The 71,479-nt window shown below is 45.2% G+C and overlaps 3 protein-coding genes and 1 gene segment (V, D, J or C); 2 read left to right on the top strand and 2 right to left on the bottom strand.

The window, feature by feature from the left end:
- Positions 1-1,363: 1,363 nt before the first annotated feature.
- Positions 1,364-22,428, bottom strand: LOC104011954 (olfactory receptor 6E1-like). 2 transcript variants are annotated; one of them, XM_087778691.1, is made up of 3 exons: positions 22,317-22,428; positions 20,713-21,413; positions 1,364-1,605 (listed from the first exon to the last, which is right to left on the bottom strand). In XM_087778691.1, exons 2-3 carry the CDS (start codon positions 21,398-21,400, stop codon positions 1,592-1,594), a joined length of 702 nt encoding a protein of 233 aa, XP_087634817.1. In that variant the 5' UTR covers positions 21,401-21,413; positions 22,317-22,428; the 3' UTR covers positions 1,364-1,591. The 2 variants fall into 2 exon arrangements, with proteins under 2 accessions (XP_087634817.1, XP_009462579.1); XM_009464304.2 differs by lacking the exon at positions 1,364-1,605 and having other exon boundaries at positions 20,459-21,413.
- LOC148052626 (olfactory receptor 6T1-like) lies at positions 14,054-14,805 on the top strand. The gene is given in 3 exon segments (XM_087778704.1): positions 14,054-14,106; positions 14,108-14,455; positions 14,457-14,805. Coding segments are annotated over 3 exon segments (750 nt in total).
- Positions 22,429-35,857: 13,429 nt separating the features above from the next.
- On the top strand, positions 35,858-38,028 carry DAD1 (defender against cell death 1). The gene is made up of 3 exons (XM_087778667.1): positions 35,858-36,160; positions 37,123-37,273; positions 37,832-38,028. Exons 1-2 carry the CDS (start codon positions 35,920-35,922, stop codon positions 37,251-37,253), a joined length of 372 nt encoding a protein of 123 aa, XP_087634793.1. The 5' UTR covers positions 35,858-35,919; the 3' UTR covers positions 37,254-37,273; positions 37,832-38,028.
- Positions 38,029-42,942: 4,914 nt separating this feature from the next.
- On the bottom strand, positions 42,943-57,497 carry LOC104012147 (T cell receptor alpha chain MC.7.G5-like). The segment is given in 5 exon segments: positions 42,943-43,919; positions 44,403-44,508; positions 45,702-45,749; positions 46,196-46,456; positions 57,428-57,497. Coding segments are annotated over 5 exon segments (501 nt in total).
- Between the last annotated feature and the right edge of the window lie 13,982 nt (positions 57,498-71,479).

Raw genomic sequence — 71,479 nt, forward strand, 5'->3', positions numbered from 1 at the left:
CATGTCCTACAATCAGTACCTGGCCATATGTCACCCCATGCTCTATACAAGCATGATGAACTGGAAGGTGTATTTGCGGCTGGCAGCTGGCTCTCGGCTTGGGGGAATGACTAGTTCCACAATCATCACATCCTTCTCAAGCCAGTTGAAGTTTTGTGGCCCCAGCCCAATCGACCACTTCTGGGACTTGATCTCTTTGCTGGAGCTCTCCTGTAGTGACACCAGGCTACTGTAATGTCCATCCCAGATGTAGTCTTGCCATTTTTGTTCACTCTGGCATCCTATGTCTGCATTACAGCTGCCTTCCTGAGGATCCCGTTGAGCATGGGGAGGCAGAAGGCCTCCTCCACCGTGTGTGAGAAGCGAAAGACTTCTCATACATCACTGTGGTCAGCATTTTCTAAGGGACACTTCTTCTGTCTGTTTGCTGCCTGGGACACCTCCACTAAGAAACCTGAACCAAACCTTCTCCTTTTTTGACACCATCCTCACACCCCCGGTCAACCCACTGTAAGCCTGAGGAACAGAGAGGTCAAGCAAGCCTCGAGAAAAGCTATCAGGAAAGCTGTGGCCTGCACTGAGAGTGCACGCTAGCTGCGCACCACTGGCTACAAAACACGCCTATTTCTCCTCAAAACTGTAGGGATGATGTGGAGGGAATGTATTATGTACCAGGCACAGCTCTGGAGGTGTCTGGCTTTCAGAACACTTTTAGAAAGGTGGCGGCGGGGGAGAGGGAAGAACGCCTTTCAGAAACGTGAGTCTTCACTAAAAGGTAGTGGAAGAAAATGTCTTTGCCTTATTCCTTTGAGGGAAAGAGAACATTCTTGCATGTGGGAACTGTATACCAAGAACTACAGTCTTCCTCCATAAGAGACCAAGAAAGACCACCCAGAAAGCTACTGGGGGTAATCAGGCATGTGCATCTTGAAAACCAGCAGCTTCAGCAATCTGGCAGTGCTGCTTGTACAGACTACTGCTCCACGTGTGTGCTCTGAATTGCAGGTTTGGGGATTGTGCTAGCTGTGGTGGGGCTAGTCATGAAAAATGAGATAGACATGAGAACAAGGAGTGAGAAAAAGAAAAGGATACTTGGGAAAGACTTCGCCCTCCCCCAAGTAGAAGTTCACAGATCCATTGCTAAAACTTCTTCATCTCATCTGTTCTTTTTGTTTTGTTTTGTTTTGTTTTTTCTGTTGTTTGGGGGGGGGGGTTGGTTTGGTTCGGTTTGGTTTGGTTTGGTTTGGTTTGGTTTGGTTTGGTTTGGTTTTTTTTACAGTCATTAACCTTTACTGTTCTTGTTTGCTTAGCATTTGCAAAACAACCACATCTATTTGCAAATTTGTGTCTTCTGAGTGTTTAAGGTCTTTCTTTGAAAACCAGCCTATTCACTAAGGAAAGGTATGTGCTTGTGTGACTGCCCGGAGCCAGAACCTGCAAGGAGCTCTGGCTGCAAGGAGATATCTCGGGAGCTCTGGCTTTTTAGTATGAGCAAGGTCTGATTCATTGCCAGAAGGCTTATGGACAGTGGTGAACAGCATGTTGTTTCTCAGGTGTCCGGCAAAGTGACGTGTAACACTTTCTTCTGGCCTCAGGTATATTCAGCTGCAAATAAGATGTGCTGATATTATCATTCATGCTCACTGTGATCCTCCTTTTAAGACTTTCAGGGCAGAACCTTTCTAAATTATCCACCACAATGCATGCAGGTGATTCCCAGGAGGCTGTCAATTCCAATACCACGGGGAATTCACCCATGGGCCTTTTTGCTTCCCCTTCAGATGGGACAAACCAAATTTCACCTCGCATTCTTGTTGAAAAACCAAATGACCGAAGGGCCCAGAGAAATGGGACAGGGGTCACCTTCCAGGAGACCAGGGTCTTCTGAGATGCACTGAGAAAAACTGATACCCAAAGTAACAACAATGTCCCTCTGAGTTGGCTCGCAGGAAGAGAAAGCTGAAGACAGAACTGGTGATGGGTCTCGTCAAATGCCAACTCCTGTCTAGCCTGTCATACTTTCAGTAGTACCAAGTACCAGAAGGGCACATATGTCATTTGCATACAGATAAGGCAGTGCTCTTGAAGGTCCTTGAGGTGGGAAGGGGATGCTGCATTTTTCACTGTTCTGCTGTCTCGCACATGTTTTACTGCCGTGTTCCTATGGGTGGGAAAATTGCTGAGAACAGATCTATTTCAGTCTGAGACCTGACCCAAACTAAACCATTAGTGGGAGCAACAGGAAGGAAGAAAAAGGCTGAGTCATCCCCCCAGGGTGCTTATGTGTTCTGTTGGCAATCCAAATATCAGCTGGTCATTTTTCCAGGTACTAATAACAATACTTGTAAAAAACGTCTGTTAGGCTGTGACTGCCTTTATGCATCTTGCATATCAAGAAGAGAGAAAAAGCAGCATCCTTAATATAAATGCAGCTGGTAGGAGTAGGGCATTCATCATCCAACCCTTTGTCTAGGTCTGAGGTTTGACAACAAAATTAATGAGAGCAGGGTTGGGGGTGGGAAGGAAAAACTTGCAGGAGCCAAAACTCTTTGGAGTTCTGTTCTTGCAGATGGAAATGTTTGGAACTTCAGATGGAAGCTGCTGTGGCTGAGCTAAAGCAAAACCAAAATGAGAAGAACTTCTGCATGAAAGCTCTAATTTCAGTTTGAACCAGGATCATTCTGCTGTAACAAAAATCCCTCGTGCTATGCTGAATCAAAACAAGCTGCTGCTTTTTGTTGTGAACAGGGGTGGTTTGCTTAAGAAGCACCCAAAGGCTAAGTCAATCTTTACCAAATCATTAACGCTCCCCTCTTTTGCCTATGTGTATATGCAGATATCTTCCTTTATTTCTGCATGTCTGTGCAGTTAGGTACACAAAACACAGTCCTGGCCCATCCTGTCTGCTCCTCAGCTGTGTTGCCTGTTTGTAATCACCCATCAACCTCCACTTTTTCCCAGTGAAAATATCTTCATTATTTTCTTTCTCTTAGCAGTTAAGGAATGTAATTTTCTGACTCCCAGTGGAAGCTTTCAACTTTGGTGTCAAACAAATTTCAGAACATTGACAGAGCCCGTCACCCATGCCCTGCCATTCAGATCAAGTGGATGTGCTCCTTCCTTGTCAAAGGACTTCCTTTGCGAGGGGTAAGGTGAGACAGAGAGGCATGTGGGACAGAGAGCTTCATTTGTGATAATAAGAGCCTCAAGTTTGTTGAGTTAAGTGAGGGACAAAGCTGCCATTATGGTATGGCGGTATACTTCAGAAAGAGTTCTCAGAACAGACGGGTTTGGGTATTCTGTTCCCACAAGTCATTTGCACTCACTCTGCTAACTTACCAGCAATTGTTACCAAAGCCATCTTAGCCCAAAGCCATCTTACCCCGAGGAGGCTGCGTAGACTTGCTCACAAATTTTAATCATCATTACCACCCAAAATGAAAAGAAACGCAGGGAAATGAAATAGAGATCCTTATATTCCTTGAATCTGTAGAGCTGACATACTCTGCAACAGCTGATCCATCAGGAGCCCTTTTCATGACTCTTTACAAGAGCTGGATTTTTGCTGCTGGTTAAGATACTCTGTGGTTTTCCACGCTGATTTATCAATTAGGCTACTTTTTAAAGTTCTGCAGACCCGTTATGCCTTTTAAGCGATCCATTTTTCCCCTAAAGATTTCATGTTGGATGAGCCGAGTTAATTGCTCCTTCCCAGCTGATAGTCTTTGCACAGTAATGGCTTTATTAAATGCCTGTGAATGTGCAGTGGAGCTGTTGCCCAAAAAGCGGATTCTTTGCCCGGTGTGCAATAGGCCAATAATCGCACACTCCGGAGAGACATTGATTACTTATTTCAGGTTTACGTAAGCCTGGGCGTTCAGTGGTTTCCCACAAATCAAAGTGTGCGAGCTTTCTACCGACAGCCCTTTTTATACAGTACGAATGTAGCACACGTAATCCATTACATAATCTTTTTGCTACCTGATTGGTACATGCTAATACATATTAACAAGATAAGTACAGCTTTACAGAGCACGCTCAGAGAGTAGGGGTCTCCTTAATCGAGGGAGGGTCCCACAGTAGGGGGGGTGTGATTTTTAGTATTATAACGAGAATAGTTCATATAAAGGACAGGTGTGTTGTCCACTGTTTCCATAGTGTCCTTGGTTGGTTTGCCTCAAAGAATCCAAAATCAATTATTACTGACATCTCAAAGGACATCCTGGTTATATTTAAACTTTTAATATACGAGCAGCATCTATCAGGCTACACTCCTATAAACCAACTGTCCACCTATCAAGTACAGCCTGTTTCCTAATAATGCATTTCTAGTCAACCCTCAACAATTAGTAATGAATTTCTAGTTAACCCTCAACAGAGCTACCTGGAGTATCTTCCCTCAGTCTGGAGCCACTTCGTTTGCTCAACAATAGCACATAGAGAAGTTTAATTGTAGGCTGAGTGTAGACATTGCTGACAGATATTTATCTCCCTTCCCTCCCCAGAACAGATTTGTTATTTGGGATGATGATTTTAACATTGATGGCTTGTTCACAAATGTGAATATATTCTTTCCATTTTTCACTTTTCATTATTCAGAGAACCATTGGTGGCTACTGAAGGTAATCCAGGCCCTAAAGGGACCGACACACATGAGTATTATACTCTTGAATTGTTTTAGGACAAGAAAAAGAAAATACTTCAGAAAAATCTGTTGTCCAAGCAATTTAGACTGTTTGCTCGTACATGTAGTTAGATTGCATGCTAGAAATAAGGGCGAATAGAGACACAATGTGTCAACAAAAATGCATTAGTAAGGTATTCCTATCCTAAAGCAGGGAGGGGCAGAAACTTGAATGATTTTTAAAATGTACTTAGCAAGGGAAGATCATGATGTGTGTTTATGTAGGTCTGTATAAATATATGCACATAGACACGTATATCTATATATTTCCTCTTTCCTGTTTGGTAGCTGGCACCAAATCCACTCATGCCGGTCCCCCCATTAGCTGGCACTTAGTCTGTGTAGAACACATACACACGGATAGAGTGACACTATGCAGAGAGAGAGTTAAGAAAGGGATTAATAAGAAGACAGGACAGACTGCGGTGACCAGGCGCAGGGCTCAGACAGACAAGCACTGACTGGCCCTGATTTACACCCGTAACTGTCCACTCCAGTTTGTTCCTCCCCAGTCCTCTTCCGCCAAATATTCCTTTCTAACTTCACCCCTCGAATATCCCAAAGCCTCAGTTCCTCTGGTACCCCTTCTCAGCTGTTACGAAGTTACAGGGGGGGCTCTCCAAAGCTGTGTCTGGAGTTTCTTAATGGCCCATCAACTTGTGATTGAAGACTTTTGGTCTTTGCCATTGTCTCCATTATCCCTTGCCTCCCAGGTTTGTGTCCCTCTGTGCTCTTCTTTATTGCTTCCCCCTTTACTTATTATCATCTTTGCATTGAAAAGGTCCTTGATCAGATAACCCTAATGAAGCAGACCCTCTCATCTTCCACATACTTTTGCAGTCAGCACCTCCAGTACCCACATACTTCTTCCTTAGCAGCTGCCATCTTTTGGCAACATTTTCACATCTGTCATCTCCCCAGAGATGCTTGTGTAACTTCAGATTGAAGTGACAGTCCTCTCAATAGGCCAGGCACTCAGACGGATCCTCTCAAGCAGACTTGGCACAGGGAATTCTTTCTGGTGGCCTTTCCACCTGAAAGATGCAAATCTTCACTCTGCTGCTGCTGCTGATTTATCTGCTCACTCTCCTGGAGAACACCAGCATAATTTCCACCATCGAGTCTGACCACCAGTCCCACACTTCAAAGTACTTCTTCCTCAGCCACGTGCCCTTCTTAGATATCCTGTTCACCTTGGTGATTTTCCCCAATCTTTGTCAGCCTTATCTTGGAAAAATAGGCCTTTGTAACGGCTACCTGTGAATCCCAACCTTCTTCTCCAAGTTCCTGGACTTCCTTCGGTTGCCTTCATCCAACCTGAATTGATGGTAGTGGTCATTTGCAACCTGTTGCACTATAGTGTAACTTTGAATGGCTCATCATGCTCCATGTTCACCCTTAGCAGCTGAATGATGGCATCGCTACCCACACTTGGTGCCACCATCATATAAACCAAGCTACCCTTCTGTGCCCAAGAAACTGGACATTTCTTCTGAAACGTTACTTTTGTTTCCTTTTTTTGCAGAGATCAGCCCGTATATGCATCGGTTGCCTTGTGTTGCAACTAAGCATATGCGTATAAACATCAAAGAATTTTGTGTGTGTGTGTACCTCTCTCTCTCTCTCTCACATATATATGACAGAATTAATCACCACTGTCATGGGAATGTTCAGAGGACTGATAAATTAGACCAGTTTCAAACTTTAAAACAGAATTTCACTAGGCCGACATTCATTAATAATACAAGTCACCAGTGGTTAGTTTTTAATCGTTATCATTCATTATCACCGTCTATTCAAGTCTTAACAATGTTATTCTATGCTTGTTAGTGTCTGACACAAGCAAAGCTACTCCCTGGAATTCAGCAAAGTTACTGCTGCTTTGATGACGCTGGTGATACCCATCCTCAGATCCCCCATCCACCATCTGAGGAGCAAGTCCCAGAAGAAGCTTTCAGGAGGACATGTTTTCCCCAAAAGATGGACTCTTGATCCAATCTATATATTTTTTTTAAAAAGGAAGGTAAGAAGAAGCCTATGAATTGTATATTTTCTTTTCCTAAGGACATTTGATTAATTTTTCCTGTAGATAAGTTTCGATTTGATCCTTTTCAACCTTTCCCAAAGATATTTCTGCTCTTGATATTTTTCTCTGTCTAGCTAGTTTTAAATAAAATGGCAAGACATTTCTTCTACGTGTCATGTTATTTTTTATTTATTTCTTTCTTTTCAGGGTTAATTTTCCTCAGGAGAAAACTAGGAACAGTTATTAACTCTCCTCCCATCTCAATATGTTTGTGGAGCCACTGAAGAACTGGTATGGAAGTGGAACTCTGTGGTGTTTCAGACAGATATATCTGAGTTACTCATCACGTCTTCTACAGAATCAAGACTCAGAAATCTTTAAAATGATCCCAGTAGTTTATACGTGGACTTTACCCCTGCAGAGTGGGACTCCAGTTCCAGCGGCTAGACTCACAGTATACCAACATGACAGACACAATAGTCCTGAATCTTCTCCCACTTCTGTGGAGCAATGTGTTCAGACAAACAGTTAATGCCCTTTACCATATTTCTAGCCTTTCTGTGATCAGGGGATGCATCTGTGATGGGCAAAGCTGTGCCCACTCACACTTGTTCAGAGGCATTGCCAATGTGTGATACGCGCCGAGATGCAACATCCCAAGCTGGGCCTTGGTGTTGGCACGCAACATAACTAGGTTCAAGATTGTGCTTGATCCATGTGACAAAATTACACAAAAAAGAGCAGCTGCGTTCAATAACACAGGACTTCCCTTCTGAACCTACTATTGTGTACAGGGATGGCCTGATTTACTTCCTCCCCTACCTACTTATTGTAACACTATCCTGCTTGGCTACCCTACTTGCACATTTTACAACAACCATGAAGCCTCCATGCCTCCTTCAGTAAGACTGGGTCCCTGCCAGAGCAGCAACAATGGGAAGACTGGTGAGTTTTTAAATCTACATTATTTTAAATGGATTTAAATCTCCATTAAGCAAGTCCCATCTTACTGAAAACCCCTTTTGTTGCCTTCACTAACACTGTCAGCTAAGATCCTCCAAAGATGGTCTTTGATTTCACCAGGTCCTGCAGGTTCAGTGTTATGCTTTACAAAGCTCTGAAAATGCTCTCTGTAAAGTAGTAATCAGTTAAATGAAATCCCATTGCAGGTACTATGCCGAAGTCTAGAACAGAGACACACTTTATAAATCTACTAATATTTCTAGTTTCTCTCTAGGAAATAAATAAATAAATAATCCGATAGATAAATAAATAAATAACTATTTCTGACCACACCCAAGCTTCAACTAGCAAGACTTAAAGGGAAAAAGGGAACGTCTGGTTTTGTGGTTTTCTTAGCTGTACTGATGTGGAGATGTGAACTGCTCCCGACAGAGAGTAAGAACAGCATTTTAATGCTTAGTTTGCACACATAAGACACAGTCTTGGACTGATTTGCAGCTTACTCTATAACCTAAAAATGTGTTCACGGAGACGCTAGCTAATGACTGAGCTCATGTTTTCAAGCGTTGGCTAAAATCCCGGCCTGCATCTGTTGCCAAAACAGCTTCAAGTGATTTTTTTTTTTCTTCTTTCACTAGACACACTAAATGCTTCACTTCCGTACAAGAAAAATAGTTCTGAAGAATACCTGCAGAAACTTTTCAGGCTTTACCAGTTCCAGACCATTCAATTAACACACTTTCCTAACTTTTCCTAAGCCTGGCAGCTCTAAAGAGAAATGATGATCCCACAGTAATTGAAACTTTTGTAGTTTTCATAATTGGCATCAGGGAAGAAACAGGTGATAGGTTGAAATGATCCACTTTTAATTTGCTTGTGGACTTACATGATTATGACAGGCCTAAAATGACAAATGTATTTTTACATGGCCATTTTAAGAAACCAGAAAAGGGAGCTGTCTTTTGGGCAAAGGCCAAAGGGTTATTCTCCTGAGTAAAAATAAACAAATAACAAAATGCTTGATTTTCTTATAACGTAGCATTTTCTCTTTATTCTTAAAATAAAATAGTCTTTTCAATTCAGACTCAATGATGAAAGCGCTATAAACAATACCTGCAATTAACATGTCACTGAAGTCAGTTTCTACTTATCTCTTCTAATTTCTTTCCAATCAAAGAAAACCATGACAAAGTTTAAGGGACAAGAAGAGATCCTCTTTTTGCTGAGGCTTCTAAACTCCGGGATGTATTTGAAACTAGAGGTGTTGCAAGAAAATAAAGCCACTTTCCAAAAAGTCTGCTTTCAAAAATTTTCACATGCATAGTAAGTTAGTTACCTCTGTAACAAGATGAAAGTCAGGGTTTAAGTCTAAGATGTTTCATGCTCCTGATGTTCTAATGCACTAGCTACGGCTGAGCTCTGTCTCTCTTCTCCAGGCAAATTCTCCAACACCAAATGATGAAGGGTTTTAAGTAACGGACAAAGAATAAGGGGGAGGGAAGATATCTCCCCTGGGACAGCACACAGTCTTGTAAATGCAAACACCACCACTGGCTTAGCACATTAAATTCTCTCATTACTGTTCTTTCTAGACTGTGATCATTGTCAGTGTAGTCATACATGAAGATGAACAGTAGGTCTCTCTAAAAGCACGGTTTCATCCTCTGGTGAATGGGAACATATCAAAATCTGAGTTAGCAGACTGTTTCCCATTCTTCAGAAACCAATACACGTGGGACCTTGGGACTCAGTACTAGTTCACCCACATTAGCTAGCTAAATTCTGACTGGTTTTACTATCACCACTCTGAACCTCTTGATATCAACTAAATAAATGTGTTATGTGGAATGTTTTGTTATCATCACTGTTGCAATATAGCTCCTCATTAATTATTCAAATGATAAAGACAAATAGGTGGTTTTGCGTTAAAGACGATAAAGAATGAAAATGCAAAAAGAAAAAAATCTTATTATGGGAAAAGGAGGGAGGAGAAGCCTTCTTGCAACAAACTTTACTGATAATGATGACTCACTTCATTACATTGACTGAGTGAACAATAAACAACCTGGAGCCTGCTCCCCAGATCGATCTTTTGTCAAATGCAGTCACACTGTAAAACTTCAATCTTTTCAGGCAACCATAGCTCTTTCAAATATCCAAGAACTATTTCCTCCTCTGTCCTGTCCTTTGTAAAATGTCTTTACAATCTGCACCATCTGTATTTTAATTGTTCTTCTTCTCCCCGTTAAACCAGTCGCACAGAAGATCAGAAAAGACAATGCCAGATGAGGTAATAACCTTAGCATTGCCCATTAAGTCTGTTCAGTGAAAGAAGTTGCCTGATTCTTCAGAAGCTTTGGTTTCTTCACTGCAAATCACAGGAGCAGATCATGTCAGTGACACCATCTGTTATTACCATCTAACAGGCAGACTTGTAGGAGACCAGAAACCTGTTTGCAGTTCACAAGCAATGGAGCACCTCCAGGCGGCAACTCAGGCCAGATAAGGCAGACACCTGCATTAGGAAGTTGCACCATTCTCAGGAGGTGCTGAGTGATTGTACACATTGATTGTGAATTAGCTTACATCTAAGTTACAGATTTCTGCAAACAAGCCAAATCACTTTCCTGGATCCCACAGACAGTTCCGTGGAGGCTGATTAGGCACAAGTGACAATATGTAACTCATTCTTCAGGGCAGCTGACATACACATAACTCAGGGCCTCGGGGCTCATTTCTTCCTTTGGATGCCAACCAACAGCAACGTTGGAGTGACTGCTGTATTCATTCACGCCTTACCTACTTCCCTTGGGGCATGATGACAGGGGAGCTGTGGCATTAGATCCATTTGTACTACTGTCATGAGGCCTCCTCTAAAAGAAAGGTTAGGTGTTAGCTCCCCAGAAGCTCCAGGTGAGATGGTGGCTACAGGATGCTAATTCAAATGAGTTGCACACTGACCTGGTTAGTGCCTTGAGCTATATAACATCAAACATTGGCCTATAACATCAAAGCCAGATTTTTTTCATATGGAATGAGGGCAAAATAAGAACTTCTGTGCAAAGCTTTTTAGGATGGAAACAAAAGTTTCTTCTTAAAAGAATTCATAAAGGAGTTTGGTTCCTGTGGTCCAGATCTACAAAAGCATATTAGAAATCTGCAACTCTGTTTTTTTTTTTTTTCAAAAAAAATCCCTCTTTTTCCTTTGTTAGTCTGGATCACTGAGTTGTTGGCATATTGAAACCAAACAACAACTCTTTGTACTTCTCTATTCAAGGAAAAAGTTTGTCTGTTGCCATATATTTAGACTGTGAATGTTTTCTGGCAATCACTTAAAAATGGGTTTGTTCTATATATATGCAGTGCCAAGCCCAATGAGATCCTAACTCCAAAGTTACTATTGATCATTAGCAGTACACTAGTATAGTATACTAGTATTGTAGGAGATTGACAGTTTACCACGAATCATTTACTTTTGAGAAAGAAAACGCCCACATTTACAAGTGGACAAGTTTTGCATCCAATTGCAGTTACACCGGAGTATATGTCCAACTGCTTTAAACTTTTATTTGTCTAAATCTCTAACTAGGCATAGATAAATAGTAACAATAATGAGCTGGTAGATTTTTCTCCTGTCTTACAAGAAGCAAAGCAAAGCAAATGTTGCTGTTCCACAAATACATTTGAAGTTTTAAGAATTCCCCTTACCTGAGAACAATACTAAGACCTCAAAAACAGTAAAACAGAGCTACCAGGCCCACCTTCAGAGAGCTAGGTGCAAACGTTTACTGAACTCCTGTAAAGAGGTGCAAATCCTTTCCTGTCTAGTCGAAAACAAGGTCTTACAGCTGATTGCCATTCCCTTCAAATAAACATTTGGGCTTTCCTACTGTTCTCAAACTTTCCCGCAAGAACTTTCCCGCAAGAACTTTCCCACTTGGTGCAAACTGGTGAACATTCAGAGAGATGGGAGGGGTGAGGAGACCAGTACAATCTAGTGTAAATTGTCCTGAGGCGCAGAAGAGCAAGGTTCATGCTACCCCTCATCTCACATGAATGCCACAATGATGGCTCCATTAGTTATTCTATGGTACGTAATATGACTACAATTCTTTTGGGGCAGGCCTTTCATTGTCCCAAAAGCACAACGCTCCTTCTGCATGACTTGTGTAGCAAGGTGCTCAATGACAGCCAGGTTCAGCCACCAACAATATAGTTACCCTTTAGACTTAAAGGAGGACATGATCTGTAAACGTCTTCTACTGCATAGAAGTGTAAGGCCTGCACTGGATCCTGTTGACTTCTGGCAAAGTTAGAGAGAGAAACATTATTGGACCTTGTAAAAAGGCATTCCGCCTATTCATTCACCCAGCCAGTAAGTCCTTTGCTTTGATTCCTCTCTTCTAGATCACAGGGAAACCATTAGACATATCCATCACTCCAGCGTTGTTATTTCAAAGTCACTAGATTGGGCAGACAGCTGTAACAGCAGTCGCCTGCTAATGTACAAGATTTGTTTATGGAACTTTTTTCCTTTGGGTAATTTTTTCTTTCCTGGCTTCTCTCATCTCATCTCTCTTCTCAAACGTAGAAGCTTACAGGTTGGACTCATCTGACTACATGGAGGTACCTAACATACATTCATCACTCCCAAATCTCCTTAAAATATTCAGATATAGGCAGTAGAGACCAGGGCGTAATTCATCTTTGCCTGGTCAACAAAAATAGATTATATAAGCCACTTCTCGGACACTAAGTTGTAGGCTCACAATTTGCATAGCTTGCATTTACTGTAAAGAGAGGCAGAGGAAGCTACATTAGATGTGAAGAACGTCTTCTCATGTGATGTTTCTCTGTATCAACACATAGAGTTGTTTCTCAAAACAGTACACTTTTCACATACAGTTGATTCTGGCAGTTTTTTCTCTGTCATCGTGTACACTTCTTATCACAAACATCAGTCTACCTAAACAGTTGCAGGAAAGACGGTGGCAGCACAATGATAATGACTTAATTCAGATGATAACCATTAGGGTTACCATAAAGATCATAAGCCTCTATTATTTGCACTCCTGGAACTCTGTTCTTTCTTGGTATTTTACTTGCCTGCTCCAGTGTCCCTTCAAGCAGCATTTGTCAGGCACTGCATACACAGCAATAGAGATGGTAAAGCATTTGGGGGGAGACTTGTGTATGCAAACTGAATTTGGGTAGTTTAGGTACTGAAAAAATGGATGAGCAACAGTAGACTGGCTGACTAAGGAATGGCTGTCCAGAAAATGATGTGGGGGTTCTACCGGACAGTAAGTTGATCAAGAGTCAGCACTGTGCCCCTGCGTTGATGAAGGCTGGCAACCCACCAGGCTGCATTAGCAAGAGTGCATCCAGCAGGTAAATGGAAATTGTTGTTCCCCTCTAACTGGCAGCAGTGGGGCCAGAAATGGGAAAACAATATTTGGTTTGCCCTCATGCTGCCCAGTATGAGATTAATGTAGAAGAAATGGAAGGACTATCAGAAGAGACCATGAGAGAGTTAGGGTGCTGGAAGGCTAAGCATATGAGGAGAGAGACAGTGAGGGGCGGGGGGGACATGCACAACACAGTTCCTGGTATCTAGCATCGGTCTTCAACTCTTTACGGGAGGTTATAGAGAAGATGGAGCCACGCTTTTCTCAGAGGTGCACCTTGGAAGATGAAGAGGCAATCTGATAAAATTGCAGCAGGGGAAATTCTAACTAGATAGGAGAAAAAGAAATTCCTCTGAGCATTGTTAAGACTGGACCAGGAACCCAGAGAGGTTGTGGGATCTCCATCCTCTGACATGGTCACAAATTTAGTAGGCAAGACCCTAAGTAATATGACCCAATTTTGAAGTTAGCCTAATTGAAGCAAAGGGCGGGACAAGACCTCCAAAAGTTCTTTCCAAACTAAGTTATGACAGTTTTTAGATTCCGGGTACAAGCTGCTACCCCATATTAATGAGAGAGATAGTGGAAATCTTCCTGTCAATAAAATCTATAGTTAGAAGGAAAGAGACATTCTGTGTCAGAAGTTCTCCCTCCCAGAGTCCAACTAATGATACCTACCAGGACTAAGAAAACATTTCCATTGAAATACATTTTTCTGTTTCATTATTAAGACCCTCTTGCCCAGCTGAAGTCACAGATGTCTGCCAAGCTCAGAGCTCTGTGGTGACTGAATTCATACTTCTGGGTTTTCCCGTGGTCTGCGAACGGGATGTCCTCTTCTTCATCAAGTTTCTCATAATCTATGTACTGACAGTCTCTGGGAATGTGACCATCATCTCAGTCACACTGGCTGATCATCGACTCCACAGCCCCATGTAGTTCTTCCTTTGCAATCTCTCTTTTCTCGATAACATGGCGGCAACAGCCATTGTTCCAAAAATGATGAAAGATTTCATCTCTTGGGAAGACTGTCTCTGTGCCCGGATGCATCTCACAATGCTATTTCTACTTCTTTTTTGGCGCTACCGAAGTCATTCTCTTGGCTGTCATGTCACTTGATCGCTATGTGGCCATCTGCATCCCACTCAGATATTCCACCATCATGAGCAGCCAGAGGTCCTTCCAACTAGGGATGGCTTCTTGGGCTGGGGGCTGCTTCTCTGTCCTCTCTCCCATGACCATTATCTCCTGGCTCCCCTTCTGTGGGCCAAATGTTATTGATCACTTTTGTTGTGACAGTGAGCCATTGATCAAGCTCTCTTCTGCAGACACCCATCTCCTGGAGCCGGTGAAGCTTGCGTTGTCCACTACTATACTCTCTGCTATTTACTATTCTCTCGTATCTGTACATCCTCATCACTATTCTCCATATCCCCTCATCTTCAGGCTGGAAAAAGGCCTTCTCCACTTGTGCCTTCCACATCACCGTGGGGTCCATAATCTATGGCAGTGCCATCCTCATGCACATAGCGACAAACAAAGAGTTTTCCTTCAGCCTCAAGAAGGCAGTCACCCTGCAGACGGCTGTTTTCACTCACTTGCTTAATCCTTTCATCTACACTTTGAGGAGCCAGTAGGTCAGGGATGCTCTGAGGGACACTGCCTCCCACATCCTCAGTGGTACAAGGGCTTTCAGAATGAACTGTAAATTGAGTGGACAATAAGGGCATTCTCAAGATCGCCATATTCCCAGCTTTCTACATAAACTGCAGCTCATCTCAGACAGGCTCTTTAAGGAAGTTTGCAAGAAGCAGCATTCCTGTGTGCATGATTTTTCTCCCCGTGTTCCATTCTTATGGGAAACTCCTTCCAGTGAATGAAAAAATGCCTAAACTCGGATATTGTGCGTGTTCCACACAGGATACTTTGTACATGCCAAAGACACAGTAAAAAATTACATCTGTTTGATTAAAACAGAACTGTTTAGTAGTATAAATGACTCTGCTGTTAAAAAATATATTCATGTAAGAGTCCTAGAAGACTTCTTTTGCCAAGAAATGATCAAGTGGTAAAGCTTAGGGTTATTAACACACAAAATTCCCAATCCAGTCTTCAGTAACTCTTCTTTCAGTGAGAAGCTCATTATGCCAGCTGCTTTCAATGTCCATGGATTAACAATGGCATGTTCTTTTAAAAGCCAAAGGACACAAAAGACTGCGTATTTGCACATAGAGTGCTAGATGATGTTCAGTACCACAGAACTGAAAATACTATTCCAATGCAATCTGAGAAGAGAGGGACGGACAGAAATGTGCTGGAGGTGACCCAACGCCACCTTGTCTCCACACTGAGACTTATAGTAGCAATAGCCCTTGCTCCCCCTTTCAAGTGCCAAAAAGAGCAGGCAACAGAGTTGATTTTCATATACTATACACCATTGCTGGGACGAAGAGACATCCTCACCAGGGGCTAGCTGGCTACACAGGTCAACAGTTTAGAAATCAGGCATTTTGCAAGATCTAGAAACTGTTCTCAATGCATGTGACAGTTAATTCTACGGGGTTCTAGAAAGGCTGGCCATATCTGTTTCAAACTCCAGGAGAGCAGATCAGTCCTTACAAGGAAGAGAGAGAAGCAAGAGAGCTGAAGGACAAGAAAAAAGATAAATAACTATATGTAAAGAAGCATTCAAAGACAGAAACAAGCCAAGTCATAAAGATACAAGGAATGGCTCTGTTCACTCAATATATGTAAGTCATCATAACTTGCAGAATTAAGAGAAGATTTGGTTTCAGTTAAAACTCTGCATCTTGTAGGTCCAAATTAAAAAGGCATATCTATAAAAATAAAATGTCAGCTTTACTGACTACTTCTGAACTGATCACGTTCCTTCTCTGGTACAAATTCTATGGCAATTAATATACAAAATAAGAAATATAGGAGTTAGTTAATATTTGACTTTTGCCTAATGACCACTAAGGAGGGCACCTCAAATATTGCTGCAATAAGGAAAGGCCTGGAAAGAAATCAAGGCAAATAACTGATTGAATTGCTCACCAAGAGCTAAAATGTCTCACACTTGGAGAGATGAGTGGAAAGCAGACTCTTATTGCTTGAGGGAATTTAACAGGAACCCATGCTGGCTCTCCAAAATAACACATATTTCTTGAGAGCAACAGGTATGTGGCCATGTGTAGGCCACTACACTGTGTAAGCACAACAAACACAAGTATGTGCTCTGCTTATCTTATCTTGGCCAGGGCACTTCCTCCTTATTTTTGGCCCAGGGACTGTACTTTTCCAGATGTCCTTCTGCAGCCCAGATGCCGTTAACTTTTTCTAGCCATTAACCAATGGTGATAACTTGCTATTACTCAGACTTCTCTGCAGGGACACAGAGCTCCTGAGCTACCTGAGTTTCTTGACAGCTGTGTTTTTTTCTCCTGGATGCACTCACCATCACTTTTGTGTCTTACATTAACATCAACATTACTGTAACGTATTCGGCTTCAAGAAAGGCAAAACGCCTCTGCACCTGTACCTCCCAGCTCACTGTGATCTCCATTTCTTGTGAGAGCTGCCTCTTTGTGTGACCCAAACCCACCCACAGCCGAAGAGCACCTCAGCAAAGCAGTCTGTTTACAACACAGGGTTTTGTCTCCTATTCAACCATTTCGTCTACAGCATTAAGAACAAGCTCAGAATACCCAGATGTTGCTAGATGGAAGAGAGGGAAAACGGCTGCTTAAAGAAGCATTTGACCCAGAGTTGAACCTTACACAGGAAAGTGAGAAGTTCAGAAATGAAAATGTTTTTTATATGTTCAGCCTTAAATTACCACGCGAAAGTCTTTTCATCCCTCTTTCTCCCAGGGCTCCCTCTTCTTCTCATTAATTGCTCTGATGAGGAGACTGCTTCCTTTTCAAGTGCTCCAACACCAACCCCCTTGAAGGACTGGAGAGATGACAGAAGGGAGCAGGAACACCAGCAGGAGATAACTCCACCACCTGCGCAGCCTGTGCCACCACAAGCACAGACACCAGCCATGTGCTTCGTCCTGCCCTGTCAGCTACTCAGGCTCCAATGACCTCACAAGCACTGACTCAAGCCATGTGTTTTAGTTTAGTTATTGCTTTGGATTCTTTGCTTTGCTTTTCTGTAGCATGATCTGCAAATTGTAGTTTTTAAAGAAAGTATTTACTAGCAGTCTGGCTCCTGTTCGTCACCTCTTGTTATGACAGGACTGTAATCATGAAGTTGGTTGAAAATAAATGTATTGGTGATACAAATACATAAAGTCCAAAAGTGCCGGTGATCCAAATACAAATAAAGTTGTTATTGTAACTGAAAACTAGACACAAGTTCTGACACTTGTCATCTGCAATAAGAAGTTATATTCAAAGAAAAATAAGAGATACCAGAGTAACTAAGCATGACGAAGTCCATTGATTAGGAAATGCAAAGACAATATACAGGCTTTAAAGCAGAAAGTTGTATGTTACCAGTCCAAAGGGACTGGTCTCTTGTTGGGGCAAACGTCAATCTACCTTCTGTATTTAAAGAACCAGAAAGGTAGAAAAACACAAAAACATTAAAAAATGATACAACCCACACACTATGCCAACTTGTACATGTGTTACAGCACAGTGATTACACACTGCTGTGATCATCCCTGAAACTCCTTCCTAGTGGTGGGTTAGCAACAGACATTGGACCCCACACTTGCATGGCCCAAGTGCTGTTCCTTGTTTTCTGTGTTACCCCGAAACAAAGCCCTTGTCCACAATTCAGTTTCTTTTCTTAACCTATTAACCAACCAACCTTACTGGAGGGAAAAACATATCAGAAGTAAAGGATCATGAGGCAATTTGCATGAAACATCTAGGGCTGTTTGGCTGCAGTTGTTGGTAGTTGGAAAAATCTGTTAAGAAGAATCCAATAAACCAAACTGGCCACATACAGTTTGTTTCTTCATTAGACCCTAGACAAGAAACAAGTAATGAAACTAGTCATTAACAAAAGAGAGAGGGAGGGGCACTTCCTTTGCAGGGTCTCTTGCCCAGGGGGTGAAATTGAGCAAGCTTAACATAGCAGTTTTGATCATGTTGTTTATGTGAACTTTTAATGTTTGAGGTTATGCTCTTTTTCTAAAAATATGAGGATCTCAACACTTCATGACCTTGCAAGTTTCCTCAAAGAGCTCTGGGAACAGACAAAGAGAGATTCAACAGGGCAAAGTGCTGGGTCCTGCACTTGGGTCACAACTCATGCAATGCTACAGGCTTGGGGAAGAGCAGCTGGAAAACTGCCTGGCAGAAAAGGAGAACCTGGAGGTGTTGGTCAACAGCCGGCTGAATACGAGCCAGCAGTGTGCCCAGGTGGCCAAGAAGGCCAATAGCATCCTGGCTTGTGTCAGAAATAGTGTGGCCAGCAGGACTAAGGAAGTGATCATCCCCCTGCATTCGGCACTGGTGAGGCCGCACCTCGAGTACTGTGTTCAGTTTTGGGCCCCTCACTACAAGAAGGACACTGAGATGCTGTATTGTGTCCAAAGAAGGGCAATGAAGCTGGTGAAGGACCTAGAGCACAAGTCTTACAAGGAGTGGCTGACAGAACTGGGGTTGTTTAGGCTGGAGAAACCTTCTCACTCTCTACAACTACCTGTAAGGTGGTTGTAGTGAGGTGGCGGTCAGTCTCTTTTCACAAGTAACAAGCAATAGGACAAGAGGAAATGGCCTCAAGTTGCACCAGGGGAGGTTTAGATGGGATATTAGGAAAAATTTCTTCACCAAAAGGGTTGTCAAGCACTGGAACAGGCTGCCCAGGGAAGCAGTTGAGTCCCCATCCCTGCAGGCATTTAAAAGACATGTAGATGTGGTGCTTAGGACATGGTTTAGTGGCGGCCTTGGCCATGTTAGGTTTACGGTTGGACTCAATGATCTTAAGGGTCTTTTCCAACCTAAATGACTCTATGATTCTATGCCTCTGCTTTATCTTCGTCCCTATTAGTCAGGTGACCGTCTTCAACAAGTATCAGTCCAATGTTTTCTTTAGACCTCCTTTTGCTATTGATGTACTTAAAAAAGCCCTTCTTGTCAGATACAACACTGGCCAGTTTCAACTCTAGTTGAGCTTTGGCCTTTTATGTCTTCTCCCTGCATATAAGAATCATAGCTCTGTAGTCTTCCTGCAAAGCCTGACCTTGCTTCCAGAGATTGTACAATTTCTTTTCCCTCTTGAGCTCCACGAGGAGTTCCCTGTTCAGCCATTACCTGTGATTGTAATTGGTAAGTGACCTCCCTATCTTTATCTCAGTCCACGCACTTTTTCATTTTATTTTCTCCCCCTGTCCTGTTGAGGTGGGGCAATGAGAGAGCTGCTTGGTGGCTGTCTGGCAGCCAGACAAGGTTAACCCACCACAGGTGGACATGGCAAGATCTTGGTAACAAGGGGCCTGCAGGTGTGGCCTCTGTGAGAAGAGAGAAGGGGCTGCTCTGTGCCAGATACAGCCACTTCCAGCCGGCTCCAAAATAGACTCACCACAGGCCGAAGCTGAGCCCATGAGTGAAGCTGGTGGCACCTCTGGGAAAACATCTTTAAGAAAGGGCAGCAATTGCCAGCTAGAGAGGAGGAGGGAACAAAAAGAGTGAGAAACAACTGAGGGAACAGCACAATCAGAGAAGGAGGAGGAAATACTCCATGGTGGAGCAGATATCCACTACAGCCTGTGGAGAAGCCACGTTGGAGCAGAGGAAAAACACAAGAGGAAAAGAGCAGCAGAGGGAAAAGCTTATGGATTGACCATAACCCTCCCCACTCACCCTGCGCTGCTTGGGGCAGTGGTGGAGGATTGGAATGAATGAATAAAATGGAGCATGAGAAAGTGGCAAGTAAAGGCGTTGGTTTAGTATTTGACTTTGTTTCTCACAAACTAAAACTATTTTAATTGGCAATAAATTAAATTAATTTTCCCCAAATCCAATCTGTTTTGCTCCCAGCTGCAATTGGTAAGCCATCTCTCCGTCTTCATCTCAACCCACAAGATTTCTTGTTTCTGTTTTTTCCTGTTTTCTGTCTCTGCTCTGTCCCACTATGGGGTGGAAGGGGTGCATGAGCAGCTGGGTGGGAATTTGGTTGTTAGACAAGGCTAACCCACCACAGCAAGGGGGAAAAATACACAGGCAAAGCTGAGTATGGTACTGGAGGACTAGAAAATCCTTTCTGTGTTGGCATATTTTGGTTGCTAACAGAAGAAGGAACTACATAACGTGTAGAAAGCATAAGCCATTTGTAATCAGCATCTTTAAGTCACAGTTACACAATGCTGATGTTGCATCTGGGAAACAATTCAGTCACTTGGATGGGCTATGCCAGCATTCACACCTGCCTTAGGGAGCTAGAAAATGCCTTCAGCATGCTCTCCTTTAGAGCCTGTTTGACTTGATTGTTCCTGAGTGAGTAGATGTATGGGTTAAGCATCTGAGTCACCACAGAGAATAAGAAAGAAAGAACTTTGTCAGACTCCTGCCCACCTCGCTGTGCTGGGCGGATATACCTGTAGATACATGTGCTGTAAAATATCATAACCACCATGAGGTGAGCCGAGCAAGTGGAAAATGCCTTCTTCCTACCTGTGGAAGATGGTATATGCAAGATGGTGATAATAATGCAGCCGTAAGAAACAGCAGTTACTGTTAAGGTACCAGGTATGATGATAATTAGTACGGTAAACATCAGTCCTTCTATGAACCCTGTGTCTGTGCAGGACAGTTGCAACAACAGGGAAGTATCACAGTAAAAGTGGTTCATGACATTGGGACCACAGAATGGCAACTGGACAATCATAATGGTGGGAGGAAACATCAAGAGAAAACTCACTGCCCAGCAAGCCAGGACCAGCTGGAGGCAAAATCTGTTGTTCATAATTGTTGTGTAATGCAAAGGGCGGCAAATGGCAACATAACGATCCAAGGACATTGTTGCCACATGGAAAAATGTGCAGGTACCCAAGTAAAAGAAAAGCAGCATCTGAAGGAAACAACCAGGCAGGGAAATCATCTTCCTCTCTGTCAGAAGGCTGTAGAGGGTGCTGGGAATGAACGTGGAGGTGAACGTGATTTCCAAAAGGGCAAAATTTCTGAGGAAGTAGTACATTGGGGTCTGAAGGAAATGATTCACAAGAGTGATGCTGATGACAGTAATGTTTCCAAGCAGGATCAAGAAGTAGGCAATCACAAGAAACACAAAGAGGATGATCTCCAAATGGCGGCTGCAGGTCAGCCCCAAGAGGGCGAATTCCACTACTGTAGTCTGGTTCATTGAGGCTTCATTGCTAGCAGAAAGAGAAAAAAAAGGCCCATTTTGAGAACTAGTGGAAAACAACAGAGCACAAGTCAGTTTGGCTTTGCTAACATTAATGGGCAATACCAGTAAGGAACCCCTTGTAAAAGACTGGAGCAGTCACAGTAACCACATAATAACAATCTTGTTCACGTCAATGGAGCCTCAAGCTCCATTTGTAACATTGAGTCCTCACTCCAGCAACATGATTCATACAGTTCCCCCTTAGTAGAGAGGTGCACATGCAGAAACTGTTATAGACCCTAGGATAAATGAATCTCTGAACTGTCTGACAACATTCACCCTCCATCAAATACATAAAAAAACCCCAAATGCACACAGTGAGTACTTCGACTAAGCGCCCAAAGACCTACTAGTTGCAATGAATTCAAAAGCAGTACTGAAGAGGAATGCAATCATACTGTAGACTGACCCTGAAGCAGATTACACTAGTTGATGGGTACATAAGTATTGAAAAAGAGAAACATACTGCAGTTAAAAGGAGATAAAAAGAAAAAGACAGAGAGAGGGAGAGACTTTTTACAAAGAAAAGGCCAGACAGAAAGATAGCAGTGCTACGAAGAGAAGGGTGGCTGGTTGCCACTGAGAGAAGGAAAAATGTGCAGAGAAATGGATGGATGCTACACTAAGCAAGAGTATAAAAGGGGGGAGGGGGAAAAGTATGCAAAAATTTTCCGGTTACTTTTCATTTACTCTCAGCTCTACAGCTCCAGTGGGTCAACTCTTATGCCGATGGTCATTCTTCTTCAGAGCACCTGTCTCCAAGCACCCCTTCACCTACCCTAAACTCAGATAGGTACATTGTCCAGTGCACTGTGTCTACTGCACTACTGTACTGTACTATGACAATAGTCACCACTGTGGTTGCCATTACCTTTTGGAAGTGAAGTGGAACTTGAAAATTCTGGCTGATGCCCTTCAATCACATTCTTTTCCTGAAGGCTTGCAAGGTCCCATCTATGGGTTTTCATTGCATTCTCCCTCCTTTTTCTCCCAGACACCAGCCCTCCTTGTCCTAGAAAGAGACACACATCTCATCTTGCACTCAGATCTCCCAGGTTTTATCTATTGTGTCTGGACCTTTGAATCTGATTTTAGACTCATTTCAGATATTTCTGAATGATTGAAATAAACACCAACACAATGAGTTTCCAGGGAAAGCAAGCACATCTTAGATAGCTCATAGCCCATACCAAACATGCCACTCAATTCTCCTTCTTCAAATGCTCCTTACAAAATGCTCAACAAAAGGGTAGATAGGGGCTAGGATGCTATAACCCTTCTTATCACACTATTCCCAACAAATCTTTCACCTTTAGTGCCCTTTTCCCAGCAAAACACAGGGTTTTATTAGCATCACCTCATGGGTGTTTCTCAAAAAACACCAAACAAAACAACTCCCCTCTCACAAAACATAAAAAATATAGAACATATTTTTTAATACCACAGATGAACAGGTATTATCTGGAAGCTGAGAGTGGTCCCTTAAAACAAGAAACTCCCTCTGTTACAGCTAAAAGCTTTTACTTCAGTTTGAAGACCAAAAGTTCAGGTTTCCAAGCCATTGTCCCTTTAATCTTTCTGTCTCCAAAAAATCACACCCAAACTCTAAGAAATGGCCCAAATAGTTACCAGTATATCCACAGCAATCCATGATGCTTCAAAAAGGATTCTGAGTCTTATGTTCCTCCTTCATTTAGTTTGACATTTGATTTTGGGCAAATAAATTTCCTCTCTTCTCAGATCCTTTTTATAATAGTGCTAGCATATCAGATTCTTGTACTTCCTCACTGAGTCAAACCTCAGGGACCAATTAGGTATTGAAATCTGCCAAACACCTCCTGGGAAAACATTTGTGAAAGTTTGAAGAACAGCAAGAATATAATCAAATCGTAGAGAAAACGAGATTTGAAAGGACCTCTGGAGGTCCAATCCCTTGCTAAAAGCAAGGCTAACTTCAAAGCTGGACAAGGTTGCTCATGACCTTCTCTAGGTAAGTGTGGATACCTCCAAGCATGGGGATCCCACAGCTTCCTTGGGCACTGCCTCGTGCTTCACCATATTCATTGTGAAGAGTTATTTCCTTGTGTCCAGTGGAGATTTACTTGTTTAAGCCATGACCCACACCTCTAGTCCTTTCGTTGTGCACTTCTGAGAGGTCTGGCTCTGACTTCTCTATAAATCCCCTTCAGACAGTGGACAGTACAGCTAGATCCCTCCTCTCAACTTTGTCTTCTCCGTCTGCTTCTCTTCATGTGTCCTGTGCCCCAGTTCTCCGATCAACTTGCTTGTCCTCCATTGGACTCACACCATTTTGATAACAACTTTTTTTTTTTTTACTGGGCTAGGGGGGAGCTATACTGTACCTAGTTCTCCAGATGCAGTCTCACAAGTGCCAAGCAACAAGACATTAGCACCTATCCGGAATGGCTGGCTACACTCTTGCAAACGTAGCCTGGTACGCAGTGAACCTTTGCTGTCACAGAGGCACACTGCTGATGTGCTCAGCATGTCATCCACCAGAGTCCACAGGTCTGTCTGCAGAGTTGCTCCACAGCCAGTCAGCCTCCAGTCTACACCTGTGGATGGAGTTATCCCATCCCACGTGTAGGACAACTGAAGGGAACCCACTCCACCTCACTTAGTACGTGAACTAAGCAGTAGCTAGCTCCCCAGCTACTGTGGTTACTACCAGGAGCTAAGTTCAAAGCACCAACATCAGACAGGGAGTAGAGTATTAAACCACCATCTTTCTTTGGCACCATCTTTCTTTCTCTGTTCACTATTAGGAGTAAAGTGAGTAACATGGATTGCTGAAGCAGAGATCTACAGCTAGCAGAGGAAACACACCCTTGTAAGAATCTGTAAGCCAAGTCAGTTTCTAAGTCGGTGGGAAGGAGTATCCCAGATCCTTACTTGAATTAGGACTCACTCATCCCAATCAGCCCATTTTGTAGCTGTGGAGAGGATGAAAGGACAACAGACATTACTGCAAATCTCAGTTCTGCAGGAATCAAAACTCTACTTTAACTGTTAATACTTTCCCTCTTCCCGAGGGAAGCAATTCACAGGCCGGGTGGAAATCCTTCACCACGCACCAGGAAGAAATAAACAAAATTACCGTTAACCATGCAGCACAGGAGGAAAGAGTGGGACGCCAAGCTATAGCTAATCTGTTTATTTGTAACAAGTTTTTCTCTACTTTGATGATGTTGCTGGAGCTAGTAATAAATCAACAGCATAGGATGTTTGGTAATGAGGGAGTTCTGATGTAAGAGTGGGAACCATCCCAGATGAGATTGTGATATGTCTTTCCAGCAGGTTCAGGTATTACTCTGCCACTTGTTAATCCATGGTCTATACCAGGGCTCATCACACTCAGCTTGTTTGCACTGTCCTGTCCGTCATGACTCATTACACTCTGTTACTCAACTCTCGAGCGAGGTAAGGTTGTGCTAATCCCACTCTATTCTGCCCCTTTGCCTTACCATCATCTGGTAAAGACATGCAATATATAGATGCAATTATGCTTTCACTTGCATTATACATCATTAGTGGGCAAATAGCTTAAGTTTTCACAGGTATATACACTCGATACACAAAAATGATGATAAAAAGCAGTATGGTGCAAGCTAATCAATGGCCATCCTGTTCTAGTAATCTTAACACTTATGAAAGCATCTTTCTTTCTTCACATTGTACTCACTGTAAATTGCTTTTCTGTTTCTTCTATGCAGACACCATCTGGAGAGTTTCAATAGGTAACTCAAACTTTATAGGTATTTGCCACTTCTTGCAGTTACATCTACTGCTGGTGCTGTGGCTCACTGAGAGTGCAGCAGTCATATCGCAGATGCCCAGCATCCATCAGCCTAAGGCATACCATGAACTCTGGAAGGGCCATGCTTTCGTGACAACTGCTTTTACCTCTTGCTTTTGGGGGGCTAGTAACAGCTTGGCACCAACATGTAACCTTTCCACCTCACGTCCTCTGTGTCTACAGTGTCTGCATACCAGTGTTCCCCCCGTATCTCTATTACCGTGGGGTTTATAGGCAAATGTCAGCACAAGTTGTCAATCCAGCCAGACCCCAGAGATATCATGGTATACCTTTCTAGCAGTTTTAGGTACTGTTCTCCTGCCACTTGTTGATTGGTGGCCTCTGCGAAGGCTCATCACACACAGTTCTTATTTACATTGTCCTGCTGACCATGTCTCATTACACTCAGCTACTCACCGTGTGATCAAGGCAAGGGGGTGATACTCATGTGACATACACACAACTACACCCATGGTGAAGTGACTGCCACCCCACAGCAGAATTCTAAAATGAGACAGACTACCACTACAGTCAAGCGCCTGTTGTTGTTGCCTGCAAATGGAGACCTTTATGAGTTGTGTGTATTTCCTCACGCTCGCAGCATGGAGGACAAGAAAAGTTACAGTGACAAAAATGCAGTAAAGGAAACACATCAATATTAGCAGGAGGACAGAGAGGTCTAAGGCTAGCATAAGTCCAAGAGAAAACGCACTTAAGAAAAATACAGAATGACCCTACTGCTGATCCTACCTTCCAGCAGAGAGATGGAAGCAATTATACATTTGACTGTAAACCATGGCACTTTCACGTGCTGCCTCTACAATCCAAACTTCCACCAGAGTTTAGCGCAACACTGAACAGTGTCTCTACAAGATCTGCAACTTCCACTTTGCTTGGTGTCACAGAATAACCAGGATGCGATTGAGATCAGGTCAGGACAGAAACAGGTTATTGCTACAACTATAGGGGAGAGCAGAGAGCAGCAGTGACAGACTCTGCTGATGTGAACTCTGCCCAAATGGGACAGTTACGGAGTTTATACACCTTTAGGTTATATGACTCATTCTTCACCAAGCCCTGTCAGATACGCAGGACATGGTAACTCACAACAGAGAGTGGATTACTTCAGATAAGGAGTGTCTAGACAGCCCATCCTTTTACAAACAATTCATTCCTTCAACAGTTGAGTCATGCTGACTCGGTGAGGCTATCAAGTCATGCTGCAGACATCTCCTAACTAGGGAAGTCTGCAAACCTCTGCCTAAAAGGTGTTAGCTATTTCACTTCCACATTGGGGAAAGGATCAGCACAAGTAAAAAGCTTCAGGTGTTTTCAAGTTAGCATGGCTGGAGCAGAAGAGATGGATGTTGGATAGCATTGGGTTAGCAAAAGCCTAAGAACTTTCACTTGTCAGTCCAAAAAGAAATCTCATGCAACAAATAATCCTTGAGCATTTATTCCAGGTTTTTAGGTGGAGTAATGGCCATTGCTTTCTTCTCAAAGGCCTTGTGAACAACAGAATCAGTTGTATGGTTTGGGGTTTTTTTCAGCTGCTAAATTGGTTGACTCAGTCATGAGGAATTAAAAGTAGATTAAATAATAAATCTCAAGTGTGCAGGATAAATATAGGTTCTCAACAGAGAAGAACAATGCAGGACAGAGGCAAAGACCAAGGAGATGTTTAAGGGGAGCAAAAGGAAGTGCTGCTGCAGAAAAAGGGGCAGGGAATCTCTGTGGGTGTTGCAATGGTGTTAGAAGTGCAGAAAATGGGAGTACCCGACTACAGGGTCCTGTAGGGTATTTTTAAAATAATCATTAGATGATCATAAATCACAGAGTAATATAGTTTGGAAGAGACCTCTGGAGATCTCTGGTTCAACTCCTACTCAAAGCAGGCCCAAACTCCCTTGTCAATTCAGTTCTGAAAATCTACAAGACATTCAAGAATTTTTCAGGGTCCCTGTTCCAGTGTGTAACTACACTGTGAAAAATCTTTTCTACCTCTGTGCGCTGGAAGCAGAATGTAGCTCTGCCTTTTATATACCCCACCAAAAGGCAGCTGAATGTCACATTAAGATCCCACCGGAGCCTTCTCTTCTTGAGATAGAACAAACCCAGTTGTCTCAGCATCATGTCTTGTGCCCCAGCCTCCACCCTTCCTGGACTTGCTCCAGTATACCAAAGTCTTACCATGTTCTGGGGAGTCCTAAACTAGACCCAGTGCTGCAGAAGGGGTTTCGCAAGTGCTGAGCAGAGGGGAAGAATCACCTTCCTTGACCTGCTAACTATGCTCTTTTTAAGACAGCCCAGAATATGCTTCCTTTACTGACTCATGTTCACTTTTTCACAGGAACTGCAGGTCTCTTTCTGCAAAGCTGCTTTCCAACCAATCAGCCCCAAGTCTCTTCTGTTTCATGAGGTTATCCCACATCAGGATCAGGACTTTGCTCTAAACTTCATTGAACTTGGTGGTGTTTCTTTTGATACATTTCTCGGCCTGTCAAGGTCAATCTCAATCGTAGCCTTGCCCTCCAGTATATCGATTGCTCCTTCCACCCTGGTATTGTCCACAACCTAGCTGAGAGTGAACTCTGTCCTATCATCCAGGTTGTTAACAAAGATAGTATTGATCCCTGAAGGATTCCACTAATAACCATCTGCCAGGTGGACTTTGCGTTATGGATCATCACCTTTTGAACCTGGAGGTCCACCACTTTATAATTCACCTCTCCATTCTGTTGCTCAACAGTATTTTATGTGCACCCTAGTTCTGGGGTAGCAATTTTTATCTCCCCCCCAAATCATTGTTCTTCAAGGCCATAGAACATCAAATACAGGCATTCTCTGATGAAAGGAGATGACTTCCAGCTGGTTTTTTGTCGCACATCAGCATGGCAAGCTCCCACAGGGCTCAGCAATCCTGAGCACCACCAAAATTGTTCGACTGCCCCAGAACTGCAGCCACCATTTTCACCCAGGACATGGTGTTACAGAGCTGTCTGGGTTTGGTAAGGTGAAGAGGAGACCCTACAGGTTCTGATGGTTCTCTGTAGATGAGAATATTGCAGAGGACCTCCACAAGAGCAGCAGTTGCTAGCATCTGGGGGAAGAAGCAAGGGACATGGCTGTGGAACCCATTCCCACACAGACCTTTCCTTCTGTGCTGGACAAGAGAGAGGACACAGGCAAATGATTATTCATGTGGCAGAGATGCCACAAAAATGGGCAACTTACCAAGGGAAAAAGGTCCCAGTCCCCTTATGGGCACTGCAGATAAACTGTGGGAATGCTCAGGTCCCAGTTTCCTCCAGGACCAGTGAGACTTTAACACATGAGGATACCACAGGCTGTAGAAGGAAGACAGGTAACCCCCTAGGACTGTGTCCTAGAAAAATCATGCTGTTAATCCCATCTCCTAGCCACAGAAACTGAGCTCAGAAATGTAGGTCTCTTCTACAGAACAAGGCTCCTTCAGGAGGCACTGGAAGCACGATCAGAGAACAGGACACCTGTAATCACCCCAGCTCAGCCCCACCACTTACAGACATGGACTTCAAAGGGGAAAGAGTCTGCACAAGTTGAAACCAAAGAAGGAAATGTGTACACATTCCCCCTGTCCAGGCCCCAGATGGGTGCATTCCCTACCACATAAACACAAGTGCTGTTTCTTGGAGGTATTTCTGTCCCTACCACAAGGACAGATAAGGAGAAGATATTCACAGGGACCAAGCACATGAGTTAGAAGGGATAAGGTCTCCAAAGATTCAGGCTACAGGACTGATGCTATGACGTAGTTCAAGTGACTGTCCTGGTTTCGGCTGGGATAGAGTTATTTTTTTTTCCTAGATAGTGCTGTGTTTTGGATTTAGTAAGAGAATAATGTTGATAACACACTGATGTTTTAGTTGTTGCTAAATAGTGCTTGCACTAGTCAAGGACTTTTCAGCTTCTCGTGGCCTCACAGTGAGAAGCTGGGAGGGGCCACAGGCAGGACAGCTGACCCAGACTGGCCAAAGGGATATTCCATACTGCATGACATCATACTCAGCATACAAACTGGGGGGAGTTGGGCAGGGGGCAGCGATCGCTGCTTGGGAACTAGCTGGGCATCAGTTGGCAGGTGGTGAGCAACTGCATTCTGCATCACTTATTTTGTATATTATTCTTATTCTTATTCTTATTCTTATTCTTATTCTTATTCTTATTCTTATTCTTATTATTCTTCTTATTATTATTATTATTATCCCTTCCTTTTCTGTCCTATTACGCTGTCTTTATCTCAACCCAAGAATTTTACTTTTTTTTTTTTCTGATTCTCTCCCCTATCGCTTTGCTATGCTGTGTAACACTGGCTTATGGTATGATAAAATTATTGGTCGTGAGATTGTACTCAGCACTGCCATCATCCCCGTAGTTTCGGAGCCATCTCTCAGAAACTATTACTAATTACACTTTTTACCTCTTCTCCTTGGGGAACCAATCTATGAGGGAGACAGGGGGACACACCTTCCCCCACTCCTTCACCTTCCCTTTCTCCTTCAGGCTAGTTAAAACAGCTCTTGAGAATTTTGAATATCCTTGGGATGTTCAAACCAGCATGTTCCTATTGCTATGTCTCCTGAATGTGGTTCAGGTCTTGTTTAGGGATAAACAACTATTTAAGAATACCATCACTACCGGCACTGCGGCTACTCAAACCTTGGCAGCAGGCACCACAGCTGAACCAGGGAACCAACCCATGCCGGCATCAGTCGCCCCTACACACAAGAAGAAATACACGAGAAAATCAGCCCATTTAGTAAGGGATGAAGATGAACCAGGGCCATCACAAGAACAGGAGAAGGAAAAGGCAGAACCCGTAAATGAGATGGTAACCACCTGATCCCTATTACTGAGTGAGTTGCAAGATGTGCGAAAAGATTTCAGTTGTCATCCAGGCAAGCACATCGTCACCTGGCTGCTCTGATGCTGGGATACCAGAGCCAGTAGCCTGGAATTAGAAGGTAGGGAAGCCAAGCAGCTGTGATCCCTTTCTAGGGAAGGGGGCATGGACAAAGAGATTGGAAAACGGGCACAAGCCCTCAGCCTCTGGAGGCAACTCCTGTCAGGTGTGACGGAAAGGTATCCCTTCAAGGAAGATGTTATATGTCACCACGACCACCATGGAGAGAGGTATCCAGTACCTGAGGGAATTAGCCATGCTGGAGGTGATTTATGATGCCCTGAACAATGAGCACTTATCCAAAGATTCAGATGAAGTCAAGTGCACATGGCCCATGTGGCGGAAGTTTGTACAGATGGCGCCATCGTCTCATGCAAACTCATTGGCAGTAATGACCTAGAAAGATGAAGAGGAACCAACGGTGGACAACTCTGACAATAGAAAGAAAGTCTCTCTTCCTCCCTACAAACCTGCATCTCAGCTGTGGAAAAACTGTCCGAAAAACTGTCTCAGGAGTTCCAGCAACTCAAAGAAGATATGTTCTGCTCTCCACCTGTACAGCTCTACACCCCACCAGTATCTCAGTCATTAGGAGTAAGCGTCCCTCTGTTCAAGAGAGAACATATAGTGGATACACACCATGGGCCACCCTGCAGTTCTACCTGTGTGACCATGGAGAGGACATGAGTAAGTGGGATGAAAAATCTACCTTGACCCTAGAAGCAAAGATACGTGAGTTGCAAGGAAAAACAATTACAAAAGGTGGTTCTTCCAGGAAAACAGCTGCTCCAGTTTCCAGTGAGCAGTTCTCCAGACAGAGAAGAAGGGCTGATTTTACTTCTGATCTTAATAATGGGACTTCTGATTCACATTTATAAGTAACAAATACTATGACAAGGACTAGAGGGGCCCTGCCTCCAGCCAGGTGGAGGAAAGGGACAACCGGGTTTACTGGGATGTGTGGATTCGATGGCCTGGCACATCAGACCCACAGGAGTATAAGGCTCTAGTAGACACCTGTGCAGGGTGTACCCTAATACCATCAAGCTATGAGTCATAAAATCATAGAATCATAGAATCATAGAATCGTTAAGGTTGGAAAAGACCCTTAAGATCATTGAGTCCAACCGTTAACCTAACACTGCCAAGTCCACCACTAAATCATGTCCCTAAGCACCACGTCTACCCAGATTTTAAATACCTCCAGGGATGGAGACTCAACCACTTCCCTGTGCAGCCTGTGCCAGTGCCTGACTACTCTTTTGGTGAAGAAGTTTTTCCTAATATCCAACCTAAACTGCCCCTGGCGCAGCTTGAGGCCGTTTCCTCTCGTCCTATCACTTGTTACTAGGGAGAAGAGACCGACCCCCACCTCGCTACAACCTCCTTTCAGGTAGTTGTAGAGAGCAATAAGGTCTCCCCTCAGCCTCCTCTTCTCCAGACTAAACAACCCCAGCTCCCTCAGCCGCTCCTCGTAAGACTTGTACTCTAGACCCTTCACCAGCTTCGTTGCCCTTCTCTGGACACGCTCCAGCACCTCAATGTCCTTCTTGGAGTGACGGGCCCAAAACTGAGCACAGGATTCGAGGTGCGGCCTCACCAGTGCCCAGTATAGGGACACTATCACCTCCCTGGTCCTGCTGGCCACACTATTCCTGATACAAGCCAGGATGCCATTGGCCCTCTTGGCCACCTGGGCACACTGCTGGCTCATGTTCAGGCGGCTGTCAACCAACACCCCCAGGTCCTTTTCTGCCAGGCAGCTCTCCAGCCACTCCTCCCCCAGCCTGTAGCGTTTCATGGGGTTGTTGTGACCCAAGTGCAGGACCCGGCACTTAGCCTCGTTGAATCTCATACAGTTGGCCCCGGCCCATCGATCCAGCCTGGCCAGGTCCCTCTGTAGGGCCTTCCTACCCTCCAGCAGATCGACACTTCCACCCAACTTGGTGTCATCTGCAAACTTACTGAGGGTGCACTCAATCCCCTCATCCAGATCATCGATAAAGATATTAAACAGAACTGGCCCCAATACGGAGCACTGGGGAACACCAGTGACTTGCGACCAGTCGCCACCTGGATTTCACTCCATTCACCACCACTCTCTGGGCTCGGCCATCCAGCCAGTTTTTAACCCAGAGCAGAGTGCGCTTATCCAAGCCATGAGCAGTCAGTTTCTCCAGGAGAATGCTGTGGGAGAGCATGTCAAAGGCCTTACTAAAGTCCAGGTAGACAAAAGGGGCAGAACCCATCTGTATTTCTGGATTGACAGGGGGATTCCAACAGCTAACTGTAGTGGATGCTGAAGTGAGCCTAGCTGGGAATGAGTGGCAAAAGCACCTCATTGTGACTGGCCCAGAGGCCCCGTGCATCCTTGGCATAGACTACCTCAGGAGAGGGTATTTCAAGAACCCAAAAGGGTACCGGTGGGCTTTTGGTATAGCTGCCTTGGAGACGGAGGAAATTAAACAGCTGTGTACCCTGCCCAGTATCTCAAAGGATCCTTCTGTTGTAGGGCTGCTGGGGATCAAATGACAATAGGTGCCAATAGACACCACAACGGTGCACCTGCAACAATATCGCACCAACCGAGACTTTCTGATTCCCATCCGTAAGCTCATTCACTGACTGGAGAGCCAAGGAGTGATCAGCAAGACTCGCTCAGCCTTTAACAGTCCCGTATGTCCAGTGTGAACGTCTAATGGAGAGTGGAGACTAACAGGAGACTATCGTGGCCTGAACAAAGTCATGTCGCTGCTGAGTGCTGCCATGCCAGATGCACTAGAACTTCAATACGAACTGGAGTCACAGGCAGCCAAGTGGTAAGCCACCATTGACATTGCTAATGCATTTTTCTCAATCGCTTTGGCAGCAGAGTGGAGGCCACCATTTGCTTTTCAGTTGGAGGGGCGTCCAGCACACCTGGAATCGACTGCCCCAGGGGTGGAGGCACAGCCCTACCATTTGCCATGGACTGATCCAGACTGCATTGGAACAGGGTGAAGCTCCAGAACACCTGCAAGACATTGATGACATCATTGTATGGGGCAACACAGCAGAAGAGGTTTCTGAGGAAGGGAGGAAAATAGTCCAAATCCTTCTGAAGGCCAGTAAAACAAAGGAAGGTCAAGGGACCTGCACAGGAGATCCAGATTTTAGGAATAAAATGGCAAGATGGACGTCGTCAGGTCTCAATGGCTGTGATCAACAAAATAACAGCCATGTCTCCACCAACCAGCAAAAAGGAAACACAAGCTTTCTTGGGCGTTGTGAGTTTTTGGCGAATGCATATTCCAAACTACAGTCTGATCCAAATAATTACAGCCCTCTCTATTAAGTGACCCAGAAGAACGATTTCAAAGGGGGCCCTGAACAATGACAAGCCTTTGAACAAATTAAAGAGCAGATAGTCCATGCAGAGGCCCTGGGGCCAGTCTGGGCAGGGCAAGATGTAAAAAATGTGCTCTACCCCACAGCCGGGGAGAATGGCCCTACCTGGAGCCTCTGGCAGAAAGCACCAGGGGAGACTCGAGGTCGACTCCTAGGGTTTTGGAGTCGGGGATACAGAGGATACAAGGCCCACTATGCTCCAACTGAGAAGAGACATTGGCAGCATATGAAGATGTTTGAGCTGCTTTGGAAGTGGCTGGTAGTGAAGCACAGCTCCTCCTGGCACCTGGACTGCCAGTGCTGGGCTGGATGTTCAAAGGGAGGGTCCCCTCTACACATCATGCAACCGATGCTACGTGGAGGAAGTGAGTCACGCTGATCACGCAACGGGCTCAAATAGGAAACCCCAGTTGCCCAGGAATCTTGGAAGTGATCATGGACTGGCCAGAAGGCAAAGATTTCAGAATATCGCCAGAGGAGGAAGTGATGTGTGCTGAGTAAGCCCCACTGCATAATAAACTACCAGAAAATGAGGGACAATATGCCCTGTTCACTGGTGGGTCCTGTCGTCTTGTGGGAAAGCATCAGAGGTGGAAAGCTGCTGTATGGAGTCCTATATGACAAGTCGCAGAAACTGCTGAAGGAGAAGGTGAATTGAGTCTGTTTGCAGAGGTGAAAGCCATCCAGCTGGCTTTAGATATTGCTGAATGAGAAAAGTGGCCAGTGCTCTGTTTCTATACTGATTCATGGATGGTGGCAAATGCCCCATGGGGGTGGTTGCAGCAATGGAAGCAGAGCAACCGGCAGCGCAAAGGTAAATCCATCTGGGCTGCTGCACTGTGGCAAGATATTGCTGCCCGGGTAGAGAGCCTGGTTGTAAAAGTACGTCACGTAGATGCTCATGTACCCAAGAGCTGGGACACTGAAGCACATCAGAACCACCAGCGAGTGGACCAGGTTGCTAAGACTGAAGTGGCTCAGGTGGATCTGGACTGGCAACAGAAGGGTGAATTATTTCTAGCTCAGTGGGCCCCTGACACCTCAGGCCATCAAGGAAGAGATGCAATATACAGATGGGCTTGTGATCGAGAGGTGGACTTGACCATGGACGCTATTGCACAGGTTAGCCATGAATGTGAAACATGCGCTGCAATCAAGCAAGCCAAGTGGTTAAAGCCCCTCTGGTATGGAGGACGATGGCTGAAATATAAATATGGGGAGGCCTGGCAGACTGATTATATGACAGTCCCACAAACCTGCCAAGGCAAGCGCCATGTGCTTACAATGGTGGAAGCAGCCGCCGGATGGCTGGAAACATATCCCGTGCCCCATGCCACCGCCCAGAGCACTCCTGGGTCTTGAAAAGCAAGTCCTATGGCAACAGGGCACCCCAGAAAGAATTGAGTCAGACAATGGGACTCATCTCCAAAACAACCTCCTAGACACCAAAGAGCATGGCACTGAGTGGGTATATCACATCCCCTACCATGCAACAGCCTCCAGGAAAATGGAACGATAGAATGGGCTCTTAAAAGACTACACTGAGAGCAGTGGGTGCTGGGACATTCAAACATTGGGATCCACACTTAGCAAAGGCCAACTGGTTAGTCAGCACTAGGGGATCTGCCAATCGAGCTGGCCCCACCCAGCCAAAACTTTTACATACTGTAGAGGGGGATAAAGTCCCTGTAGTGCACATAAAAAAATATGCTGGGGAAGAGAGTCTGCGTTATTCCTGCCTCGGACAAAGGCAAACCCATTCGTGCGGCTGCTTTTCCCCACGGACCCACTCAGCGCAGGCGACCTCAGGCCAGAGCATCTCCCGACCGGATCCGCTGCTGCTGCCAGGTGCGGGCTTCCAGGGGCGGCGGCATGGCCTCAGGGAGCCGCTCTCTAATCTGCCTAGCAACAGCCGCCGCGGGGCTCTCATTGGCTGTTGGAAGGAGCCGCTCTTTAATCCGCTTAGCAACAGCCGCCGCGGGGCTCTCATTGGCTCTTGGAAGGAGCCGCTCTCTAATCAGCCTAGCAACAGCCGCCGCTGGGCTCTCATTGGCTCTTGGAAAGCTTCGGGGATGCGCACTCAATAAAGCCTTCAGCGCATGCGCTGGCTGAGACCCCCCGGGCCACCGCTCGCCCTCCGCGACACGTGCGCAGGCGCATGCGTACGGCGGCGGCGCCTTCCTGTTCCGCCCTTTCGCGGGCAAGAGAACGGCGCCTGCGCAGCAGTCGCTGACCCGGCGGCGCCTTGGGCGTGCGCCTGCGCTGCCCAGCCGCCCCCGGAAGTGCGTGCGGGCTGCTTCCGGCCACCTCAGCCTGGCCGGTGGGACCATGTCGGGCGCGGCGGGCTCCGGCGCGGGGGCCGCGGGCTCGGTGGGCTCGGTGGTGCGGCGCTTCCTGGCGGAATATGGCAGCGGCACGCCGAGCCGCCTCAAGGTGCTGGACGCCTACCTTCTCTACGTGCTGCTCACCGGGGCCTTCCAGTTCGGCTACTGCCTCGGCGTCGGCACCTTCCCCTTCAACTCCTTCCTCAGCGGCTTCATCTCCGCCGTCGGCAGCTTCATCCTCGGCGGTCAGTGCCCCGCCACGCCCGCCCGGGCCCCGCGCGTTCTCCCTTGAATCGGCTTCACCACCCGAGCCTCCCCCAGCGGCCGCGGAGCCCCCAGCGCCGCCCAGAGCCCCCCCCCAGCCGTCAGAGTTGCCTTAGAAACACCCAGATCTTTTGTAGTAACCAGAGGATTCCCTTAGCAGCCGCAGGCGTTCCCGAGCAGCCCAAGGGAGTCACCCACAGCAGCCCTCCAACCTGCCCCGCAGCCAGGCAGTCCCCATGGCGGCTTCCAACACACCCCCCCCCCCCCTTTCCCCCATAACACCCAGTTCTGCTCCCAGAAACCTGCAGGCTCCGGGCCCAGCCTGCCCTGCAGCAGGGTGCTCCGTGATGCAACTGTGAACATGCGGCGTCCTGCCAGTGTGCACCACAGAGCCCGGCTCCTTATCAGTCCTGGGGTGTCCTTGCTTCTCCCTGGCAGCCAAGGAGCTCTCCCTTTTCACGTCTTGTATTGGTGTCCTTCTTTAGCAACAGTCCCATGGTAAAACCCAGACTCTAGCAATGACTGCTTCAGGGTGTTGCTCTCCCATAATACCCCCCAAAACCACCTTAGTATCATAGAATCATTTAGATTGGAAAAGACCTTTAAGATTTTGTGTGCAGTCCTCCCTAACACACCCAATGGAGAATGTAGAAATATCCCCATTTCTATACAAGTCCCATCCTGTTATAAGCCTGTTCCCCTCAGGACTCACTTGGCCACCCCTGATAGTGTAGGGCTATGGGAAAGCTGATTGCATAAAAGCCCTGTGCAAATCCCTTGCTAGTGTTCTGCTCATCTTATAATAAAGGCAGACTTGCCTCTTCCTGTGGTACCCTGGAGGAATGGTGACCCAGACTGGGATGGGCTGCCCCAGGAAGACTATGCTTCCCACCATGGCTTCCTTTTGTGATTCCTAATCTGTCATTCTTTCTCTGCCATGCAGTTTGCCTCCGGATCCAGATCAACCCCCAGAACAAAGGCGAGTTCCAAGGCATTTCACCGGAGCGGGCATTTGCCGATTTCCTCTTTGCCAACACCATCCTCCATCTTGTCGTCATCAATTTTGTTGGCTGAGCTCTAGAAGAGACTGTGAGGTACTGACTCATGGGGTCACAAAAGGGGCAACCACAGCTCACACAATTTCAGTACTTTTCTAGAGTTGGGAGAGAACTAGACAAATAGTGAATCCAGGAATCCTAGCTCCCAGCTTCGTCTTGGCCAAGTACAGTTAAGCTGTTGTCCTCTTAAGTTGGTACAGGGTTAGGATTTACAGCTTTCTGGTTTCGTGCGTGTATTTTTTGGCTTTTATAATTTAAAAGGCAGTTTAACTAGTGGTGTTACAGAAACCTACCCACATGTCTCTTATGAGAGAAATACCCCATTCCTCTTTGCAAGAGGGGCTTTGGGACCTGGAACTCCTGGGCTCTGTTTGTGAGGGTTGTCCTGTTTGGAGGCCATGGTATGGCTGGTGTCCATGCCTCTTGTTTCTCAGCAGATGAGAGAAGGGAGTTTGGGACAAGGAGAGTTTGGTGCTGGAAAGTGGAGGACATGCCCTGTTACTGTTGCAAAGGGCCACAAGTTCATTGGAGCTTGTGGGGTATTTCTTCTCCCTTTGCAGAAACATCGCTCATGTTGCCTTTCTCTCTTTCCAGGTCTTGAATGGGTCTTGACCTCTGATGCCAAAGCCTGGCATTGGGAAGTGCTGTTCCCCAGCAGACCTACTTCCTTGGTGGAGGAAAGGGATGCAGGGCTCAAGATTTTTCCCCACAGACTGTCCTATGGAGGGGTCTGCTGCCTCGTTACAGTTACTGTAATCTTTCCCATCAATAAAACCGTTTATAATACTGCAGTCTTTTCCCTGTTGGTGACAAATACAGAGGTTCTTCTGACACCCACGTACCTTCTCAGGCATGACTCCCTGTTTTTACCTACCTCCCTGCCTTTCTACCCAGCAGGCTTTTTTTCTGTGTCCCAGTTTCAGAGGGAAGCAGAAAACAAGTCGTCATGGAAACTCAAGTGTCATCCACCCTATTCGTCTCCCTGTTTCCTGCCTCTTTATCTTATGGACAGTATATTGCCAATGTGCCCCAGGCTTCAAAGCTGTGGAAAATTTGGGTTAGGCTGTGGTTAGCGGTCATGAACGGAAGGAAGTGGAGGGTGTCCTCCAGCACATCCCCAGGTGTACCCACCTTCCCCCAGGCCCTCCCATATCTCTCAAAGGCATGTGGGGCACAGCTGGATGTCCCAGCTGGACTTAGAGGCTCACTAAGGCCTGGTAGTGTTACAGCCACCCTACCACAGTGTTAGCTTTTCATAGAATCATAGAATCGTTAAGGTTGGAAAAGACCCTTAAGATCACCGAGTCCAACCATTAACCTGTCACTGCCAAGTCCACCACTAAACCATGTCCTCGAGCACCACGTCTACCCGGCTTTTAAATACCTCCAGGGATGGAGACTCAACCACTTCCCTGGGCAGCCTGTTCCAATGCCTGACTGCCCTTTCGGTGAAGAAGTTTTTCCAACCTAAACTTCCCCTGGCGCAGCTTGAGGCCGTTTCCTCTCGTCCTATCGCTTGTTAGTGGGGAGAAGAGACCGACCCCCACCTCGCTACAACCTCCTTTCAGGTAGTTGTAGAGAGCAATAAGGTCTCCAAATTGGACAACCCCAGCTCCCTCAGCCGCTCCTCATAAGACTTGTGCTCTAGACCCTTCACCAACTTCGTTGCCCTCCTCTGGCCACGCTCCAGCACCTCAATGTCCTTCTTGGAGTGAGGGGCCCAAAACTGAACACAGGATTCGAGGTGCGGCCTCACCAGTGCCCAGTATAGGGACACTATCACCTCCCTGGTCCTGCTGGCCACACTATTCCTGATACAAGCCAGGATGCCATTGGCCTTCTTGGCCACCTGGGCACACTGCTGGCTCATGTTCAGGCGGCTGTTTTCTTTAGTCTGATGTGCTGGTAAACCCAAGGATGTTGGAAGGGGCTGCCAAGCTGTGTCAGTGCCTCAGACAGAGCTGCACTTGAGCTGTTCTGGGTCCATGAAGAAGCCCACCCCTCAGACTTAACCTCATTGAAAATCCTTCCCCTCTAAAGCATCATGAAATGCTTAAACTCAATGGCTTTGGCCCTTGGCCATTGCCTCCTCAAGCCCAAGCGAGCTCCTGCATTGCGGTCAAATGCTTCTGTGTCCTGACAGAAAATTGGAGCCCTGTGGTGATCAGGTTATGGGCACAGGATGAGATATTAACCCCAGCTAGCCCCTCCACACCTTTGGCTGCAGAATTTACCTGGGTGACCTTCACACATGAGGCTCCATCCTTGTACTGATCCTGCTTCATGCTTATCTGGTTTGCTCTGCAGCTGTAACACTGGATAGGTAAAATGTGCGTTGAGGCTATGTGACAAAGAAATGCTTGTCTGCTGGCACTCAGGACATAAAACACGGGGTCTGATAGCTTCAACCTCTCAGCATTGGATTATGGCTCCTGTTTATTACCTTTTTCCTTTCAGCATTTCCAGCTGTGCTGCAGCCATTAAACCCATAAAAGTGTGAAACCTGGGGCTCTTAAGTCTCTTGCCTAACATAGGCTCTGCAGAATGAGGTACGAGGGAGCAGGGTCTTTACTGTCTCAAAGGGTGCTGGCTGGGTCTGTGGTAGGAACAGAGAATTCATGCCAGCTCTCACGCCACCACCTCTCTCCAGCCCCAGGCATTAAGCTGGGTTTGTTTACAATGGTACCAGCTTTGTACTGCTGGGGAGCAGGCAGGGGACTCGACAGCATGCGGGCATTATAAATGAGCCACCAAGCTCTTCCTTCCCATGAGAAGGGCTCTCTCTGAGCCAGGCCGGTGGCAGGCAGAGCCAGCATGTTCACAGGAGGAGGAACAGCCCAGGGTCTCCCCTTTGCCGCTGCGGCTGCTGCTGTTTGCAAGCTGCGGGTGCCTCCCTGTGGGTCTGCGTGACTGGGTCTCCCCACGGTTTGGCTTGAGGGAGAGCTCCAGGCTGGGACCCTCCTGTGGCCACTTCTAAGAACTGCACGAGAGCCTGGGGAAAAGGAAAAATTGGGGGGTTTCTCTGGGGTTTCTTTTCTGTCCTGATTTTTACCACCTTGCAATGCCTCTAGTTGCCATAAAGTCAGCACTAGGATTCAGGTCCTATTAGAGCTACTCTCACATCTGAATAAGCTTCAACAAGGCTGTAGATATCTTCAAGCTCTGCTCCTTATAAAGACCATGCTCAGGTCTCCTTTCACACTGTAGAAGAGGGCAAGAAGAAAGGCTGTTTCGTGTACGGGGCCAAGTTTAATGAGAGATGACAAATATGGACAGGGTATTTTCTCCAACAAAACCCCTAGAGAAGATGCAAATTCATCTCCCACCCTTAGGGAGGTATTAGGGAGCAGGAGCTGGCGTAGGGGAGAGGGTGCTAGAGATGGACCATGGCAACATAGCCTTCCCTGCCAACGTGAGAGGACTCTCTGGCCTGCCCCATCTTCCTCCCTTTTCTTTTGGGTCAGGAGAAGTGAAAGGATTTTTTCTGCATGGATTCACTGCCTCTATAACAGGTTGCAAAGGCCTATCAGCAAATTCAGAAATCTTACACACTTCTAAGATCTCTCCCCGCCACCCACCACACTTTATAAAGTATTTTCTCCCCTCTTTTCCCCTGCCTACACTATATAGCTCAGTCTTTCCTATTGTACCCAAAACAACTCCCCCCAGACCCAAGAGCAGGCTGCGGTGAGGGGGCAGGAAGGGAGGGTGCCTTAACCTCATTCGACTTTGGCTTGTGGTCTAACGTCTGCTGTTCTTTTCCACACGCTTCTCCTCCTCACTGCCACGTGCCATACCAGCCCAGCTCCCCTCACCACATGTTTTGCGCTCCACTTTCCAGAGGAAGCGGTTTCTGCGGTAGGGCGTAGAAGAGCATCAAAACATGACCCAGATCTCGATTGTGGCGTCATGGAACTGGTGGTGCATCCTCTTGCTGCCCCACCTGGGCCATGAGACCCTTCCACGTCCTGTCCTACTGTGTTATTTCCTGCCTTTGCTTTGCACTGCGGTTTTTCTTTCTCAAAATAAACAAGAAAGCGCAAAGTGGTGATGGGGGGGGGGCACATTGTGCTGGTGGGAGATTGAAAACATAATATCTGAAAGTATCTTTGAACTAGACCTACAAATTCAGTGTTTTGCAGATCACATGCTAAGAGTCACTTTAGTCAAAATGTTTAACTTTATCCGTACACTCATCCCCTCACTCAGCAAATCTTATCACTGGGGTTGTTTAACCTGGAAAAGACTGAGATGCTGAAACAGAGGGAGCACCCTGTCCTTCCTCCTTGACCATGCAGCTAGGAGTGGGCTTGAAGTGCAATGCAAAAAATTTAAGACCGATGTTAGTTTTAAAAAGTGGTGCTAAATGTAAGTGAGCGTGGAAACTTTTCTTCCAGGTCCCTGAACGAATGAGGTTAATCTGTTGGAAATCTGTGAAATGCAATGACTTGCTTTGTAATTCAAATATGGTTTAGGCAGCTTCATCAAGCTGTTTCCCTGTGATGTGGCAGACCTCATCATGATCGAAATGTAAACTTCAAGAGCTGCCTGGAATCTGGCATTTAAAGAGCTGCGGGCTTTCTGCAGCTGGAGAGAAATGAGGGTGACCGTTGTGTCAAGGGAGAGACAAGAGAATGAGTCCCTAAACATCTGTACTATAAAATAATGAGGGTAATAGACCCAGAAAGTTTGAAGTTGTTCCTTGGCAGGAGGCATCGGTAACTCTCTGTCACCCTGTGACAGGCCACCTGCTAAATGGTCAGGTGGCAGCAGCATGGCAGAAGACCAGGGAGACTTTGTTGTGTTGCTGCTGAGCACTGTGGAGTCAGATCCTCTGGCAGGGATGCTGGCATGGTCTTCACACGGGGACCCTCCCACATGAAGCACCAGGGCTTTCGGCTAAAAGCATTTGAAGCATGAGCCTTTCCAAAATCAGAGTTCCTTGCAACGGCTGTGAATCCAGCAGGGTGAAAAATATCCCGTGAGCAGGAATCACCCCCACCAGTCTGGCCAGGCTTTCCCTGCCACTCGGTTTGGGCACTGGTGTGAGGTACAAGCAAGGTTCAAGCTTTGCAGGGAAGGTGTGTTTCTTTCAGAGTACCTTTCTCATTTCTCTGTCCCTCTGGTGCTTCAGAAAAAGATGGAGAAATCAATGTCACAAAAGGAGAAAATTTCCTTTCCAGTCTTGACAGTGACAGACTGAACCTGGACACACAGCCCGGTCACTTGGTGTCATTAATACAAAGCAGGTACCTTGTTCTCCAGTGACACTTTGGAGGGGGGGACCTTTAGAGGCAGGATACTTCGGCCTCCTGTGTTCCCCATAGCAGTAGACATCTGCCTTCAAGAACCTGGACCACTTACTAGTCCTCTCACTGTGGGCAAGCCGTATTTTACTGTTGTCTTCACATAGCAGTGAGTCTACTTTTGGAGGAGAGGTGCTCTCCTCTGTTCCCCTCCCTCTGAGCCAGCCACTCTGTTCTCACCCAGACACAGCAAGGATGTCCCGGAAAGGGACTTTGTAGCTATTCCCCCCCACGGTGGATCCAGCCAGTTATTGCAAACAGCGCCTGGTGAGCAAGCCAAGCTGAAGAGGAGAGTCCAGACACCGCTTCCCTCGTCACCCCAAAGGCCAGGCTCATTCCTAAAGCTCATCTGAAGAGTAAAACAAGTTCCTCAAACTACAGATACAGAAGACAAACATGTTTCTTATTTTTTATAAGAATTGTTTAATAGCAGCCAAAGGCCTAAAGAATTGCCAAGACATCAGTGTGGTTGCAAGTACAATTCAAGAATTAGCAGTGTGCGAATTTCACATGCATGCACTGTTTCCAAGGAATGCACACATGGACGGGTAAATATTTCAGTGTAGTTTTATGCAATGATCATAAAAAGAAATTGGGAAATCTAAGATTGTTAGAATTAAACAAAAAGAACAAAAGTAGTTTGTATTTTTACTAAACACAAAGCCAAATCTTAAGCTGGTTTAAATTCAGAAAATGTTAAGGCCAGATAGACTTTAAAAAATACTAAAAAACATTCTTTTGTTCTGTGATAATGAAGTGAGAATTTCACTGAATTCAGGACTTCTGGGAGACCTGGCAGCACATCTTCTGGGGAAAAAAAAAGATACCTTGCTCTGATCTAGCAAAAGATAGCAGGACAGGGTGCATAGCACCCTGAATAAGTCTCCCTTTGCTTTTCAGAGTGTTTCATTTGCAACTGAAATGGTGTCTGTGGGGGTGCACTCTGAGACATGCATACCGGAAAGCTACCAAAATCTGAAAAATTCACCTTCAAGTAATATTTAGCTTGCAGTTTTCAGCAAGCAACACTGCCTCAAGCAGAAATTGTGTGTCATTTTAATGCAAGTAATAGTGAAGTTTGGCAATTTATAGTAGCAAACTATGCTTCATGCAAAAAGAGGCATTGTCATGCTAAATGAATCAGGAACCTGGGGGAGCAGAATGCTGAAAATTTTAAGCTTATTTTTGAGTAGCTTTATAACAATGCAAATAAAGCAATATAGACTATAGTGGCTGGCGTGATATACAGAAACAGCAAGTGATATCCCTTGCAACAGGAATGCCTGTCTTCCCTCCTGCACATGATGCTCTGGTAAAGATTCCTCAGCAGATTTTTTTTGGTTCTTCAGGGCTGCACCGTCTGGTTACTTTCATTGCTGTAACAAAAATATAGGTGTGTTAAATCATTATTTGAGATACAGTCGCAACTATACAACTGTAAACCTGAAGTGTCTAGGCAATAGAAAGAGGAGAAAGACACTGGGCCAAAACTAATATATTAGCTTTGAGGTCTTAAAGTCAATAAGCATCAAACTTTCCCAGCTGGAGATTGGTCAGGGGATGAATCTGATGGATGAATGCAGACAAGGGAAGGGATGGATATAGAAATAGAAGGGAGAGATGTCTAGAAAGAAGAAAAAAGTTAAATTTGCATGTGGATAAGGAAAAGTAAATAGATTTGAGGGGTGGACGAAAACAATGATATGGCCAAAAGAGTGGAGGGATTTTACTGTTGGTAGACAAAAGGTGTACGGATAGACTACATAAACAGTTATTACAGAGAGAAGGAACATTCATAGCTAATGAACTGATCCAGATGTTTTCTGTCAGAGGCATTAGCACCCTCCATGAGTACTCACTTTTTTTTCCACATAAGCATCGTCATCAGCACATTAAAAATTATTCCTTTCATTAAAATTATTTTCAGGCCCAGCTGTGATAAAGACAGCATGTTCAGGTTTTCATCTGTAAAAGTAACAGAGAATGAAAGTCACAAGAGCACTGAGACATTCCTCGCTTCCAGACAGACTTAAAAGCACTTCTTAATGAAGCTGTTCCACTTTGTGTGGTTGAGTCAGCTAGTAGGATAGCTAACGAGACAGTGAGCAGGACTGTCTCACCGAGAGACTATAATTTCTTCCAGTTGGTGTTTTGAGGGCCGGGTTTTCATTCCTTAACCACTTAATTATCCAATATGCAAGTCTGCCAACCATCTAGCTGTTTTTAAATACAGTGTATTATGAACCCAGGATGCTGGAGGTGTCCCTCCTTCCTCTACCTAAGTTTTTTTAAGATGGGCAGAGGGAAAACAAGTGAAATTTTATTCAAAGAACATGAAGTCTGTTTGGATTTTGTATTAATCTAAAGTTACAAAGCCATTTTCATTTGAAAATACATTGATCTATATCGGGGAAGCAGGGAGCTGTCATCAGAAAGTAATTTTATGTTTATCTTTGAAAACCCCCTGAAATCGCTGATCGAATCAGCCAAGTTTACTGTTGAGTATTTTTCTGAAGTGGTGTTTTGGAAACATTTGGCTAACTGGTTTCTTTTCAGCAAGGCTGCGTGTTTGCAAAAGTGCAGCTATTCTGCAAACAGGACAAGTGCAGAGGCAGGCTCAGCTCCTTTGAACTAGCAGGAACAGCAATTGCTTGGGCTCCAGCACTGGCTAGTATACTGCCACAGCCAAGAGCTGAAGCAAAGCTTGCTTAGATGCGCCGTGTCTTTAGTGCAACCTTGCTTCTGAGCACACACTGCAGAAACCACCTGCTTATCTTTTGGTTCATTAGGTGTTTGTGCACCCAAAAGTAAAAACAACTCTTCTGAAGTCTGAAATGCAGACAGACATCCAGTAAGGCTGACTCATATCAGTACCTTGAATCATTATGTGATGGGGAGTAGCTTTTTGGCTAGTCTAGCAAGAGCATGTAGGCACTGGCTACACTGGTCACATAAAATTAGCAGCTCAGATCTGGAAGACTACATTAACCCAATGACTTACAGCCTTGATGTTTAAAGCCTGTGGGGCCCTTTTAGAAATTTCTAGTCTGAGCTTTTTGCTCCAACAGGAATTCTGCAAACAGGGAACATTAGCAAAAACTTGGAAGACATTTCCTTTAATCAGGCCAAGCTTTACTCCTAAAATGCTGTGTACATACCTGTCCTGAAGTGTGGAGACACTCCTGTAACACAGACAGTGCTGGCACCTGCAGACAGTAACAATAAATTTAATTAATAACAGAAATGCACTTCTTCAGAAGTTTACAAAGATATCTCTACTTAGAAGGGCTGGATTAGAGATTCTGGCCCGTAAACCCTTCCATTTCTGCTGTTTTTAGGGCAAGCATAAAATATGATCTAGTTAAACTTTAGTGTCTCATCAGACAAAGGAATTTCAGGCTTTGTATCTCCCACAGTGTGATTTTAAGATCTCTCTGCTGTGCCTGTGCTAGTCTACTGATCCTTAGTCTTGTTTCCACCAAGGACGAAGGCAAAATAAAACAGAGGCAAGAAGGCAACATTCCTCTGGAGTTTGGGAGCATAATTCAGCACTGCTTGCAGGGTTGGGAGATGTGAACAAGTCCTGCTCATACTAACAGCACAGACACCAAAGTACCTCTAGCCCTGTACACACATCAAACAATGCCATTACCACTTTCAGGATCGTCGCCCTGCAGTTCTCCAAAGCCATCATGATCTGCATGACACCGCATTTCATCTTTCTTGGCCCAGTAGGTTGATAGGTAGCTTGCTTCCTGTTTGTCCTTGGATGTTGCCACCTCCACAACAGCACTTGTATGATTATCACCCAACTTAAGATTTTCAGGGGAGTAATCTGTGATGAGGCACATTTCCAAATCCTCATCATCTTTAGAGATCAGCCTGTAGACTGAAGGAGATGGTAGAGTAACATCTGAAAATGGAGAAGAGATGAGACATTAAATGAGAGGACACAGTCATAGTTTCTTCAGTCCTAACATACAGACACTCAGGTATGGAGGTTTTTCCATGATTCCTGTGAGAAGTTGTGTGGAGAGAACTGAGCAGCCCAGGGGCATTCTGCCTTTTCGGCAAACATGTAGTCAAATCCACCACTGACATTCAAAATCCCACTTCCTCCACCTGTCCTGAGGGACAGTGGATAAACTACCAAGTCTTAAGGGTGTCCACATTTACCACCAGTCTAGTTACTTGTGTTCCTATAGGAGAAAGCTAGGAAAGCCACTGCAAAGTAGGAACACATGGTTGCATTTAGGGAAAGAAAGATGAAACAAACGAATGTTTCATTATGTTCCACCACCTGACAGTGCAGTGCAAGATTTTTTTACTAAATTTCACCTTGCAGAAGAGAGGTTTGGGGAACTAAAGGCTGCAGATATAAGACACCTGGGGTTTATTTCTGTTTTCTTGCTTCAAATTCTGCTAGCAAGTCAGTTAGACTAGGATTTTCCACACATATCAAAACACTACCTGTGGTTAAACTCTTTTTTGTGCATTTAGCTTTGTGAACTTGTACTCTAAGCACACATTTCATCTTGTCTGGCTCTTGAAGTCTAATTCTTTAAGAAGGTGCTTTCCTATATCTTTGTTCATGCGTAATAGTAAAATGTTATGGGCATTGCAGTACTCTAATGATGAACAGATGAAATATCATTAAAGACATACTGTGGCCAAGATGCAGATTTGGGGCTCTCAGCAACCCTCTGGCTGCATTTTCCATTGGACTTCACAATGACAGGTTTGAACTGGAGCTTCAGTTCACATTTATAAACTGACAAAGTGTTATCATGTACAGTTGAGAGTTTAGATTAATATTTGCTTCATCCCTGTTCACACACCACACTGATAAATGTTGTAGAAATACTAAAGACAGCTTAACTTCCAGATGAAGAAGTTTTAGTTTCTTCCCATGGGAGAAGTTTGGACTAAATCTTGGCTTTTAGAAACTGTCTCAAAATCTTATACAAGTGCAGGCCCTAGTTCTGTCACTGAGATAAATGCTTTTCATCTGTTCAATTGCCAGTTGTCAGCACCTTAGAGAAATAGCCATACTTCTTTATTAGTATGATCTCAGAAAAAAACTAATCCACAAAGCCTAATGATTCATTCTCTGGCCCTCCTCCTGAATTGCAGTTCACCTATCCCAGCTTTGCCCTGGCTTTGAAAAACCTGATGAGACTGTCTCCTTCACAACTATACAGAATACGGTCTAATGTATGTTCTGACTCCCTCAGCCCCACTCCCCACCTCCCATACTTCCCGTTATTGTTTTGGAAATACATTCCAGTGATCATTTGTTAGGTAGAGGAAGACAGGAGCAGATAAGAAGCTTGGTGGTAGATCCCTGTATAAAATACAGATGAACAAGGATACATCATTGTCAGGGAGTACATGGATATGAAAGGGAAGAGGAGGAATTGATCAAGCTGTTCTGCTTCTCTCTCCTAATGAGTACTATGCTTTCTGAAGAGCTACATATCCACTTCTCTCCAAATTAAGGTGTTTTTCTCCCTTTCAATCTGTGCAATGCTTTTATCTTGAGCAGATGAAAAAATAAGGTCTGTTTTTTGCAGGCAGCTTCAGCAGCACCTGTTTTGCAAAATACTCATTTCTCGTTCTTGCTCAGAGAGGCTGCTGGCTTTGTTCTGGTACTAGAGTCTTTTTCCGATAAGTTCCTTTGCATATTTGCACACTGTTATGAAAGTTTGCAGATAGCAGTCTTGGTAAATATCAGCTATTATAACCACAGCACTGTGACCTATGTTTCCTGTTATTCTGTCTTAATGAGTTGGTGGATGTGTTGGAGATACTGTACTGATATTTATGACCTGTATTTGAAGGTGAGATTGAGAAGTAAATCATGATACTCTTGAGCTGTCCACCCTGCCTAATTTCATCTTTAATGAAGGATATCTTCCAGGTGGAAGAACAGGAGCTGTTGGAATGCTATTCCTGACCAGTCTACAGAGAAAGCCAACTCCAGAGGCTGATTTCAGGGAGAGAGCAATAGAAGCCTGTTCCAACATCAGACTGAGACCCATACCTTTTTTTCTGAACAAGGTGCAGTAGAAATCCTGTACTGGTTTAACACACAGCTTGTATTATACAGAGGTTTATCTTATTCTCCATTCCCTCCAAAGCAAACTCCCTGAATCTCTGGTCAGACTGGAATTGGTGTGATGGAGGTCTTTGATCCTCTTACCATTCCTCAGCCTGAGACATGATATTCCACAGCTAGAGTCAACCTGGAGCTATCGCCCAATTCAGAGGAAATATATACCCCCTCACACACTCATACCCCAGAGGAGCAACTCCAGTGATTTAACAAGCACTTTAGTGATGTTTGCTGGCTGTCCTCCAATGGAGGTTCCAAAAGGTCTGCCAGAGGTCCTTTGTGAAATCTGCCAGCCCTGCATGGATGCTAGGATGTCTACAGCAAGATTAGATGCCCACAGCAAGATTAGATGTCCACATTTAGTACCTGAACCCTTCTCTTGACTTCCAGTTCTCATGTCTGGAGGCACTCAGATAAAAGAAGCCAGGTCCTAGTCCAGCATCAGCCAAGTCATCCAAAGTACAAAGACTCTGTGCAGAGGTTCAGTATTTCCAGATGTGAATATGCTGTTTCACTTACAAGATTCAGGCATAATTCTGGTCTCCATCCCAAAAAATGTGTTTATCATTGCCTCTGTAATTACACTTGAGGAAGTCAAACTACTAAAACCATCCAAGATCTTTCTCACAAACCTTTAAAGCGGAAGATTTCTAGCTGAACCAAAACTAAAGCTTAATTAATAGAGTAAGATACCCAGTATGTGAGGAGAAATCAAATGTTCAATGGACTAAATAGTTCTCTAGTACCAAAACAGAATAAATCTTGGGCTTATAGAATGTGTTCACATTAAGGAAAAGTTGAAATGAAGTTTTCTTAAATTTCATATTAAGAAGCAATACCCTATTTGAGTTCATGTATAGATTTATTCATACATCACCTAACCTGTGGGAGAGATTTACTATGATCTCCTCTGCTACTCCCTTTAATAATGTTAAGGAAAGATTTTTGGGGATCAGAAGGAGCAATTCTGCTTATCTAATCCATTCTTTAAAGCTCACAGGTGAATGAGATGGCTTAACCCATCTATGCAACAATTATCTGGAAACAAAAAGACTTGAAGTGGCTGCTCATGAACCTTCTGAGAATCTCTGTGATTTTTGCAAAATACTTTTGCATGCTTTTCCTTCCAGAATTAGAATGGGTTTTAATTGCTAGAAAAAGTTTTCAATTTTATATGCCAGAGATTTAGTTTCTAGAAAAAAAATCATAGAATCATAGAATCATAGAATCATAGAATGGGTTGGGTTGGAAGGGACCTTCAAAGGTCATCTAGTCCAACCCTCAGTTCAAATAATTTCAACTCAAAAAAAAGAAACTTTCTGAATTAAAGATTAACTATTCATGTAGCACCAGCCAAAAAAATCACATTTGTTTAACAAGTAAGAAAAAAACCCAAAACATTCAAAAGAATCAACCTAATATCCCTTTCTAAAAACAGGTGGAAGATCATTTTTATGTTGATATCAAAAAGTCAGAAGAACTTTTGATCCTGCACTTGTGGAATTGCCTCAGACGTGAATATCTATTTCACACCCAAATGATGTCCTTTCCTGATCAGTCTATTTAGTGGGTACATTTAATTAGATAACTTATTTGGGATCAGAGCCTTGTGCCATTTCCAAAAATTACTCTCCTAGTCCCAGTATCCCACACGCCCCAGTCTGAATCATTGCAAATACTATAGTTTAAGTCACCTGGGAAATTTCTTCACAATGCAGTGTGAAACTAAGACTTAAACATGAATGCAGAGGTATCTCTGATTTTTTTTTTTTCCCCCTCAATCTAAGGCAATACACTATTACTCTCTGACAGGACTCAAAAGTTAGTTAGTGTTAATGATACGCCAACATCATTAACCTAAGACATTGATAATGTTATCTCATTTCCCACTATTCCCAGTCTCCCTGCTCCATTTTCACAAGCACCCTGTTGAGAAATAATCCTGGGTTCATTTTCTTTCAGCCTTCACTCCTCCGTCTGCTCTTCATCTGGAGTTGTTCATTCTCCATGAAGGTAGACCTATTCAGAAACACTAAACCATGGACACTGCTCCCACCTTCATAGCCTGTCCTTCTCCAAATCTTACTCACCTGGGCTGACTTTAAATCTAGTCCCTCTTCCAAACACAGATTTACTGTATCTTTCAATTTCCCACTCAATGCCTTTGCAATAAATTCCTGCCTACCAGCTGCATATTCCAATGGCTCCTCGTCCAAAATATGTGGGAAAGCTGTCTACCAGAGGATGACACACAAAGATATTTGAAATTTCATTCCATCTTTTCAGGTTTCTAAAGCATTTTAAAATATAACTGAGGAAAGGAAAGAGAGTTACCATGCATCACAAAAAGTTTCGTTCCCCTTCCAAATACAATTTTGCTAGTTGCTGACTGCTCACACTGTAACATCAGTTTTTACAAATAAGGAAGGGCACTTTTGGATTTTAAAACTGAAAAATCATGACATATTCTCTTAGACTAAGAATTAGAAAATCCAGTCTCTAAGCCGTTAGTCAGAATAAACTCCAGATATTATTTTAAAGATGCAAAAATCAAGTCTGAAAACTTTAACAACCACAAAGTCTGTAAAAGTGCTAAACATTTTATGTAGTGTTCAACCATGTGTTGAACTGCTTGCAGCACTCTATGTGTGACTGCACCATGCTGTGACTATTAAACCTGTGTGAACATTATCATCTTTAGCCGTTCTTTCCTGCAGTGAGTCACTGCCACACCATAGCCAAGCACTCCTTGGATTCTAAGACAGCGTCTCTATTCCAACTGGTTTTTGTCAAGAGAAGCCAAAAAGAAGCTGGAACATGCTTCCATGAAAGTCCCCAGTCCATCTGCCCAGTGAACAAATGATTTGTCAATCCTGGTGTTAATATGGAACAGAAAGTTCAAACTTACTTGGGGTAACAAGAAGTTGGGTCCCAGTTCCAAATGCAAGTTTCACCTGATTGGCACACTGGTGTCAACCTCTACGAAAATGTAGATAGATTTTCCAACGCATACTGACAACCAGGTCAACAGACATTCCAGAGCAGGGAATAACTTGAGGGAGCAATGACGAAGCACATTGATTTAAGTCACCATCAAAATACCAAAGAAATCTACTAGAAAATTATCAGGATCAGAAAAAGGGAAATCAAATAAAAAAAAATGTTCATTCATCCACTGGTTACAATTGTGTATTACAGCTTTTGGGGCAATCCTAGGAACAATCTGTGTTTTTCCATCTGTAACATCACCTAAAATTCCTGTTCACTGTGCCATGGAGTTAGGGCCACTGCCTTTCAGTCCAAGTTTTCTCACAAATGTTTCACCATTTACTACCTACCTGGCTTGATTGCCAGCAAGGTTCCTTTTCCTAATGTCAGTTTGTATCCTTCTTCACCGCCATAATTCACACGACCCAGGAAACCTTTGCAAGAATCCCTTTGACCTTGGTTACAGTTATGTCCTTACAGGTTTCAGTGGCACATTGTGACCCTGTCTAGATCTTAGAGCTTCACAGGCAGTTGCAAATGCAATCTGAGCCTTCTAACTCTATTACTTCAGGATTCATATACTCTCGCTTACTTAGATATGCAGTAGCAGGAGTAAGCATTAAGTATGGCCTTGTAGCTGTGACAGCTCAGCAAATCTGGATTCAAGTACCAGTTGGGAACACAATCCACTTGCAATATTTGTGGATAATACAGTATCTGTACATCAGATAAACCAGCTAAAAGGCAGTCCAATTCCAATACTAATATTAAAAATAAGTATACTGTTCCTTGGTGGGACTCTTCTACAAACAAAGACCAGCTAAAATAGTGATAATCACCATAAGTGGATATTTTCTGAGTCATAGGATCATAGAACCACAGAATGGTTTGTGTTGGAAGGGACTTTTAAAGGTCATCTAGTCCAATGCCCCTGTAATGAGCAGGGACATCTTCAACTGGATCAGGTTGCTCAGAGCCCCGTCCAACCTGACGTTGAATGTTTCCAAGGATGGGGCATCTACCACCTCTCTGGGAAACCTGTTTCTGTGTTTCTCCACCCTCATCGTAAAAAATTTCTTCCTTATACCTAGTCTGAATCTACCCTCTTTTAGTTTAAAACCATTACTCCTTGTCCTATCGCTACAGGCCCTACTAAAAAGTCTGTCCCCATCTTTCTTATAAGCTCCCTTTAAATATTGAAATGCCACAATAATGTTTCCTCTCAGCCTTCTCTTCTCCAGGGAGAACAACCCCAGCTCTTTCAGCCTTTCCTCATAGCACAGGTGTTCCATCCCTCTGAACATTTTTGTGGACGTCTCTGGACCCGCACCAACAGGTCCATGTCTTTCTTGTACTGAGGACCCCAGAGCTGGATGCCATACTCCAGGTGGGGTGTCACCAGAGCAGAGTAGAAGGGGAGAATCACCTCCCTCAACCTGCTGGCCATGCTTCTTTTGATGCAGCCCAGGATACAGTTGTCTCTCTGGGCTGTGAGTGCAGATTGCCGGTTCATGTCCAGCAATATAAATATTATAGCCATTCTTGTATTTCAATGCATTTTCATCTGACTTGTGTGTATCCACAACAATCTTGCACATTAGCCAAAAAAATCAGGATAATACCTGGCAAAACCAGAAGTCTCATCCCAGATACAAATGTGAGTTTGTAACTACTTCCATAGTCCCACAATAGCACAGGTCTCTACAATATCCAGAGTGGTATTGAATGGACCCTTCAACAATAAAATACTCCACCAAAAGAAATCCTATTTATCTCTATGATTAGACAGATCCATCTATCTAGGACTTTTCTTCCAAATTACTTTCTTTTCATGTGGTGTTTTGCATCTTTCAAACTCCCAAACACCCGTTCCTTACTATTCTCTTCCATCATATTTATCCCATTGCTTCCAGAAGGCCGCCTGCATCACAAGTTCTATTCTTCATCTCATTCCTTGTTTATTTAGCCTGACAGTCAGATTCCTCTCTCAAAAACTGGTTTATTTACTGTTACTTCACAGCTCACCTAGTGATCGATGGCATAATACAGTAGTACAAACTCCATCATCCCATTCTCTTGGATTTGCCATATGAATTAGTCAAGAGTGATTCCAGGGCAAATTTGCCATTTAGCTTTAAGTAGAAAGCACACTTTTTGGTATGCAATTACTTTGTGGCAGGGATACTATTGCTTATTCTGCCATTGAACACTGATGTTTCGGTATGCAATTGGGAAGCTCTTAGGTTCTACAGTGTGACCAGAGTGAGATCTGGAGCAGTTGCGTACGGACATGACTATAATGGTAAATTTGGGGACATGTAAATGAACGCAGGCAGAGCCTTGATTTATAGCTCCTTTAGCTTGCTGATAGCTCCGTATAAACTTGAGATTCTTATTTTTCAAAGGTGTTTTTGAACAGGGTCAGGAGGATCATCTGAAATATGAGGAATTTCCCCAGAGGTTTTCAGAATGAATAGTTTCTTTATATTGCTGTGTCTTTTAACTTTCAGAATAAAATTATTTTGAAATTATTTTAACAATCACTACCATTTTAAGAAATGGAAACATTACTTTCCAAGAGTAAACCCAAAGCATTTAGATATTAAATGCTCCTAAAAGTACTCTTAAAAAATTTGGAAAAATTGATACATTTACAAAAAAATATTGGTGTCTCAGGATCTGCCTTACTTTCTTTCCCTTTACCAAAGAGTTTCAGACAAAAGAAGACGTGTGGAATTTTGGGGGGATTTTTTTTCAGACACTTGTGGCAGAAACTGTCAAAGCATAAAATTTTTCATTATTATTGTTCAGAGAAAATTATTTTGCAGTCAGAGTCAGCTTTGCATCTTTCCACAAAAGTCATTCAGTAATTAACTTGGCTTCTTGACCTCTTTCCCTCTGTCTGGGTATCTATTCCACCCCTAACTTTTAAGATTTGTCACACTGTGTTCCAACAGTTTCAGAGCTTCACGTCTAATGTGCTCCAAGCTTCACATGGATGTTGAAGGCCAAGGTAATTTCACAGTACTCAACACTAGTTGGCTGTGATTACAAACTTGGTATCATTCTCAAGGATAAGCTTGCTTCCTGAGCTTCTGGTATTTATATAATGCTTCACAATATGACAGAAACCCACCCCCTATCATTACAGCTTTATTGAGGTTCTCCAAAGCAAAGACCCAGTATGTGCTTATATTTTGCATCCGCATAAAATCAGGAGTCTTGTTATCTTAAAGTATTAGCATCCACATACTAGAAAAGTCCTTTCTACCTGCTACAGCTTCATAACACTAGTCTCACCACTCTGCATTTGGCTGGCCCAAACTGGCTTTCACCATTTCCCTTTGTTTCTCCCCTACATGAGGACTTTTGATTTAGGAGCCTGGAAATCACTTGCTTTTATACCAGTTGAAAATCTATTGTCCTATTCCTAACATATTGTGGAGTGATGAAATAGGCAAAATAACTTGCAAAGTGAAAGAAGTACTTCCAAGAAGAATCACATCTGAGAATTCAGACATACCTGGAGAAACTGTGAGTTTGGTTCCAGCTCCAAATGTAAGTTTGCCATAACTCGCAGTGTTACACTGTGACACTATGCTTTGCAAAATGGTGCACTGGTATGCTGGATTAAGACTTGAGAACATGGCAATGCAAGATTCTTATTGGAATAATCTAACCAACGTTATTGGCCACCTCCTCAGCACATATAGTGCAATAAACACTTCCTTCAGCCACATTCCTCTGCCTTCTTAATCATTCCTGACACTCACTAGTCTATTGTCCACCACCTAGTTATTCATCTGTTTATTCTTTCCTCTGTCTCCACACAATAGCAGCATCTGCAAATCAGTGTGTGCATATACAACTTTCCAGACAGTGTTTAGAAGCTTTCTGACTGCTGCTGTTGAGCATCACCAGTCTGTGTTACCTTTCTGCTCTGTTCTCTTGCAATGTCCACCCTCCTCTGCAGGCTGCATTTCATGTTGTATTAATTAATACTTGCTGGGTTCCACTCGGGGAGGGGGAGCACTACAAAACATGAGCTTGTATTGTGCCCCAAAGTCTGCACAGTGGTTCAGCATACAACAGAAATCTCCCTTCCATTCTCTCCAGAACTAGGTCTTGCACAGCAACTCAGCTTCAGCAGTGATGTTTATACAGCTACACACCCACAAGCAAGCACTCTGTAAGTGCAATATATGCTCCATTTTCCATTATCCAGAGCCACAGAGAACCTGAGTTGCTCTAGACAGCAGAAGAACCTGAATAGTATGGTTGTTGTGAGAAGGGCTGAAAAGAATAATGCAGAAACATCAAATACCAGAAATTTAATTCAGGCCATACATTCACAGAAGTCTGCATCTGAGCTAGTCAATGGAAAAACAACAACAACAAGAAAAATCCACCAAAAAAAAGCCCCACAACCAAACCATAAAAAGAAAACAGCTGGAGCCAAACTTGGGTAATATAGCTAGGAATGTCCAAATGCATCCTCCCAATTTGCACGACTCGTTAGTTTTGCATGATAAAAACTGGCTTAGGAGGCAGGAAGCTCTGTAAACCAAGTCATATGTAACTAGAAAAATGCATTCACACAGAAACAGAGACCATCAAAACCTCACTCACTGGTTATGTCAAGGCCAGTGTCCTTCCTTAAAGCTGACCCATAAAAGACCCCTGTCCCTGAAGAGCTTGTAAATTAAATGGAGAATGAGATCAGCGTTCATTGATTAGTTAATGAGCAAACAAAGTACAAGCACCAGGGACACCTCTCTCCCATTCTTCCTGCAAAACCTAGAGTGCAATTCAGGTTGCTCTCCATCCCAAAGAGAAAATGGGATTTAATTCTGAGAAAGCAGAGATAACATCTAAGCCACGGATGAAGTACGTACAATTCCTTTCACTCTGTTCCAGTGGGAGAATAAAATGGTTTGGGCAGTCTGCTAGGAGCATTTCCCTTTTCTTAGATATTTTTTCTTTTTTTGAAAGTCAAAAATCTCCTGAAGAATCTACAGTTCTGGCTGAAAATTTAGTTGAGATTTAATTCCTCAAGTAGTGAAAAATTTACTTGAGGTTTCTGATTCAAATGCTCAGGAAAGTTTCTTAGCTGTGAGTATATACTCACAATTTTCAAAGGAGCAAAGAATTTTTTTTCTTTATTTCCTTCCGTGTTGTTGCATTGTATATCTCCAAATCCAAGCAGCTATTGGGAAATCCCCCCCTTGCTTATAGTTAGGGACCGATTTTCTTACTCATGATTTTATTCCAAATGAAGGGAAGATACCGACTACAGGGTGTTCTCTGAATATTTTTCAAACCTGAGCGTACCTAAGCTATAGTTAGGCATTTCCCTAACTTGCAAAGTTCACGTACCTGGAGAAAGAAAAAGGTTAGTTCCTACTCCAAACAGGAGTTTATTAAACTTCTGGAAGGAAAACCATGACACAAAGCTTGCTTAGACAACGTTGCAAGCGTGAAACTACTCGCAGTGGGAAAATAAGTTGCACGCACCTACACAAGTTGCCAGTTTTTAAGTGTTCTCTCACAGGAAAGCTCCACAGCTTGTGTAATTTACATCATTGCTCTGCGGACCATCTCTCCTGTTCTACAATATCCAGCAGATACGATCGTAACCAAGAGACCCCTGTTATTCCTTTTTGTCAACGGCCTGGTTCTGAACTGCATTTCGCTGCTCTCCTAGCAAACATTAACCGTGGGTTCGGGTGGATTGAATTTTTCCACTGAACAAGTCAATGTCCCAAATCTCAGAAATCTTACTTGGTTTTACCACGAGCCTGGTTCCCCGTCCAAAGGTAAGTAGGTACGTATCCATAGGCACTGTGTTGCTTGCCACAGCAAAAACCTTTGTACGCTCCTATCCACCCCAATCCACCTGGATAACGTTGCTTATGGAAATCCTTCGCTTTCCCACGCACACGCTTGCAATGCGTTACGTCTTACCTCCATGCCCATTGCTTCTTCTTCTTCCTCCCCGCAACACAGCCTCATTAACACCATAAGGAAGAGCCACAAGGCAATTCCCTTGCCACCTCCATCCTTGACAAATCCAAACCTGCACCACTCGCTAAAGACCATTACATTTTTTTCACATCTCTGTTCTTGGCTTTCCCTTACTTCTTTTCACTTTTCACTTGCTTCCTTTGCCCAGCATGGACACATTCCTAGCGCACATTGGTTAAATAGGAAGTCTAACACTTCTTTCCAGGGAATACTAAAACCATCCCAAATTGCTCCACAAAGCCCGTACACTGTTCTTTTTGAAGCCAGAGTGCAGTATCCTCTATATTGAGTCCACCTTGACTCAGAGACAGCTTACCTGGGGCAACGAGAAGTTGGGTTCCAGTCCCCCATGTGAGTTTTCCCCATCCTCCAGCACTAGCACCGTGTGACAGGTCTTTGCAAAAGGGGCCTCTTCATTCAGCCACCTCGGTGGGTGTTGGAGGCCTTGGATACATGCAATCATGGATCTGCCTCTGAGAGAAGCGATAAATCCCCATACTGATTTCCACAGACCTCCTCTAGCCTCTCTCTGACAATTACCTCCTTCCATGTTCAAAGGCAGGGGAATAACCAGATTTGATTACAGTCACCTCAAGTATCAGAGATGGGAAGAACCTACTCCTTAGTTAGCAGGGAACACTTTAAGTAGCTTGTGTCATTACGTCCAAAATATGGTGCCTACAATTAGTCACTGCAGGTCAGTTCCCAGCCTGAGGCTCTTGCCACTAATCCTCCTTTCCTTCCTCATTGTCTGATACTTGGCTGCTGAAGAGCATTCAGTGTTTTCATTACAGCATGACGATTACCTTGCCATTAACAAGGGCTGAGGCAAACTGAATCCCAGGCAGAAAGCCAAGGAAATATGTTTCTACAAGGTCGCCGACTACCCGAGTAGTATTCAGCTGCATTTTCAAAACATCCCTTTATACGGAAGTTTCTTGCAGTAAATGATGGAATAATCCCAGTTCCTCAGGCCCCGCCTTCATCATTTTCCCATACAATGCCCTGAATACTTGCTGGGGTTTTACGGGCCATTTTGTTCCTTTGCCAAAGATGAACTTATTCACTGACCCATCATTCACATCATGATGCAGAGCTTATAAAAAAAAAAAAAAAGGGAAAAAAAGAAGAGTTTTGCTTTCCAAGCTGAATCATTCTTTTCCTTCTCAGTCTCCAAGACAAAGATGATTTTGTCCCCGGTTTTCCTAAGTAAATGCAAATGGCTACCCACACTGGTATGCTGAAGAAAAACAGGGGAGTGAAAGTCCCCTAATCTCCTCAAGCCAGGTCAATTCCCTCACTGAAAGCAAGTATCATAATGATCCACAGCTTTTCTCTCTCTGGTTATGCTCAGAAAAACAAGCATCTACCTCCCTACAACTATTTGACATGACTATCGGGAAATATTTATGCCAAGCACAGTCTGAGCCTTGCCCAAGTTGACGGAAACACCTAAGGTAAGGAACAGGACTGAAACCCTTTTACGTATCCCCCACGGCCTTCCACAGCCATACACAGGTACTAGGCACAAGTTGGTCAATCTCTCTGTCTGTCCTAAACCACGCCTCTATTCCTGCTTGCTGCTGGATTGTGAGCATCCTGGAGCACCATGTCCATAGAATGCTGCTCTAAATAGCAGAATTCCTCTAGCTGGAAATGTTTCTAAGCACAAGAGTGTCTTCAAATAGCACCTATGTTCTGCTTCCCCTCTGAAAGGTGACACTGACTCAACAAGTTTGTCTACAGGGTGCTCCAGTGGACACTCAAGGACTTTTGACAGAGGACACACAGGAAAGCTGCACACTCACTGGGTTGGACGGACAGTCTGGTCCCTGAGCCAAAGGTCAGCTTGTTGAAGCCAGTGCCGTAATCACACAGCATTTCCTTCCATAACAAAAAGCCCAGCAAGCCACTTCAGAAGCAGCACCTCTCCCCAAGCCTTTGCCCAGCCGTGTCTAGGCTTGGAGGGGCAGCGGAAGGGTGACAGTGCTTTCCTCTGCACCACAGACCTCACTGGGATGCAGTGGTGTAGGACAGCTTCCGCGCAGGGCAGCTGGGACATATAGGAGCATTCATGTGGCCACTTTGTCCATCCCAGACAAACTGAGAGCAAGAAGGGTCATTTTGGACCAAGACAGCACATTCCCTTAAAGCAAAGTGCACCGCTAGATATGGTCACACGTAAATGACCAAACACCCAGCCACGCTGCTGCTCTCAAGCACCCCAAGAAAGGCCTCACAGAAAACAGAAAGCATAGGAGCTGTGTGGGACTTACATGGCCTAACAGTGAGTCTTGTTCCAGAGCCGAAGACAGGTTTATACAAACCATCTCCTGTGGTCACACAGCATTTCCTCTCTCAACAAAAAGCTTCCCAAATACATGGCAAAGCTGGTCACCCACATCTCAACTAGACAGTGCTGACTGTCACTCATAGTCAGCTACATCCTGAAGTGAAGACCCCTGCGATCTGTCTGTGGGATCAAGAGCATCATTGGACCTACGGTTAACGCGCCTGTTTGAGAGAACCGATGCTTCTGCCCTAAGTCACACGAGTGCCAAATTCATGCAAGTTCACCATCTCAGAGACTTCTCTTCATCATCTGCAATTGCTCCTGTGTTCTCCTTCCCTCTGTAACACGATCCAGATACAACAGGTACATCCACAGAGTGCTCCTGTGGACACTCAAGGACTTTTGAAAAAGGACACGCGGGAAAGCTGCACACTCACTGGGCTGGACGGACAGTCTGGTCCCTGAGCCAAAGGTCAGCTTGCCATAGCCAGAGCCATCATCACACAGCATTTCCTTCCATAACAAAAAGCCCAGCAAGCCACTTCAGAAGCAGCACCTCTCCCCTAACCTTTGCCCGGCCATGCCTAGGCTTGGGGGGCAGCAGAAGGGTCACAGGAGGCAGGAGGATCCCAGGGCAGGAGCAGAGGTTGACAGTTTGCCTGTGTGCGATGAGTCCAGGGCTGGGGCCAGAAATAAGGGACACCCCCCAAACCTCCTTCTCCTCCTGTCCCCACCGTACCTCCAGGCTGTCACCTGGGTTGCTCTTAGACTGGGAAAACTCTGTCAAGGTGTAGAGAAAAACCAGCCTGATGGTGCGTGTTCCCTGGAGCTCAGAGAGCTTTAAAAGCATCAGGCGCTCTTGCCTTGGTCAGCAAGCACTTCCTAGCACCACAAGGAGCCTTGCCCCACTCCCAAAGGTGCCTTTGTGGTAAGCGCCATTGCTCACACACCACTTCCCAATGCAACACAAACCCTGCTGGGACGCAGTGACACTGGAGAGCCGAAGGACCGTTGGAACAACTTCAGTATGGGTGGGACCAGGTCGCCAAAGCTGTCTGGAGGGTCAGTTCTCTATGACACACACATCCATGTGCGCTCAGGGTGAAGGCAGGAACGGCAACAGGCATGTAAAGAAGCTTTGACACTGTAACGTACCACGCGGGGCACAGGGCAATGGGACGTGCAGGAAAACCAAGTCCTAGGGACACCTGGAGAATGGCAGGTGTCCCAAAATTGCAGTTCCCAAAATTGTGCCCCTCAAAACAACCAGGAGCAAGACAGCAATGAAGCAATTCCCGTTTCCAGGACAAGTTGCTGCTTACCTGGTATCACTGAAAGCGCCATTCCCCTTCCAAAAGTGACTTTGCCTGCAGCATACACACTGCGACCCGTTTCGTGACAAAAAGGTCTGTCAGCCCTGCACATGATCTCAAACGCAAAACGCCTGCATTCAGGCCACAGCAAAGCTCCCTGACACAACAGGCTCGAGTCCAGTGTCATTGCCTGGAACAAGGGAAAATCCAGTCCCCAGCTCACTTGCGCTTTGCAGAGAAGTATGTCCCTATGCCTTTCCTAATTTGTAAGACCCATGAGTGACAGCTCCTACCCATGGTAACGCTTGCCCATCAGAATCCAGGGGGCCGTGCATCCAAAAAGCCTGCTTATGTGCAGGGAACACATGGAAATTCACCAGCTCTGGGTGTCTGTGGGTTTCAAAGGCTGCTGTGAGACAACCGGTCAGTGACCATTGAATGGTGCACATCTCAATGCCATGCAAGTAACTGCTTAAAGACAGGAATAAGTGGAGCCTTGCCATGGAGGTATGTGGAAGAAGACAAGGGATGCCTGGTTTTCACTCTGCAGTTCCCAAGCTTTTAACCACTAAACAATAAGGAAGAAGAGAAAAATGAGGCAATTCCAGTTTCCAGTGCAATTGGCTACTTACGGGCTGCAAGTGAAAGCACAGCTCCCTTTCCAAAAGTGGCTTTCTCTGCCCCATACACATTCTGACACATTTAATTGCAAAAATGTCCCTCTCAGCCCTGCAGATGACCTTGCACAAAAAGTTATTGCAAATCTCTCTGTTGCAACAGGCTCAAAGACAGTGCTGCTACCCTGAACAAGGGGAAATCTGTTCCTGAAACCGTGTTTCAGGTACAGTCACTCATCCAAGTGAGAGGTTTTGTGCATGTCCACTATCTCAGAGATTCCCCTGATGGCTTGCATTCTCTACTTTTAATGAAAGAGGGCCTATGTACTCATTCCCATCTGTGATGTGACCCAGATGCAACAAGTATGTCTGACAAGGCATTTCAGGTGGTCACTCAAGGTCTTTGGAGAGAGGAGAAACAAGGAAACTGCACACTCACTGGGATGGATGGACAGTCTGGTTCCTGAGCCAAAGGTCAGCTTGTTGGAGGCATAGCCATAATCACACAGCATTTCCTTCCATAACAAAAAGACCAGCAAGCTATTTCAGAAGCAGCACTGCTCCCCTAACCTTTGCTCACTACAAGCAGAAAACTTTCAGCAGACATCCAGAAGCGCCATCCGCAGTAGTAAACCATCATCCAGTGGTGCCCACTTCTCCAGACTAGGCCTGATCCTATGCTGAGGAAAAGGAGGGTAGGCTGGGAAAGAAGGGCCCAGGAGAGCCCAGCTCAGGAAAGGCCCTGTCAGAGCCAGGACCCAGCCTGCTCAGATCAGATAAAGGTAAGTGCTCAGGGAGGTGGAAAGGGAGGACTGGGATAACAAGGCACAAGGAATACCCCCATCTGGGCAGCAGTTGTACTCACTGGGCTTCACAACCAGGCGTGTCCCTGTCCCCAGCGTCAGTTTGTTGTTCCCTGTGTTCACACAGTCCTTCACACCCCAGCAAAAACCATCAGCTCTCATGCCAGTTACCCTAAAACAAAGTGCCTGTGTTCTCCTTCCTCTTTCATATATGCCGAAGCTACAACCAGTATGTCTCCAAGCTGCTCCAGTGGACAGTCAAGGACTTTTGACAGAGGACACACAGGAAAGCTGCACACTCACGGGGTTGGACGGACAGTCTGGTCCCTGAGCCAAAGGTCAGCTTGCCAGAGCTGGTGACATAATGACACAGTTTCCTGCCGTAACAAAAAGCCCAGCAAGCCACTTCAGAAGCAGCACCTCTCCCCAAGCCTTTACCCAGCCATGTCTAGGCTTGGAGGGGCAGCAGAAGGGTGACAGTGCTTTCCTCTGCACCACAGACCTCACTGGGATGCAGTGGTGTAGGACAGCCTCCCCACGGGGCAGCTGGGACACATGGGAGCAGGCACACGGCCACTTTGTCCATCCCAGACAAACTGAGAGCAAGAAGGGTCATTTTGGACCAAGACAGCACATTCCCTTAAAGCAAAGTCCATCACTAGATACGGTCAGACGTAAATGACCAAACACCCACCCAAACAGGAACGCTGCTGCTCTCAAGCACCCCAAGAAAGGCCTCACAGAAAACAGAAAGCATAGGAGCAGTGTTGGACTTACATGGCCTAACAGTGAGTCTCGTTCCAGAGCCAAAAACAGGTTTATATGCACCAGTTCCCGTGGTCACACAGCGTTTCCTCTCTCAACAAAAAGCTTCCCAAATGCATGGCAAAGCTGGTCACCCACATCTCAACGAGACAGGGCTGACTGTCATTCCGAGCCAGCTACATCCTGAAGTGAAGACCTCCCCGCAATCTGTCTCTGGGATCAAGAGCACCACTGGACCTACGGGTACAAACCCCATTTGGGAGGACTGTTGCTTCTGCCCTGAGCCAAAGCCTGTCCTGGAGGGAAGCAGGTGACATGTAACTCTGCGGCTGAAGAGCCACAAGCCCCGGAAGAGAGATGCTGCAAAGCCCACTGACCGTTGAGCAGCGGGTTGCTCTGCCACGCATAGAAGGAGATTACAAGAAAGTGGCAGCACTTACTAGGCAAAACCTGAAGTCGTGTCCCTTTGCCAAGTGTGAGCTTGTTGTAGCTCACACAGTGGTTTTCACCTCAACAAGAACACGAGCTCAGCCATGCCCTTAGTGAGAAAGGCAACCCCTGCTCTTGGGGAGCCCGAGCCCCCGCCTTTGTTCCCTGCAAGCAGAAAACTTTCAGCAGACATCCAGAAGCGCCATCCGCAGTAGTAAACCATCACCCACTGGTGCCCACTTCTGCCAGACTAGGCCTGATCCTATGCTGAGGAAAAGGAGGGTAGGCTGGGAAAGAAGGGCCCAGGAGAGCCCAGCTCAGGAAAGGCCCTGGGCACCCTGGGCTCTGTCAGAGCCAGGACCCAGCCTGCTCAGATCAGATAAAGGTAAGTGCTCAGGGAGGTGGAAAGGGAGGACTGGGATAACAAGGCACAAGAAATACCCCCATCTGGGCAGCAGTTGTACTCACTGGGCTTCACAACCAGGCGTGTCCCTGTCCCCAGTGTCAGTTTGTAGTTCCCTGTGTTCACACAGTCCTTCACACCCCAGCAAAAACCATCAGCTCTCATGCCAGTTACTCGACCATTAATCTCCGGGAGATCAGCCCCTTCCCATCAACACGAGGCATTTGAAGGCAACAATAACTGTAGCCTCGATAACAACAACTGTAGCCTCGATAACAACTCTCTTGGGAATCTCATCTACAGGAGGGATGACAACTAGGATTCTGGTGCAAACAAGAGTCTTCAGCAGAGCAAACGACAACCACACAGGGCTGTGCTAGACAGAGCCATCAGCAGCACACCCCAGTTTTCACAGGTACGGATGGCCATGGCATGAAGTGCCTGTCCCTGAGCAAGAGGGTTCAGGACCCTGGTCTGCTTATGCGAAAGGCAGAGAGCAGGAGCTGGCAGGAGTCAGCTGAAGGAGTAAATTCACGGCCCTGTTGAATCAAGGTCTCTGCTGCTACCAGAGAAAGCAGAGCGCAAAGCCCCACGGGTTGAACCACTCTCCCTTCACTTCAGGTGCGCTAGCTCAGGACCACAAAACCGTTCCACCAAGCGGAGCAGGACAAGGCTTCATGACTTACTGGGATTTATCCTCAGCTGAGTTCCACCCCCAAAGATGACTCTATGTTTTTCTCCTATGCCTCTGACTTCTCTTTATGATCTTGAGCTGCCCAAAAGTAGGAATGCAGGAAGAGGAGACAGCATAAAGTGGAGAAGCAGGAGAAGAAAACGTACTTGGAAGAACATGTAGCTTCGTCCCTGGCCCAAACTGCAGTTTTCCTATATCGTTATTCACACAGTGCTATACACCCTAACAAGAACCCAAGGCTCAGCCTGCTCTCTCACCCCCTCTGCTCTCCTTTTGTGAGGAGTGGGACGAGCCCCTTGGACGGGAGATGGCATTTGCCTTGGGAACTGCAACACAGAGAGAAGGGAAAGATAAAAACTCAGGGATGACTTTCTCAGGCTGCTTGGAGAATACCAGTCATTCACTGGCACTAGACCGTTTCAGGACAAAGGGCCAAAATGGCTTGGCCTTCGCTGGTTGTGCAAAAGCGAAAAAACACACTCTTGTCATTGGTTTTCTAGTTTAGCAACAACATAAGCTTTCCCTGAGCCACTCTCCTTCCACTTCAGGTGCGCTAGCTCAGGACCACAAAACCGTTCCACCAAGCGGAGCAGGACAAGGCTTCATGACTTACTCGGATTTATCCTCAGCTGAGTTCCACCCCCAAAGATGACTCGGTTGCCATTATCAGCCACACAGTGTTTGCCTTCACAACAAAAACCCCGTGAGTCACGTCTCCCCTGCACTAGCTTATTCCTTCCAAAGCTGTCAGTCGGTGGCTGGGCATTTCTTTGACAATAGTTGCAGCTGGTCATCCCTTTCAGCTCGGACAGGGATGACCCCTGAGTGCACCCTTGTCCCGTGGAGAGAAAAGATGCAGGATTATGATCACAGCTCCTCTCTCGGCCCTAACAACTGGCCCTAAAAGCAGAGAGCTTCCCCCGCACCCTCCTGCACGCACTGCACACCTTCAAAATGTATTTCTTGGTTCTGGCTGCTATATCACACACACACACACACACACTCTCTCTCACTCTCCGTCCCTGTGCGTACCACTTTCCAACACAGCTCAGCTGTTTTTTTTCCAAATAAGGGATGTGACTTTCCTATCCTTGCTCCTTCAGGCTGGGTTTCTACCTGCCAGGTTTCACCGTCAGTTGTGTCCCGCTCCCAAAGGCAACTTTCCAGGTGGATGCTGAAACCACACAGTGACACATCCACTAGCACGGCTTTTGCACACAACTTTGACTGCACAAAACAGTACAAGACTTCCCATAGCGATCAAGGGGGAAAACCTGGAAGCTCCTTTGGGGCACACTGAAAGCCAGCTAACACAGAGCTACTCACTGAGTTTCACAGAAAGTCTGCTTCCATGCCCAAAGGTGAGCTTGCCAAGACCTGTCCCCGCAAATTGCCACAGCCATGGCCAGCTTTACAAGAACCTCGCAGCCAGCAGAAAGGAAACACCGTCACTTGCAGAAGAGGCTGACATTTGTCTTTCCCGGCAGAGCATGGAAAAAACAGTGAAAGACAGGGGAAATCACTAATTGCTGAGCTACGACAGCATCCTTCCACACACACCAGGCTAGCACACGGCTGCTCTTCCTCCAGCAGCGCCCTTGCCCACAAGGGTTGCAGCGCTGCCTTTGAGCCCCTTTAGGAGTGGCCAGCACTGCTCAGGACATGTCTGTTGAGACACAGGCATCTCTCGCAATCTCACGGCATGGCACTTACATGCCTTTGTAAAGAGCTTTCCTTCCCTCCAAACACAAACCTTCTGCCCTACCCCTCCTCCTCCCACAGCAGCTCGCAACTTTTCCATTCCCAGACAGAAGGCACCGGGTGGTGCACGCTCACAGGAAGGCTTCTCCAAATTTACACCCTGGCATTATTGCCTTGGACATTTCTGCATTGCCCTGCAGGGCTAAAGAGTAGCTCTGACGGTACTCACAAGGCTTCACACTCAGCTTTGTCCCAGCTCCAAAGGTGTACTCGTACCCACCAGTACTCACATCAGCAAAAGCCATTACACAAACGCTCTCATCTCCCCATAGCAAGGAAGCGTTAGTGGGGCTGACAAGGACCTTCCCAGCAAGGCACAGGTGACACTTTTCCAAAAATCATGCAGACCTCAGGTTGAGGTTTGCTCTGTCCAACCACAACCTCATTAAAGACTGCACAGAAGGCATTGTCAGAGCCTGTGATGGGAGAGAAGGCATTTCAGGTGTGCAAACGTAAAATGAAAGGATCGATATAAAAACACTCCTATTGCAAGAGAGGCATGTGGAAGATCAATGGCAAGCTGCGCACTCACTGGGCTGGACGGACAGTCTGGTCCCTGAGCCAAAGGTCAGCTTGGTGGAGCTGGAGCCATAATCACACAGCATTTCCTTCCATAACAAAAAGCCCAGCAAGCCTCTTCAGAAGCAGCACCTCTCCCCAAGCCTTTGCCCAGCCATACTAAGGCTTGGGAAAAAAAATCCTCTATGTTTTTCTCCTGTGCCTCTGACTTCTCTTCATGATCTTGAGCCGCCTGAAAGTGGGAACGCAGCAAGAGGAGACAGCATAAAGTGGAGAAGCAGGAGAAGAAAACGTACTTGGAAGAACACGTAGCTTCGTCCCTGGCCCAAACTGCAGTTTTCCCATATTGGTATTCACACAGTGCTATACACCCTAACAAGAACCCAAGGCTCAGCCTGCTCTCTCACCCCCTCTGCTCTCCTTTTGTGAGGAGTGGGACGAGCCCCTTGGACGGGAGATGGCATTTGCCTTGGGAACTGCAACACAGAGAGAAGGGAAAGATAAAAACTCAGGGATGACTTTCTCAGGCTGCTGGGAGAATACCAGTCATTCGCTGGCACTGAGACTTTTCAGGACAGGGCGTGAAAACGGCTTGGTCTTGGTTTGTTATGCAAAAAAAAAAAGCACAAAAACCAGCAGATATCAGAACATGAATTCAGGCCATGCATTCACAGAAGTCTGCGTCTGAGCTAGTAAATGGGAAAACAGCAACAAGAAAAATCCACCAAAAAATCCCCACAAACAAACTATAGAAAGAAACCAGTTGGAATATTTTTTAAAACCTGAATGTACCTAAGCTATAGTTAGGCATTTCCCTAACTTGCAAAGTTCACGTACCTGGAGAAAGAAAAAGGTTAGTTCCTACTCCAAACAGGAGTTTATTAAACTTCTGGAAGGAAAACCATGACACAAAGCTTGCTTAGACAACGTTGCAAGCGTGAAACTACTCGCAGTGGGAAAATAAGTTGCACGCACCTACACAAGTTGCCAGTTTTTAAGTGTTCTCTCACAGGAAAGCTCCACAGCTTGTGTAATTTACATCATTGCTCTGCGGACCATCTCTCCTGTTCTACAATATCCAGCAGATACGATCGTAACCAAGAGACCCCTGTTATTCCTTTTTGTCAACGGCCTGGTTCTGAACTGCATTTCGCTGCTCTCCTAGCAAACATTAACCGTGGGTTCGGGTGGATTGAATTTTTCCACTGAACAAGTCAATGTCCCAAATCTCAGAAATCTTACTTGGTTTTACCACGAGCCTGGTTCCCCGTCCAAAGGTAAGTAGGTACGTATCCATAGGCACTGTGTTGCTTGCCACAGCAAAAACCTTTGTACGCTCCTATCCACCCCAATCCACCTGGATAACGTTGCTTATGGAAATCCTTCGCTTTCCCACGCACACGCTTGCAATGCGTTACGTCTTACCTCCATGCCCATTGCTTCTTCTTCTTCCTCCCCGCAACACAGCCTCATTAACACCATAAGGAAGAGCCACAAGGCAATTCCCTTGCCACCTCCATCCTTGACAAATCCAAACCTGCACCACTCGCTAAAGACCATTACATTTTTTTCACATCTCTGTTCTTGGCTTTCCCTTACTTCTTTTCACTTTTCACTTGCTTCCTTTGCCCAGCATGGACACATTCCTAGCGCACATTGGTTAAATAGGAAGTCTAACACTTCTTTCCAGGGAATACTAAAACCATCCCAAATTGCTCCACAAAGCCCGTACACTGTTCTTTTTGAAGCCAGAGTGCAGTATCCTCTATATTGAGTCCACCTTGACTCAGAGACAGCTTACCTGGGGCAACGAGAAGTTGGGTTCCAGTCCCCCATGTGAGTTTTCCCCATCCTCCAGCACTAGCACCGTGTGACAGGTCTTTGCAAAAGGGGCCTCTTCATTCAGCCACCTCGGTGGGTGTTGGAGGCCTTGGATACATGCAATCATGGATCTGCCTCTGAGAGAAGCGATAAATCCCCATACTGATTTCCACAGACCTCCTCTAGCCTCTCTCTGACAATTACCTCCTTCCATGTTCAAAGGCAGGGGAATAACCAGATTTGATTACAGTCACCTCAAGTATCAGAGATGGGAAGAACCTACTCCTTAGTTAGCAGGGAACACTTTAAGTAGCTTGTGTCATTACGTCCAAAATATGGTGCCTACAATTAGTCACTGCAGGTCAGTTCCCAGCCTGAGGCTCTTGCCACTAATCCTCCTTTCCTTCCTCATTGTCTGATACTTGGCTGCTGAAGAGCATTCAGTGTTTTCATTACAGCATGACGATTACCTTGCCATTAACAAGGGCTGAGGCAAACTGAATCCCAGGCAGAAAGCCAAGGAAATATGTTTCTACAAGGTCGCCGACTACCCGAGTAGTATTCAGCTGCATTTTCAAAACATCCCTTTATACGGAAGTTTCTTGCAGTAAATGATGGAATAATCCCAGTTCCTCAGGCCCCGCCTTCATCATTTTCCCATACAATGCCCTGAATACTTGCTGGGGTTTTACGGGCCATTTTGTTCCTTTGCCAAAGATGAACTTATTCACTGACCCATCATTCACATCATGATGCAGAGCTTATAAAAAAAAAAAAAAGGGAAAAAAAAAGAAGAGTTTTGCTTTCCAAGCTGAATCATTCTTTTCCTTCTCAGTCTCCAAGACAAAGATGATTTTGTCCCCGGTTTTCCTAAGTAAATGCAAATGGCTACCCACACTGGTATGCTGAAGAAAAACAGGGGGGTGAAAGTCCCCTAATCTCCTCAAGCCAGGTCAATTCCCTCACTGAAAGCAAGTATCATAATGATCCACAGCTTTTCTCTCTCTGGTTATGCTCAGAAAAACAAGCATCTACCTCCCTACAACTATTTGACATGACTATCGGGAAATATTTATGCCAAGCACAGTCTGAGCCTTGCCCAAGTTGACGGAAACACCTAAGGTAAGGAACAGGACTGAAACCCTTTTACGTATCCCCCACGGCCTTCCACAGCCATACACAGGTACTAGGCACAAGTTGGTCAATCTCTCTGTCTGTCCTAAACCACGCCTCTATTCCTGCTTGCTGCTGGATTGTGAGCATCCTGGAGCACCATGTCCATAGAATGCTGCTCTAAATAGCAGAATTCCTCTAGCTGGAAATGTTTCTAAGCACAAGAGTGTCTTCAAATAGCACCTATGTTCTGCTTCCCCTCTGAAAGGTGACACTGACTCAACAAGTTTGTCTACAGGGTGCTCCAGTGGACACTCAAGGACTTTTGACAGAGGACACACAGGAAAGCTGCACACTCACTGGGTTGGACGGACAGTCTGGTCCCTGAGCCAAAGGTCAGCTTGTTGAAGCCAGTGCCGTAATCACACAGCATTTCCTTCCATAACAAAAAGCCCAGCAAGCCACTTCAGAAGCAGCACCTCTCCCCAAGCCTTTGCCCAGCCGTGTCTAGGCTTGGAGGGGCAGCGGAAGGGTGACAGTGCTTTCCTCTGCACCACAGACCTCACTGGGATGCAGTGGTGTAGGACAGCTTCCGCGCAGGGCAGCTGGGACATATAGGAGCATTCATGTGGCCACTTTGTCCATCCCAGACAAACTGAGAGCAAGAAGGGTCATTTTGGACCAAGACAGCACATTCCCTTAAAGCAAAGTGCACCGCTAGATATGGTCACACGTAAATGACCAAACACCCAGCCACGCTGCTGCTCTCAAGCACCCCAAGAAAGGCCTCACAGAAAACAGAAAGCATAGGAGCTGTGTGGGACTTACATGGCCTAACAGTGAGTCTTGTTCCAGAGCCGAAGACAGGTTTATACAAACCATCTCCTGTGGTCACACAGCATTTCCTCTCTCAACAAAAAGCTTCCCAAATACATGGCAAAGCTGGTCACCCACATCTCAACTAGACAGTGCTGACTGTCACTCATAGTCAGCTACATCCTGAAGTGAAGACCCCTGCGATCTGTCTGTGGGATCAAGAGCATCATTGGACCTACGGTTAACGCGCCTGTTTGAGAGAACCGATGCTTCTGCCCTAAGTCACACGAGTGCCAAATTCATGCAAGTTCACCATCTCAGAGACTTCTCTTCATCATCTGCAATTGCTCCTGTGTTCTCCTTCCCTCTGTAACACGATCCAGATACAACAGGTACATCCACAGAGTGCTCCTGTGGACACTCAAGGACTTTTGAAAAAGGACACGCGGGAAAGCTGCACAC

The sequence above is a fragment of the Nipponia nippon genome, unplaced genomic scaffold, assembly GCF_047370975.1.
Source record: "Nipponia nippon isolate SJK-2023a ecotype South Korea unplaced genomic scaffold, ASM4737097v1 scaffold_45, whole genome shotgun sequence".
Lineage (NCBI taxonomy): Eukaryota > Metazoa > Chordata > Aves > Pelecaniformes > Threskiornithidae > Nipponia > Nipponia nippon.

What these genes read in the sequence shown, in the direction of transcription:
- LOC104011954 (XM_009464304.2), bottom strand. Translation starts at nt 21,400, where the DNA reads ATGAACCAGACTACAGTAGTGGAATTCGCCCTCTTGGGGCTGACCTGC.
- DAD1 (XM_087778667.1), top strand. Translation starts at nt 35,920, where the DNA reads ATGTCGGGCGCGGCGGGCTCCGGCGCGGGGGCCGCGGGCTCGGTGGGC. An exon ending in CGGCAGCTTCATCCTCGGCG is followed by an intron (nt 36,161 to 37,122) that starts GTCAGTGCCCCG and finishes TCTGCCATGCAG; the next exon opens with TTTGCCTCCGGATCCAGATC.